General features: G+C 45.0%; 1 long non-coding RNA gene and 2 other non-coding genes across 3 annotated transcripts; all 3 read left to right on the top strand.

Annotated features, from left to right (window-relative positions):
* Positions 1-6,291: 6,291 nt before the first annotated feature.
* Positions 6,292-6,429, top strand: LOC114817201. The gene has a single exon (XR_003765040.1). It is a non-coding gene; the product is annotated as a small nucleolar RNA SNORA7 (small nucleolar RNA).
* Positions 6,430-22,509: 16,080 nt separating this feature from the next.
* Positions 22,510-22,647, top strand: LOC114817087. The gene has a single exon (XR_003764943.1). It is a non-coding gene; the product is annotated as a small nucleolar RNA SNORA7 (small nucleolar RNA).
* Positions 22,648-29,009: 6,362 nt separating this feature from the next.
* LOC114816116 lies at positions 29,010-39,908 on the top strand. Its single transcript, XR_003763915.2, has 3 exons — positions 29,010-29,085; positions 29,810-29,863; positions 39,581-39,908. It is a non-coding gene; the product is annotated as an uncharacterized LOC114816116 (long non-coding RNA).
* Positions 39,909-72,089: the final 32,181 nt, after the last annotated feature.

The following is a 72,089-nucleotide window of genomic DNA, read 5'->3' as shown; positions in this document are numbered from 1 at the left end:
GGGTTCTAATCCCGCCTCTGCCACTTGTCTGCTGCATGACCTTGGACAAGTGACTTCACTTCTCTGGGCCTCAGTTACCTCATCTGTTAAAAGAGATTAAGACTGTGTGGGGCAAGGATTGGGTTCAACCTGATTTTAGCTTGTATCTAGCCCATTGCTAAGTACAGTGCCTAGCACATAGTAAGTGCTTAACAAATACTACAATTACTATTATTATTAGGGAAACCAGTTGGAGCATAATGACTTGGGATAATTGTAATGGAAGACTGTGGGTTCAGGGCAAACAGAAACAAACATTTGTCCCAGCAGCTATTAAGGTCATTTAGTCCTTTATTAAAGAAAGCTGGGCAAGCTGGATGGATCAGTGACTCAAGAATGGTTTATGCTCATGAAAACTTGGCCCATCATGGGTTATGTTTCATATGTTAAAGAAGAAATTTCACTAAGATCGAAGGTTCGAGAAGGGTTTCGAAAGATTCATGAACAAAATCAATCAATCGTATTTACCGAGTGCTTACTGTATGCAGGACACTGTACTAAGAGCTTGGGAGAAGGCAAAACAAAAATATAACAGACACAGGCATTGAATCCCCATTTTGCAGATGAGGAAACTGAGTCCCAGATAAATGAAGCAACTTGCCCAAGGTCATTTGGCTGTCAGATGGCAGTGTCAGGATTAAAACCCAGGTTCTCTGACTCCCAAACCCACAATCTTTCCACTGGGCCATGCTGCTTCTCATTGATGTTGATAATGCTAATGGCAGGGAAAAGAGTGTAATCTGTACTTTTAATCAATCAATTATATTTATTGAGCATTTACTGTGTGTGGAGCTCTGTATTAAGCACTTGGGAGAGTACAAAATTACAATAGACACATTCCCTGGCCACATCGAGTTCACAGTCTGAGCGGGGAGACAGATATTAATATAAATAAACAAATTATGGGTATATACCTAAGTGCTGTGGGGCTTCCACAGAAGGGACTGACACAGAAGGGAGTTGAAGAAAAGGCAAAGAGGGCTTAGTCAGGGAAGCCCTCTTGGAGGAGGTGTGCCTTCAATAAGGCTCTGATGGAGAGAAGGGTAATTGTCTGTCGGATATGAAGAGGGAGAGTGTTCCAGGACAGGCAGGACGTGGGCGAGAGGTCAGCGGCAAGATAGATGAGATCAAGGTACAATGAGTAGGTTGACATTAGAGGAGTGAAATTTATGGGCTGGTTGTAGTAAGAGAGCAGCGAGGTGAGATAGGAGGGGGTGAGGTGATTGCTTTAAAGCAGATGGTAAGGAGTTTGATGCCGTGGTGGATGGGTAAACGCTGGGGATTCCTGAGGAGTGGGGAAACATGGCCTGTACGTTTCTGTAGAAAAATGATCTGGGCAGCAGAGTGAAGTATGGGCTGGCCTGGGGAGAGACAGGAGGCAGGAAGGTCAGCAAGGAGGCTGATACAGTAATCAAGGGTAGGTTTAGTGCTTGGATGGAGAGGAAAGGATGGATTTTAGCAATGCTGCTAGCGTTCCCTTGTTAGTTGTAGCTGAAGGTATTCACCCCAAGCCAGCCAATTCCAAGGGAATTGGAATTTTAATTTTGGAATCCCTCAGCCAAGAAGACTACCTATCTCTGAGGCACATGCTTCTAGCAGAAAAGGCCAGCAGGAAGGGTCTGTGGGGTGGAAGTAATGGGAATGGCAATGATTCCGCTACACTGCAAATTCCTCTTTACATTGAAGGTTCACTGTGGGCAGAAAACATGTCTACCAACTCTTTTTTATTTTGTGCTCTCTCAAGTACTTAGTATAGGGCTCTGCCCACAGTAAGTACTCAATAAATTCAATTACTGATTGATTTCTCCTACTGATTTCCCCATCCTCATGGCCAGGGCAATTCTGTCTGAATGAACCAGGAATTTGGAAGGGGTCATCATGCCTCTGTCATGAGTTCCCTTGCTTTTTGCCCAGCTGCTGCTCTCCCTTTCACAGGGAGACTGCCAGGCCAGTGACAGACCCATTTTCACTGCTCCCACAGGGGCAAAATGGCAGCAACTGCCCACAAGGATATGAACTTTATATATAAAGATGGCGGCAAAAGCATTGGGCCCTGTCTTTGGGGCCTGTCTTTACACTAGAGTTGTGTGACCCTGTTCTACCTTTGACTAATTCTCTGCCATGAACTGTGCTTCCAGAATTGCTTTCTTGGTGCAGGTATTATGTTTGAGGATTTCATTTTTAGGGAGAAGAGAGATCTCCCCTCCCTTCCCCCCCCTTCTCCTGCTCTTCCCCCTTCCCCTCTCCTCAGCACTGTGCTCATTTGTATATATTATTTTTTCCCTATTTATTTTGTTAATGAGGTGTACATCTCCTTGATTCTATTTATCTTGATGATGATGTCTTGTTTTTGTTTTTTTCTATTTTGCTTTGCTGTCTCCCCCGTTTAGACTGTGAGCCCGTCATTGGGCAGGGATTGTCTCTATCTGTTGCCGAATTATACATTCCAAGCACTTAGTACAGTGCTCTGCACATAGTAAGCACTCAATAAATACTACTGAATGAATCTTCCGCTAATGTGTTTTGACATTCTGGTCTTTGGGACAACCTCATCTTGGCATTTCAGATTCTTGAAGTCCAAAATATAGCCTTAATTTATTCATTTTTATTAATGTCTGCTTCCTCTGTGAATGTACGTTCCTTATGGCATGGCCTAGTGGAAAGAGCATGGGCCTGGAAGTCAGAGGTTGTGGGTTCTAATTCTGGCTCTGCCACATGTCTTCTGCGTGACCTTGGGCAGGTCACTTAACTTCTCTGTGCCTCAGTTACCTCATCTGGAAAATGGGGATCAAGACTGTGAGGCCCATGAGGGACAAGGACTGTGTCCAACTTGATTACCTTGTATCTACCCCAGCACTTAGAACAATGCTGTGGAACATAGTAAGCGCTTAACAAATACCTCAATTATTATTATTTGTTATTATTATTGTGTTGTACTCTGCCAAGCATTTAGTGCAGTACTCTGCACACAGTAAACACTCAATAAATAGCACTGATTGATTTAATAATAATAATAATAATCAGGTCTAAGTACTTACTTTGTGCCAAGCCCTTTACTAAGAATTGGAGTAGATATAAGTTAATCAAATCAGAGAGTTCCTGTTCCATGCAGGGCTCACATTCTAAATAACAGGGAAAACAGATATTGAATCCCCATTCTGCAGATGAGAGAATGGAGGCACAGAGAAGTTAGGTGACTGTCTCAAGGTCACACAGGAGACAAGTGGCAAAGCTGGAATTAGAACCCAGGTCCTCTTACCACCAGGCCCGTGCTCTTTCCACTAGGTTACGCTGCTTCTCACTTGCAACCACTAGAGTTGCCGATGTGTTTCAGTGGATCAACGGTATTTTTTTGGAGCAGTTACTCTGTGAAGAGCATTGCGCTAAGTGAAATGAAGTTAGAAGACATGATCCCTGCCCTCAGGGAGTTTACAGTCTGACAAGGGAGATGGTGGAGGGGAATTAATTGGGGAAAGCCTATTTGAGGAGGTGGGATTTTAGGAGGGGATGAAGCACGTGGGGAGAGCTGAGGTTTGTCTGGTGTGGGGAGGGAGGAAGTTCCAAGCTAGGGGAACAATGTGAGCTGAAGGAGGTGGGAGAGATGAGAGAGAAGGGCATTTAGAAAGTTGTCACGGCTGCCATCTTTTCCACCATTACCAAGACTGGCCACTTTCAGTATTTCAGAATCCCAGCTCAGAAAACACCTTGCATGTCCTAGTATTGCCATTCATTCATTTATTCAATTGTATTGATTGAGCGCTGACTGTGTGCAGAGGACTGTACTAAGCGCTTGGATGAGTACAATACAATAACAGACACATTCCCTGCCCAAAGAGGAGCTGTCTCTGAAGAGGGTTAAATGAATCACTGTGGGCAGGGAAGGTTTCCATCCATTCTGTTATACTGTACTCTCCCAAGGGCTTAATACAGTACTCTGAACACAGTAAGCACTCAATAAATACCAACGATCGATTGAATAGAACTTTTCTTTTGCCTGTAAGCCCCTTGTAGGGAGGGATCTCATCTATCAGCTTTATTACATCGTGTGCTCCCAAGTGCTTAGTACGGTGCTCTGCACATAGTAAGTGCTCAATAAATATCACTGACTGATTCTGAAATTAAAACTATTTTTTCTCTCTGAGGACCAGGATGAATTTTGAATGCGCTTTTAGTTAGTGGCGGTGGGTTTAAATTTACACCTGGGCCAGAGGTAGAATTTCAAAAAACAGTTTTCTCTCTTTCTTTCTTCCTCTCTCTCTCTCTCTCTGAATCCTTTTGGTCATGTAGAGAGAGCTCTTTTCTGAAGCTAAGTTTTTCATAGAAACATATCCCTGGGCTAGAAGTCCTTGTCCCCACAATGCAGTGTGTGCTTGTATTTTTAAGGGTGTGTGTGTCTGTTCTTAGCCTATGTGAGAAATATGTGATTCATTACAAGATTGGGTCTCTTGCTCAATGGACCTTTTTTTGCGGAGACTATAGAAACCATTTCAAGGCAAAGCTCCGACTATTGCTTTTGTTTTTTCCTTCTTGTTTCCCCGGAACCATCGCCAAAGCATTCGGTGCTAGCTTTTCCTGAGATCCTTCCCTTTGTTTCTCCGGCCCCTCCCGTTCTCCCCCCTCTTTCCATCCCCCCTAACCCCCTCCACATGCCTTCCTCTGAAGGCCTGACAGAATATGCAAGGAAGGTCAGTTGGAAATGAAGCTCCTATTATCTGCAATCTGCCACACACTCTAAGCTGGGTACCCTTCTTCACACTAAGGCCTAGCCAAGCATGAAGAAAAATAATTTTCCCCAATCTCTCTGCTCTAACGCACAGAAACCCCTGCCTGTTCTTTCCCCAACACCCCACCAATCTACAGAAAACCTTGCTACAATGAAAGCACGGGAAGATATAATCTTTGAGGTAATGCATTAAATACGACTCCAGCGTTCGGTACCCCTTCCTTCAAATATAGCCGTAACCAGTGTTGGCTCCCATCTTTGGAAAAGGAGGTGGGCATGTGGGCGGGGGGAGAGAGGGAGAGAAGGAAAGGGGAATATCACAACTGGGCCTGCTTCATATAATTGCAGTGGGCATAGGAAAGAGAACATGATTAATTTTCCTTATGAATTATGCATCAGTTTGCCATCCCACCCCCTTCTCTAAAGCTTCATTATGTATATTCCTTCAATATGATCACCTGTCCTCTCCTTTCTGAGAAAGCTGTTGGCCAACAAGTATCAGTTAAGGCTTGGCACTTAATCCACAAGGAGCACTTACTGTCTACGTCCAAGGTTTGCTTGTTGCATTACCCACACATCTGTGGCACACACAGAAAGTGTCCAAGGACTTCATCAATAACAAGCATAAGATTTATGACCCAGAGCAAACTCAGCTGTCTTTTTCTGATCCTGACAAAAACAAAATTACAACCAGAAGGGACAATTATTTTGTTAGATGCAATTTAACATAACTGAGAGGAAAGAAAAAGAACCCCTTTAATAAAAGAGTAAATAACAAATGACCTCCACAATCTCTGGAGAGGTGATTGTTTAGTGGAAAGTGTGCCGGAGTGGCAATCAGAGTCAGAGGACCTAGGGAATAATTCCAGCTCTGCCCTAGGCCTGTTGGGTGACCTTGGCCAAGTCAGTTACCCTCTCCGTGCCTCAGTTAATTAATCTGTAAAATGGGGATAAGATGCATGCTCCCCTTACCTCTCAGACTGTGATCCTTGCGTGGGACAGAGCCTATTTCCTCTCTGAATTTCTTCTATTATTCAGCATTTAACATAGTCTTTGGCAGGTAATAAATGCTCTCAATAAGTGTGATGATGACAATAATACTATCCCATATTAGTGAGAATAAGTTTCTGGAGGTGTTAAGGTTGATGGATCCCAAATCTCCAGTTTTCCCAAGTATCTGCTCTTTCCTCACCACTAATAGGCAATAATAATAAAAATAATAATTGTAGTATTTAAGTGCTTAATATGTGCCAGTCACTGTACTAAGCACTGGGTTAGATATAAGATTGGGTTGGACATAGTCCCTGTCTCACATAGGGCTCACAGTCTTAATCCCCATTTTATAGGTGAGGCAACTGAGGCCCAGAGAAGACTCGCCCAAGGTCACACAGCAGACAAATGGCAGAGCCGGGATTAGAACCAAGGTCCTCCTGACTTCCAGGCTCATGCCTATCTGAGTTCTTTTGCTTCTCTGTAACTACTATAGTTAAGACTGTCCGTAGGGATAGAGCCAAAGTAAGGGAATGTCTCCCCTCTCAGGGTCGCACCTGGAGAGTTTCCAGTAGTCTACCAGTCTCGACTACGGGAGGGAGAGTCAAGCAGAGGCCTGCCCGTTCCATTCCTAGTTTGGCCAGTGGCTAGCGAGTGGAAGGCCATCTGCTATAAGTCAGAAGTCCCCTGTGCTGGGCAGCAGCGGCATGGGAGAGAGTCAAGAGCGGAGACCTAGGTTTACCGCACGAAAGGAGGCAACGGTAAACCGCTTCTGGAAACTCTAGGAATACATTACCACAACATTCTCAGATGGAGTCGGGGCATTCTGAGAGAGATGTGTCCGTGACGTCTCTAAGGGTCGGAGATGACTCGGCAGCATGAGACAAGACAAGGAAATGTGGGGGAAATGGCTGCCGTGATGGCAGAGGGGACCATGGTGGTAAGATGCCTCCCTGGGCCCTATAACACGAGATGGTAAGCACCTAAGGGCAGGCGTAGTGTCTACTACTTTTAGTGCGTGTGGCCAACTGCCTAATACAGAGTTCTAACCCCAGTGGGGGCTTATTAAATACAGGTAAGGATGATGAAGTTGATGATGACATAGAATGGCCAAGTAGAAAGAACAGAAGCCTAAAAGTCAGAGGACCCGGGTTCTAATCCCAGCTCTACCTCTTGCCTGCTGTGTGACCTTGGGCAAGTCACAGCTTCTCTGAGCCTCGGTTTCTTTATTGGTAAAATGGGGATCAAATACCTGTCCTCCCTCCCCTTAGGCTTTGAGTCTTATGTGGACGGGGACCGTGTCCAAGCTGATTCACTTGTATCTAACCCAAAGCTTAAGACAGTGCTTGACACATAGTAAGCGCTGAACTGAATTCCATAATTAATATCTACCCCGGTACTTAGAGGAGAGTTTGGGACAGAAATAAGGACTGCGGCTGTGTTGTCTGTCTCTCCCCTTCTAGACTTTGAGCCTGTTTTGGGTAGGGATTGTCTATTTGTTGCTGAATTGTACTTCCCGAGCGCTTAGGACAATGCTCTGCAAGTAAGCACTCAATAAATATGATTGAATGAATGCCGTCTGTTTACTGTACTCTTCCCCAGAGCTTATAACAGTGCTCTGCACACAGTGAGCCCTCAATAAATGATCGACTGGCTGATTACACAAATTCCACGATTGTCACTGTCAGTGTTGGAGAGGAGTGAAACCACGGGTTCTGCCGCGTGACACCTCCCCGATCTACACACCTCCCCATTTCCCCCTGAGCAGACAGCTCTGCTAGAGAAGGCGGTCATCCGGGGTGGCAAAAACCCCAGGGCAGACTGCACTGGCGCTGCCATCTCCTCAGCCCACCGTGATAATAATGATGGTATTTGTTAAGCGCTTAGTTTGTGCGAGGCACTGTACTAAGCACTGAGACGGATACAAGCAAATCAGGTTGGACACGGTCCCTGTCCCACGTGGAACTCAGTCTGCCCCATTTTCCAGGTGAGGGAACTGAGACCCAGAGTAGTGAAGTGACTTGCTCAAGGTCACACAGCAGATGAGTGGCGGAGCCGGGATTGGAACCCGTGACCGTTAGGCTCCCAGGCCTGGGTTCTAGCCACTACACCGTGTTGCTTCTCTGGCCTCCAGGCCTTAACCTGGGCTGGGATTCCCGAGGGGAGAAGCATTAGCCCAGAGAGGCTCCACACACCTCACTATGGCTTCCACAGATTACTGTAGCCCGGATCGGTGGTCTCCGAGGGCCTCGGCTGGGAACCTGGGAACCCTGCCCAGGCTGGCCAGTCAGTCAGTGAGTCAAGCGTATTTACTGAACGCTTACTGTGTGCAGACCACCTGGCGTGGAACACTGAGCTGGAGTCACCCCAGCCTAGACATGAGCGATATTGCTGCCCAGCTCCACTTGATTGGTAGAGGCATGTTCTCCCAATCCTGCTGCTGTTTCAGTGGAGAGAATCCAGCTCTGGAAAGCAAGAGAGCTGGGTTCTAATTTTGACAGCTCCAGGAGGCATCCATCGCTCTACTTGTAACTCGGTGCTGGGGGTTGGGGAGGGGGAGAGGAGAGAATGGTTCTGATCATCTCCTCCAAGAAGCCTTCCCTGACTAAGGCCTCCTCTCCTCTTCTCCCGCTCTCTTCTGTGCCGCTCTCACTTGCTTCTTCATTTATCCCCCCTCCCATCCCCATAGTACACACACACACACACATATATTTATACATATTTGTAATTTATTTATCTATTCACGTATTTATATTAATGTCCGTTCCTCCTCTAGACTGTGAGCTCATTATGTGCATGTGTCTGTTATAATAATAATTAATGTTGGTATTTGTTAAGCGCTTACTATGTACAGAGCACTGTTCTAAGCGCTGGGGGAGATACAGGGTCATCAGGTTGTCCCACGTGAGGCTCACCGTTAATCCCCATTTTACAGATGAGGCAACTGAGGCCCAGAGAAGTGAAGTGACTTGCCCACGGTCACACAGCTGACAAGTGGCAGAGCTGGGAGTCGAACCCATGACCTCTGGCTCCGAAGCCCAGGCTCTTTCCGCTGAGCCACGCTGCTTTCCCCTCCCAAGCGTTATACTCTCCCAAGCGTTTAGTACAGTGCTTTGCACACCGTAAGCACTCAATAAATATGATAGAATCAATGAATAAATGAAAAAATTCCAGCTCTGTCACTTGTCTGCTGTGTGACCTTAGACGAGTCACTCATTTCTCCGTGCTTCAGTTACCTCATCTGTAAAATGGGGATAGATAAATGACAGAGATGGACATAAGTGATGTGGGGCTGGGTTGGAGGCGTGGCTTAGTTGAAAGAGCACAGGCTTGGGAGTCAGAGGACATGGGTTCTAATCCTGGCCTGCCACTTGTCAGCTGGGTGACTTTGGGCAGGTCACTTCACTTCTCTGTCAGTTCCCTCATCTGTAAAATGGACTGTGAGCCCCACGTGGGACAACCTGATTACCTTGTGTTTACCCAGCGCTTAGAACAGTGCTTGGCACATAGGAGGCGTCATCATCATCAAGACTGTGAGTCCCATGTGGCACAGGGACTGTGTCTAACCTGATTAGCTTATAGCCACCCCAACACTTAGTGCCTGGTACATAGTAAGTACTGAAAAAATACCATTAAAAAAAATCACATGTGGACTAGACAGATGGGAGTACTAGAAAAGAGCTGGCTTACATGGTCAGCAAAGACCAAAGAGACAACAAAGGTAATGGCATGGTGTAGCGGATAGGGATCGGGCTTGGGTCAGAAGTCATTGGTTCTAATCCCGGCTCTGCCACTTGTCTGCTGGATGACCTTGGACAAGTCACTTCACTTCTCTGTGCCTCAGTTGCCTCATCTGTAAAATGGGGATAGAGACCGTGAACCCCACGAGGAACAGGGACTGTGTCCAACCCCGTGTGCTTGTATCCACCCCAGTGCTTACTACAATGCCTGGCACATAATAAGCGCTTAAGAAATACCACAATTATTATTATTTGGAACTTTTGCTTCACTCTAGCTATATTATTTTTTAAATTTTCATTTTGCAATACTTTTTAAAATTTAATTATAATTCTCTTATTTTTTGTTTTTCATGGAGTGATTTTGCAGAATTTTTTTCCACATGTAAAGACTTTACTTATATCCCTCTTCCAACTTGTAATCATTGCCAGATGAAAATGTCTTCAAACCAGTCATAGTCAGTAGGGAAGTGGTGTGGCCTAGTGGAAGAGCATGAGCCTGAGAGTCAGAGGACCTGGATTCTAATCCCAGTCCGGACAATAGCTTGCCGTGTGACCTTGGACAAGTCACTACTCTGTGCCTCCGTTTCTTCAACTGTAAAATGGGGAATAATTAGACTGTGAGCCCCTGGGGGATAGGGACTGTGCCCTACCTGATTAACTTGTAACTACTCCAACACTTAGATAAGTGTTGGACACGTATTAAGGGACTATTTGTTAAATAAGTGCTTAACATATATCATAAAAACCAGAGAGGTAGAAAAGGAACCAGTGAAAGAAACTGTGAAGGGGGATGGGAGGATTGGATGGGAAAGGGAACCAGGTGAGCACTGTGTCAGGAAATCCAAGATTTCATAGCGTTACCAAGGAGAAGGGAATGGCCAGCAATGTTGAAGGTGACCACATGGTCAAGATGAATTAGGACCGAGTAGACCCCATTGAACTTGGTTATGAGGTTGGTGACGCTGAAGAGTGCGGACTCAGTGGAGGGAAGAGGGTGAAAACCTGACTCTAGTGGGTCAAGTAATTGTGGTATTTAAGTCCTTTCTCTGTGCCAGGCACTGCATTAAATGCTGGGGTGGATACAAGCAAATCGGGTTGGACACAGTCCCCAACCCACTTGGGGCTCCCAGTCTCAATCCCCATTTCACAGATGAGGTAATTGAGGCCCCCCAAGAAAGAAGTGACTTGCTCAAGATCACACAGCAGACAAGTGGCAGAGCTGGGATTAGAATCCATCACCTTCTGACTCCAAGACCTGTGCTCTAATAATAATAATAATCATGATGGTATTTGTTAAGCGCTTACTATATGCCAAGCACTGTTCTAAGCGCTGGGGTAAATACAAGGTAATCGGGTTGTCCCAAAAAGGGCTCACGGTCTCAATCCCCATTTTCCAGATGAGGTAACTGAGGCACAGAGAAGTTAAGTGACTTGCCCAAGGTCACAGCAGATATGCAGCAGAGCCGGGATTAGAACCCACGACCTCTGACTCCCAAGCCCGTGCTCTTGTCACTGGGCCACTGGGCTCTAGCACTATGCCATGACGCTTCTCATTCATTCAATAGTATTTATTGAGCGCTTACTCTGTGCGGAGCACTGTACTAAGCGCTTGGAATGTACAAATGGGTAACAGATACAGACAGTCCCTGCCCTATGACGGGCTTACAGTCTCCACAGATGTGGTTGAGAGCGAAGCTGTGGGCTACATTACTGCTTCAAGCAGTGTGGTCAGCATTGAGAGGAGGGAAGTGGGGTGATAGCTGGGGGGACGATGGGGTTCAGATAACATTTTTTTAGGTTTGGCAGAGAAAGTTAACTTTCCCACTTTAGTGAAGTCCATTACATCGAAAGGGTATCGACTAAACATCACCGCTGCTCTTATGACTTCAGTGAATGGTATTTATCAAGTTCTTGCCCAATATTTTATTGGAAGAGAAAAACAAACAGCGTGACAGGAAAAACTGCAAATGACCAGGCACTATTTCCTCTGGGAATAAAAAGAAGAGCCTGGCTGACCAAAATTGGAGACTGGCTGGAAGAGCTGGAATAATAATAATGTTGGCATTTGTTAAGCGCTTACTATGTGCCTTGCTATGTGCTTACTATGTGCCTTGCCAAATCCAAGGCAAGGCAAATCCAAATCCAAATCCTTCTTGCCAAATCCAATGGCTCTTACTCCATTCTGATCCTCCTTGACCTCTCTGCTGCCTTTGACACCGTCGACCATCCCCTCCTCCTCCATACCTCATCTCACCTCGGCTTCACGGACTCCGTCCTCTCCCGGTTCTCCTCTCGCCTCTCTGGCCGGTCATTCTCGGTCTCCTTCGCCGGCGCCTCCTCCCCCTCCCATCCTTTAACTGTCGGAGTTCCTCAAGGGTCAGTTCTCGGCCCTCTTCCGTTCTCCATTTACACTCACTCCCTCGGTGAACTCATCCGCTCTCACGGCTTCGACTACCATCTCTACGCAGATGACACGCGGATCTACATCTCCGCCCCTGTCCTCTCCCCCTCCCTTCGGGCTCGCATCTCCTCCCGCCTCCGGGACGTCTCCGCCTGGATGTCGGCCCGCCACCTAAAACTCAACGTGAGCGAGACTGAGCTCCTCATCTTCCCTCCCGAACCCGGTCCTCTCCCAGACTTCTCTATCACCGTGGATGGCACGACCGTCCTTCCCGTCTCTCGGACCCGCGATCTCGGTGTCATCCTTGACTCGTCTCTCTCGTTCACCCCACGCATCCTATCCGTTACCGAGACCTGCCGGTTTCACTTTTACGATATCGCCAAGATCCGCCCTTTCCTCTCTACCCAGACGGCTACCTTACTGCTACGGGCTCTCGTTATATCCCGGCTAGACTACTGTGTCAGCCTTCTCTCTGACCTCCCTTCCTCCTCTCTCGCCCCGCTCCGGTCTATTCTTCACTCCGCTGTCCGGCTCATCTTCCCGCAGAAGCGATCTGGGCGTGTCACTCCCCTTCTTAAACACCTCCAGTGGTTGCCTATCGACCTCCGCTCCAAACAAAAACTCCTCACTCTAGGCTTCGAGGCTCTCCATCACCTCGCCCCTTCCTCCCTCTCCTGCCTTCTCTCTTTCCACCGCCCACCCCGCACGCTCCGCTCCTCCGCCGCCCACCTCCTCGCCGTCCCTCGGTCTCGCCCATCCCGCCGTCGACCCCGGGCCGCGTCCTCCCGCGGTCCCGGGACGCCCTCCCTCCTCACCTCCGCCAAACTCATTCTCTTCCCCTTTTCAAAACCCTACTTAAAACTCACCTCCTCCGAGAGGCCTTCCCAGACTGAGCTCCTCTTCTCCCTCTACTCCCTCTACCACCCCCCTTCCCCTCTCCGCAGCTAAACCCTCTTTTCCCCCTTTCCCTCTGCTCCTCCCCCCTCCCTTCCCATCCCCTCGGCACTGTACTCGTCCGCTCGACTGTATCTATTTCCATTACCCTATTTATTTTGTTAATGAATTGTACATCGCCTCGATTCTATTTAGTCGCCATTGTTTTTACGAGATGTTCTTCCCCTCGACTCTATTTATCGCCATCGTTCTCGTCTGTGCGTCTCCCCCGATCAGACCGTAAGCCCGTCAGACGGCAGGGACCGTCTCTATCTGTTGCCGACTTGTTCATTCCAAGCGCTTAGTACAGTGCTCTGCACATAGTAAGCGCTCAATAAATACTATTGAATAAATACTATTGAATGTGCCGAGCACTGTTCTAAGCGCTGGGGTAGACACAGGGGAATCAGGTTGTCCCACGTGGGGCTCACGGTCTTAATCCCCATTTTACAGATGAGGTAACTGAGGCACAGAGAAGTGAAGTGACTTGCCCACAGTCACACAGCTGACAAGTGGCCGAGCCGGGATTCAAACCCATGACCTCTGACTCCATAGCCCGTGCTCTTTCCTCTGAGCCAGCTGGAATATGGGGAAAGAGGTACACTTCTCCCTATCGCCACATGTCTCTTTAAATCACTCAATAAAAGATAAATATTCTTCCAATATTTATATCAAATAAGTGCTGTGGGGTTGAGGGTGAGGTGAATGGCAAATGCCCAAAAGTCAGAGATCCAAGTGTATAGGCAAATCGGAAAGAAGAGGGAGATGGGAAAAAGAGGGCTGAATCGGGAAAGGACTCTTGGAGGAGATGTGACCTTCCTGTGGGAGGTGTGGTCATGGACTGGAGGGGTAACCGTGATGGAGCTGGTTTCTAGCCCTTTCAGGGACATCATGGAGGCATCCCTGCTCTCTGGGGAGAAAGGGCCATTTTCAGGCCGCTATTATGCCTATCCGAGAACTTGTCCTATCCCACCTCGATTACTTCATCAGTCTCTTCGCTGATCTCCTGGCCTTCTGTCTCTAGTCCTTACTTCACCCTACTGCCCGGATCGTTTTCCTAAAAAAGGTTTGGTTCATGTCTCCCCTCTCCTTGAGAACCTTCAGTTGTCCAGCCACTTCTACGTCAAACAGAAAGTCTTTACCACTGACTTTAAAGCACTCAATCAATTTTCCCTTCCTATCTTACCTCACTGATTTCCTACTATGGTGCAGCCCATACTCTTCACTCTTTTAACACCAACCTGCTCACTGTAACTCGATTTCACCTGTGTCGCCGCCAATGCCTTGCCCATGTTCTCCCTCTGAGCGGGAACTCCTCCCTTCATATCTGAAAGACATTCACTCTCCACAGGGTTCAAATCCTTATAAAAATCACATCTCCTCCAAAGGGCCTTCATCATCCAAACCCTCATCTCCCTTGTTCTCTCTCCTTTTTACATCACCTATGCACTTGGATTGATACCCTTTAAGCACTTTATAATTACCCCACTCTCAAATTCACAGCAGTAATGTACAAATCCTTAATTTACCTTAATGTCTGTTTCCCTTCTGGATTGTAGTAATCTTATGGACAGGTAATGTGTCTACCAACTCTGTTATACTGTACTCTCTCAACCATTTAGTACAGTGTTCTGATGCAGTAAGTGCTCATTTTATTGACTGATTTAAAGAGACATGTGGCGATATGGAGAAATGTGCCTCCTTCCCATATTTCAGCCCTTCCAGCCAGTCTCCAATTTTGGTCAACCGGCCTCTCCTTTTTATTCTCAGAGGAATAAAAATGCCTGGTCATTTGCAATTTTTCCTGTCACGCTGTTTATTTTTCTCTTCCAATAAATATCTAAGCAATAGCACCCCACTGTAACCTAGGAATGGCCCTCCCTCCATTCTCAGAAGCCCCCGGATGGCCTATTGGAAAGAACAGGAGCTTGGAAATTGGAAGGAGCTGGGTTCTAATCCTGGTTCTGCCACTTACCTGCTGTGTGATCTCAGGCAAGTCAGTTCACTTCTCTGTGCTGTCTTCCCTAATCAGCAAAATGGGGAGTCAATACACATTTGTCTTCCCACTTGTATCCACCCCAGATCTCAGTCCAATGCTCACTGTAGGCAGGGATCATGTCTACCAACTGAAGTATTGTATTCATAAAAGGGTTTAATACTGTGCTCTGCATGCAGTAAATGCTTAATAAATGTAATTGACTGATTGACTGGCACATACTAAATGCTCAACAAATACTACTGTTATTATTGCTCTTAATATTACTATCATTATCTGATCATTTCTAGTTTTCCTCATTAGCTAAAGACTTGATACCCTTTGTCCCATGGGGCAGTTATTTTCCCTAATTATTTCTCAAGAGGCTTTATCCAAACCTTATTTAAAATCCCCAAAAGGCTATATTCATGGGCTCTCTTTATCATCCTTTTTTTGAGGGAGGAAGGTGTCAATAAAAGGCTTCCTACTGTTGAGCTTGACGTGATTTCTCCCATTGAGTGTGTACACCTGCCAGTTTCATCCTTTAGGCGACTCTTTTTGAGCACTGGGCTACAGAAAACTAACCCTAAACAGGTTTGAAATACCAAGCTCTTGAGTTTACTTTTCAAATAATTTATCTTAGCTTCATTTCACCAAAGAGGCATCACATAAACTATAATTTCCATCTTCCCCACAGTTTCTTGTTAAAGGGACAGATAGTTCACTTCTCTTGAATGTTTCTGCTCTTTCACATTTTGCATTTCACATTTTCATGTTTCTCCTTTCTCCATTTTTCCTTGAATAATAGTTGTGGTATTTGTTAAGCACCTATTATATGACAAGCACTGTAAGAAGCAGCAGCAAGAGCAAGGGTCTGGGAGTCAGAAGGTCATGCGTTCTAATCCCACTTGTCAGCTGTGTGACCTTGGGCAACTCACTTCACCTCTCTGGGCCACTGTTCCCTCATCAGTAAAATGGGGATTGAGACTGTGAGCCCCACATGGGACAAGGGATTGCATCCAACCTGATTTGCTTGTATCCATCCCAAAGCTTAGTACAATACCCGGCACATAGTAAGCACTTAACAAATACCATAATTATTATAATACTGAATGCTGGGATAGATACAAGTTAATTAGATAGGATGGAATTCCTGGCCCACACAAGGCTCACAGTTTAAATAGAAGGGAGAATACACATTGAATCTCCATTTTACAGATGAGGAAACTGAGGCACAGAAAAAATGGGACTTGCCTGAAATCACACAGCAGGGAAGTGGCAGAAGTAGGGTGAAAACCCTTATTTTTAAAGCCTTATTGAAGGCTGAAAACTTTATTGAAGGCACATCTCCTCCTAGAGGCCTTCCCTGACTAAGCCCTCTTTTCCTTTGCTTCAACTTCCTTCTGTGTTACCCTGACTTGCTCACTTTATTCTCCCCCTTCTCAGTCCCCCAGCTCTTATTTACAAATCTGTAATTTATTTATGTTAAAATCTGTCTCCCCCTTTAGACTGTATGCTCCTTGTAGTCAGGGAATGCATCTCTTATATTGTTTATTACATGCTCCCAAGCGCTTAGTACAGTGCTGTGCATTGAGTAAGTGCTCAATAAATATGGCTGACTGACTAACCCAAGTCCCTTGATTGTGAGGCCCATGATCTTTGCATTAGGCTGTGCTACTTCATCTTGTCAGCAAATGACAAGTCTCTTGACTGGAGGTCAGTTCTTCAGAACACTGTCCATCTCTCTAATTTCTGAATTGCAAACAATTACATTTTCAATCAATAGTATTTATTAAAAGAGCATTACACTGTACTAAGCACTTGGGAGAGTACAAATACAACAGAATGAGCAGACACCTTCTCTGCCCGTAATGAGCTTACAGTCTAAAGGCTTTCCGTTCTGAGAGTCATAATGTGTAGGTGATGGATTCTCCCATCCTAAAAAAATGTACAGAAAAGCCCCCACCCATCACTTCCAGGATTTTGTGAGGGGCACTCAGTGGCTAGGGCCTGGGGCAGACAGTTGAGCTCAGACTATCCTCATGAATTATTTGGGCTGTCAGTTTGTTATATATTATACTCTCCTAGGCACTTAGTACAGTGCTCTGCACACAGTAAGTGCTCAGTAAATAAGATTGACTGGTGATTGGCCAGTTTTAAAATCCACCTTTCACAGGTTTCTCACTTCCTGCAGACATGCCTTCAGCTGCAGAGAATCAAACACACAAACGGCTGATCTGAACCCTTGATTCACGGATTGCAAATCCCCAAGTATCGGTGTCCGGGCAACGCATTTTGAGCCTGACCTTCAGCTCACCCTCGTACCTCTTCCTCTGTCCACTCCCGAAACACGCTCCGGTGCTGAGCCCTCCACAAAAGATCATCGTGGGAATCCTCTTATCGTCCGTCCCTTCCGGATCCCAGCAGCTGAGCTCCATCCTGCGTCCCCTCGGGGATGAGGATCCTGCAGAGTTTCAGGACTTGATCTCACCTTGAGCTGGTGAGGGGGAATACAGCTAAAATGGAGAGTCCTTCAGGGAAGGTTGTTTGGCCAACTCAAATTGCGGCAGGATTTGAAATTCCGCCGAACCCTGGATTAACCTACAAATAAATGTCCCGAGAAGAGGAATGGGAAGGATCGATTAGAAAACTTTCAGAACCTGGTTACCCAGCATATCAGATTAAGCTGGTCCTGAAAAACTAGGAAAGTGGAGAAGGTGAAAAAGTTTGGGGGAAGAATTTTTGTTCAGTTTCCCTCTTTTTTTTTTATGGTATTCGTTAAGCACTTAGTATGTGCCGGGCACCATTCTAAGCGCTGGGGTAGATACAAGGCAATCAGGTTGGACACAGTCCATTTGCCACGTGGGACACCCAGTCCTAAGCCCCATTTTACAGGTGAGGTGTCCAAGGTGCAGAGAAGTGAAGTGACTTTCCCAAGCTCACACAGCAGGCAAGTGGCAGAGCCAGGACTAGAACCCAGGTCCATGACTCCCAGGCCCGTGCTCCATCCACCAGACTGCACTGCTGGAGCTGCTCCTGCAAAGATGTCAGCCCAGCAGAGAGGAGCTCCAGGCCTTCATTTTGAGGGAATCTGTAAGAAGCATGGCTGCTTTAGATGAGCATTCTGGGGGCCGGGTCTTTGGTGGCCAGGGTGGCTTGCTGCTTAGGTGGTACATCTCAGTGAAGAATAACAAGGGGGAAGAGCACAGACTAGAATGAAAGGGAAGGTATCATGAAATCAATCCATTAACCATCAAATTTATATATTGAGTTCTTACTTGTGTGGAGCATTATATTAAGTTCATTCATTCATTTAATTGTATTTATTGAGCGCTTACTGTGTGCAGAGCACTGTACTAAGTGCTTGGAATGTACAATTTGGCAACAGATAGAGACAATCCCTGCCCATTGACGGGCTTACAGTCTAATCAGGGGAGACGGATGGACAAAAACAAGACAACTTAATCATGATAAATAGAATCAAGGGGATGTACACCTCATTAACAAAATAAATAGGGTAATAAAAATATATACAAATGAGCACAGTGCTGAGGAGAGGAGACGGGAGAGGGGAGGAGCAGAGGGAAAGGGGGCTTAGCTGAGGGGAGGTGAAGGTGGGGAGTAGAGAGGCAGCAGAGGGAAAAGGGGAAGCTCAGTCTGGGAAGGCCTCTTGGAGGAGGTGAGCTCTCAGTAGGGCTTTGAAGAGGGGAAGAGAGTTAGTTTGGCGGAGGTGAGGAGGGAGGGCATTCCGGGACAGTGGGAGGACGTGGGCCAGAGGTCAGTGGCGGGATAGGTGTGAACGGGGGACGGTGAGGAGGTGAGCGGCAGAGGAGCGGAACATGCGAGGTGGGCAGTAGAAAGAGAGAAGGGAGGAGAGGTAGGAGGGGGCAAGGTGATGGAGACCCTTGAAGCCCAGAGTGAGAAGTTTTTGTTTTGTGCGGAGGTCGATGGGCAACCACTGCAGGTTTTTAAGAAGGGGAGTGACATGCCCAGATCGTTTCTGCAGGAAGATGAGCCGGGCAGCGGAATGAAGAATAGACTGGAGCGGGGAGAGACAGGAGCAAGGGAGATCAGAGAGAAGGCTGACACAGTAATCCAGCCGGGATATTATGAGAGCCTGTAGCAGTAAGCCATTTGGAGAGCGCTGTACTAAGCGCTTGGAATGTAGAATTTGGCAACAGATAGATAATTCCTGCCCAACAAGTGGTGAGAAAAGTAGACTGTGAGCCCACTGTTGGGCAGGGATTGTCTCTTTCTGTTGCCAAATTGTACTTTCCAAGTGCTTAGTACAGTGCTCTGCACACAGCAAGCGCTCAATAAATACGATATGAATGAATTAGTGAAGTGATCCCAGCCCACAGGGAGCTTCTAGTCTCTAGAAAAGAGCTAGAATGGAAGGATAGAAGGGAGATTTCAGAGCAGGGCTGGGAGACTGGAGGCAAATTCCATGTGCAGGGCTCTCAATTCCAGAATTCTCTTTTCTACCTAGTGAAGGAGTTCAGGTTAAACCACCATGCAGAACAGTGACTTTGTGTTCAGGATTGGACCACGAGAAGTACTTGCTAGTTAGTGAATTTCAGTGAATTCTCTGTCATTTCTTTTTTCTCCAAACTGTTAATATCTAATCTCCTCCAAGATATCTTCGTTGAATAACCTCTCATTTTGCCACCCAATTCATTCTCCCTTCTGCAGTACCTGGGCACTTAGATCTGCACCCTTTAATAATGCTGATGTTCCCGCCATCCCCAGCCCCTCAATACTATTGCACGTATACTCGAACTCTGCTCTTTCTTTGTCTATAATTTATTTTAACATTTGTTCCCCCATCTGATTGCAAATTCCTTGAAGGCAGGGAGGTTGTCCACAAACTATTGTATTTTCCAAAAAAAATAATACACTACTCTGCACACCACAAGCTTTCAATAAATATCACTGATTGATTCATAAACTACGGTAGAGGTCATGGATACCAGTAAATGCCAACATGCATCTTCGGGACCATTCCCTTTTTGAGAATTTCAATATGAAAGGGTTAAGCCCTGAAGAAACAAAATGTGACTGAAATTCGAACGCTTGTCTAAGGGAAAGTTTTCAGAGTCAAATCCTACCTAAAGATTGATGCAAATGTTTGAATAATATAAGCAAACAGAATCCCTCTGATTCAGGCTAAAGAAGTATATTACTGATTTATCCAAATGATTATCTCTATTTTGATTGTGTGCGTGCAAAATAAATGCCCAATAAATACTATTTATTGATTGTGGCAGTTTGACCCCCCTAGTCTTTCAGTATGGTCACATCTCCTCTAAGAGGTCTTCCCTGATCAAGACAGTTTTTTCCAGACTCCCTCTCCCTTCTGTGTTGTCTATGCACTTGAATCTGTGACCTTTGGGCATTTGATATTCACCCCACCCTCAACCCCACAGCACTTTTATTCAAATCTATAAATTATATATTTTTTGTATTAATGTCTGTCTCCCCTTCTTGACTGCAAACACAGTGTAGGCAAGGAATGCGTCTCTCAACTCTGGAATTGTACTCTCCCAAGGGCATAGTATAGTGTTTGCTTTATAGTAAGCACTCAATACCACTGATGAGTAACAGAAATACCTCGGTCACAAAGTGTGATCATCCCACTTTTTCCGAGTTGGTTATTTATGGTCTTTATTAAACACTTACCATATGCTGAGCACTGAGCTATGCACTGTGGAGAGTTAGACCAGACATTGTTGCTGTCCAACTCTTAGCGCTCACAATCTAAGTGTGGGTAACTAGGAATAAAGAGCAGTAGGTAACATTTTCCACAAACCAAGATAAATAAATAAATGATTCCTGGAAATATTATTCCTCAGACCCCTCATCAGTTACAAACTGGAGAAGTTTCTCCAGTGTTTTAAATATTCTCAAGGAGCTCTTTTTTTTAACTGGTATTTAAGTGATAGGTACCAGGTACTGTAGCTACAAGACAACCAGGTTGGACACAGTCCAGATCCCACAAGGGGCTCACAGTCTTAATCCCCATTTTACAGTTGAGGGAACTGAGGCCCGAGATGTGAATACTTATTTACATTAACGTCTGCCTCCCCATCTAGAATGTAAACTCGTCGTGAGCTGGGAACTTGTCTACCAACTCGGTTCTATTGTTGTAGCGTACTCTTCCAAGCACATAGTATGGTGCTTTGCACACAGTAAGTGCTCAAAAAATATGATTGACTGGTTGATTGAAGTAGCTCACCCAAGGTCACACAGCAAAGAAGTGGTGAAGCTGGGATTAGAACCCAGATCCTCTAACTCCCAGGCCCTTGCTCTTTCCTAAGCCACGCTGCTTCTGGTGCTTGAAGCCCTGGGCTCTGGGAGGAGGCTGATCAGGATTTGAGTGGCGGGAATCTGGGAACTCTTGGCCATAAAGAGATTCTGAGACAAATAGACCCCAGTCTCCCTGCCCCAACAGGGAATGGGGTTGGGGGTGAGGGAAGGGGGTTCCCACTTAAGGTGTTCTAGAAGTTTGGGGGAGGCTGGTAAAGAAGCGGGAGATGAAAGTTGCAAGATAAAAAACAAAAAAACAAACAACCCAGCCCTACCAACTTGTAACTTTCTAGTATTTATGATGTTATCTTCTTTTACATGCTTACCTAGCACTTTAAGTTCTGTTATTTAACAGCCTGGAAATTCATGAAGCCAAGTATTTATTGCAATACGCAAATTTTATGTTTCCATGGTGTGCAGAGAGGGAATAGGCATTTTCTTAAAACATAGTGCAACTCTCGAGGAAAAGGCACTAAATCAGAACCGCTGGGGGGGACTCCAAACTCACAGAAGGGGACAGTGAATTCAAGGACATGGAGACAGTATAAATATTCAAGGAAGTAGGAATGGGGCTGAAGAAGCCAAAAACAGTAGTGGGAAAAAGAAAATCTTATCCAGTTACCCTTTACTGCATAAAGAACCAGTCTAGAAATCCCACGTGGTGGCTAGGGCAGTGTGGAAATGGAACTGGTTTCCTCTGGGGAACAGATTGAATTGGCTTTGTGGAGAGATCCTGGGCTTGGGAGTCAAAAGGTCATGGGTTCTTATCCCGCCTCTGCCACGTATCTGCTGTGTGGCCATGGGCAAGTCACTTCGCTTCTCTGGGCCTCAGTTACCTCTTATGTAAAATGGGAAAAGAGTGTGAGCACCAGGTAGGTTAGAGACTGTGTCCAACGCGATGCTTGGATGAGAATTAAGAACAGTGATTGGCACATAGTAAGTCCTTAAAAAGTATTATCACTATTATCATTATTATTATTATTATTATTGTTTGGGGATTGTTTGCCTACTGTGAGATAATTTGTCTGGGGTTAGGAGATCCCAGGACTGCACTCCTATGAGTGTTAATGTTGCATCCCCAAAACACACCACCAACTGAAAATCATCATTAGAAATTCAGAACTGAAAGCCACCCACTAAACAATGTCAAATGATGCCTTGATAGACAAGTAATTAGAAACCAGTGCTCAGTACAGTGGCAAGCACATAATAAGTGCTTCATATTTACTACGAATGAAACAACATCAAAAGCCAATCTATCAATAGCACTGACTGAAGGTTTATTGTAGTGGGTGTTTGGGAGCATACAGTAGAGTTAGTAGACATGATCAGCGGTCTCAAGGAGCTTACAACTAACAGGGGAGGCAGACATGAAAATAAATTACAGGTAGGGGGAAATAAGCCCCTCTCAGGGTCGCACCTGGAGAGTTTCCGGTACTCTACCAGTCTCGACTACAGGGGGGAGAGTTAAGCAGAGACATTCCCATTCCATTCTGAGCCTGGCCAGTGGCTAGCGAGTGGAAGACAATCTGCTACAAGTCAAAACTCATCTATGCTGGGCAGCAGCAGAATGGGAGAGAGTTAAGGGCGGAGGCTCGAGCTTACTGCACGGAAGGAGGCAATGGTAAACCACCTCTGTATTTTTACCAAGAAAGCTCTGTGGATGCATTACCAGAATGATTACAGATGGAGAGTGGGGTGTTCTAGGAGAGATGTGTCCGTGGTGTCGCTATGGGTCAGAAACGACTTGACGGCATAAGACAAGGGGGAAGAAAGAGAGTTTAAAAATTCATACAGGCCTTCCTTGTAGAGTCCATCCTTGACTAAGCCCTCTTTTCCTTTCCTTTCAGTCCCTTCTGCGTCACCCTGATTTGCCCCGAGCCCAGCCCCTTAGCACATATCTGTAATTTTATTTATATCAATGTCTGTCTCTCCCTCTTAGACTGTGAAGTTGTTGTGGGCAGGGAATGTCTATTCTATTGTTATATTGTACTCTCCCAAGCACTTGGTACAGTGTTCTGCACACAGTAAACTCTCAGTGAATAGGATTGACTGACTGCATATAATTGGGTGAGTACCTAAGTGCTTAGGGCTTGAGAACTCAACTGCACAAGTAACGTAGTAGGGGAGGAAATGATGGGGAGTTGATGAGACAATAGGGAAGACTTTGTGCAGGAGGTGTGATTTTAGTAGGGCTTTGAAAATGGGGAGAGTAGTGGTGTGCCTGATGTGAAAGGGGAGGGAATTCTGGGCTGAAGGGATGGCTTATGCCAGGTCAGACATTATTTATTATTACACATTCATCTACAGTTCTTATGTACCAGGACCTGAACCTCATTACTCATTTGGCCCAATACACATGAATCTCAAGACCAAAGTTTGCCCATCAATTTCAACAGAAGACTCTGTCGGGAGAGTTTTCCTTTTTGCAGGGTTCTTCAAGACTGCCAACCGTGTTAATGGAGAACCAGGCGCACACCCACTTCTCCTATACTGTGGGCACTACATTCCTGCAGAACCCACTGCTAAAGGCTGAGAAGCAGCGTGGCTCAGTGGAAAGAGCCCGGGCTTGGGAGTCAGAGGTCCTGAGTTCAAATCCTGCCTTTGACACTTGTCAGCTGTGTGACCGTGGGCAATTCACTTCATTTCTCTGTGCCTCAGTTCCCTCATCTGTAAAATGGGGATGAAGACTGTGAGCCTCACGTGGGACAACCTGATGACCCTGTAACTCCCCCAGCGCTTAGAACAGTGCTCTGCACATAGTAAGTGCTTAACAAATACCAACATTATTATTATTATTATTATTAAAGACACTTGCATTCTGATACAACACCTTGATTGACTCTGTGCTCCGGGGACAGCCTTAGCCAAAGAGGGCAAGTGAAATGCTACAGAGTAGCCCACAAGAGGCTGCTGTACTAAGTGTTGACTGCTGGGAAATAATAGTAATAACAATGGCATTTGTTAAACGTTTACTATGTGTTAAACATTGTTCTGAGCACTGGGGAAGATATGAGGTAACCAGAATGGACAAACTCCCTGTTGCTGATGGAGCTCATAGTCTTCATCCCCATTTGACAGATGAGGTAACTGAGGCACACAGAGAAATTGATTTGTCCAAAGTCACACAGCAGACAGGGGGCAGGACCAGAATTAGAACCGACTCCCAGGCCCGGGCTCCATTCATTAGGCCATGCTGCTTCGAATGAACAGTTGTGCCGTCTTTAGGGGTATCTATAAATACCTATGGGGAACCATAATCATTATCTGGAAAACTTGTGGATGGTGGTGCCGAGTTCTTAGATCCAAGGGTGGATGGAAAGGTATCTGTAATGTGGCTACTGGAGGGCAATAGCATGGGGTGGAAAAATCGATTCAGGGGCTTCTCGGTGATCCCAGGATGTCCCAGAAAGTATGTAGGATATCATGGAACAAGAAGACAAAGCAGGAATCTGGGAGAAGACTGGGGCTGGGTTTGCAATAGCTAAATTCTGCTTCTTGATACGTTTTAGAATATCAGTGAGCTGCCAGAACACATGTGGAAGTGTGGGGCTTAGTAGATAGAACACGGGCCTGAGCATCAGAAGGTCATGGGTTCTAATCCCGGCTCTATTACTTGTCTGCTGTGTGACCTTGGGCAATTCACTTAACTTCTCTGTACCTCAGTTCTCTCATCTGTAAATGAGGATTAAGACTGTGAGCCCTCTGGGAGAGAGGGACTGTGTCCAACCTGATTATCTTGTATCTACCCCAGTGCTTGCCACATAGTAAGTGCTTAACAAATACCATCATTATTATTATTATTATTATTGGTCAACTGATGGTACTTCTATTAAGGAGGATACCTTCAACACTGAAAATAAGGCTTTGTTACTTAGCAATCAGAATGCCTTGCTAATGCTATACAATAGAGATGCCATTCGGGGGAGGACTTGTGGGGTCAGTTCTCCTCCAATGTGAGCTTTAAAGCACTTTTCATTTCATTTTGAATAATCTGGTGTAATTTATTATGTCATAAACCGTTCAAGAGGAAGAGAGCCCCAGAAAGCTAAGAAGAGATTATAATATTATTCCAATGGGACCTCCTTTCCTTAACATGAAAATAAACCTGACTGGAGGATTACAAAACTAAACATGGAACATTACATGAAACACTAATTACATCCTATTCTTTCTTCTCACTCACCAAAACAGCTATTTAGATCAACAAAGGAGCAAAGAAAAGGGGAGACCAGCTCTGAAAGTTGTTTGTCACCACTATTCCCTGCTGTTTTGATTAATCTTGAATAGGATCATTTGGCATCTCAAAAGTGCAAGGAGTCTTTGGAAATGCTTCCCTGTGTTATTCACTCCAGGTTTGTGAATCAGCATCTTAGTATTTAGGCTGCAGCAATACCGTGACTGTTTAACAAGGCTATAGAAGGAATCATGTTGCCCAACAAACTTTGGGACATGAGGTGTTCTTTTTTTATGGTATCTGTTAAGTGCTTACTATCTGCTAGGCCCTGTACTAAGCACTAGGGTAGATACAAGCTAATCAGGTTGGACACAATCCATGTCCCATATTTTAAGTCCCAATTTTAAAGATGAGGTAACTGAAGTAACGAGAAGTGAAATGACTTGTCCCAGGTCCCACGGCAGACAAGTGGCGGAGCTCCTTCTGAATCTCGGCCCTTCGCTCTATCCACTGGGCCATGCTGATTCTTCAAGAAAGAGGGCTTGAAAAAGTAAAAAAAGGTGGTTATGTGGGCTTCTCAAGAAATTCTGAATAAAACCTACCATACTAAGGGGCAGGAATGAGTGTGCCAAATTTTGAATCAAAACTAAAAACTGATTTTTTAGGAAGCAAGGAAAATGGTAAGGAACAAGCAACATAATAATGTTGGTATTTGTTAAGCGCTTACTATGTGCAGATCACTGTTCTAAGCACTGGGGTAGATACAGGGTAATCAAATTATCCCACATGAGGCTCAGTCTTAATCCCCATTTTACAGATGAGGTAACTGAGGCACAGAGAAGTGAAGTGACTTGCCCACAGTCACACAACTGACAAGGGACAGAGCCAGCATTCGAACCCATGACCTCTGACTCCCAATGCCGTGCTCTTTCCACTGAGCCACGATATCAACTTAACCCTCCTACTGCACAGTTATGATATGGGAAAAGAGTAGCTTTGAGACAGTCAAATGGAGCAATGTAAGGACCTGGTTCTAATTCTGCCTCTGCCCCTTGTTTGCTGTGTGACCTTGGGCAAGTCACCTCACTTCTGTGGGGAGCCCACAACAAGCTACCTTTTACGTGACTAGTTGTCATCCTGTGAACAACAATAAGGAAGAAACTGGGGTGGTACCGATGTGCTCTATTTGAGGCAGGTGGTTGGGGGAGCATGGAGGGAGACGTGGCTTTTTCTTTCTGTTCTACCAGGTAATGGGCCTGGACCAATCAGTAATTGCCATGTGCCCCAGCTGCTACACCTGAAGCCCATAAAAGGTGATTGTTCGAATCGCAGGAGGGCACTTGGAGGGAGTAATAGGAGGAGTAGAGGTAAGCAGGGATGCCCAGGGAAAGAGTTGCAGCAGGAGAGCAGTTCTAGAAGGCAGCAGCACTTGGAAGCAGAAAGAAGAAGCATTGGCAGAATGGAATTGGACCCTTGGGTGGTGGAGTGAGTGAATGTATGCATGTGTCACTCCCTCGCGTGGTAGTAAAGCTAAGTAAAAAAACTTTCCACGGTAACCTTGGTGATCAGAGGTGCGGTTTGAATTCTACTACGTGTCGGGGCTCCCCCGGCCCAGGGAGATCCTAGTTGGTATGAGCTGGGGGCTCATGAATAACTTCTTTGTTTCATTGATCTCATCTGTAAAATTGGGACTTAAAATGTGGGACAGGGACTATGTCCAACCTGATTATAATAATGTTGGTATTTAAGTGCTTACTATGTGCAGAGCATTGTTCTAAGTGCTGGGGGTGATACAATCTTGCATCTACCCTAGTAATCAATATAGTGTTTGGCACACAGTAAGTGCTTAACAAATATCAGAATTATTATTATTACTGGTCAGGAGGAATTCAAATGTACATGGCTATTGTAGATTCATGAAAGGATTGTGGAAAAGGGATAATAGATTAACACCCACTATACCAGTAGCACTAGATCTTTGAAGCTGCGTGGCTTAGTGGAAAGAGTATGGACTCTAATCCTCGCTCTGCCACTTGTCAGCAGTGTGACCTTGGGCAAGTCACTTAACTTCTCTGTGCCTCAGTTACCTCATCTGTAAAATGGGGATTAAGAATGTGAGCCCCACGTGGGACAACCTGATCACCTTACAATCAGCGCTTGGAACAGTGCTTGGCACATAGTAATTGCTTAACAAATGCCATCATTATTATTAGTAGTAGTAGTACCCTGGCCAGTTTCAAGTTCTCCTGCTGAATAGTTCTTTTATAACATGTTTTCATTACACCATTTGGGTATAAAGAGGGAAGAATTAGGAAATGATTTTCCTATAACACAATTCTTTTCTCATATAACAAATCTACAAGTAGAGACAAGTAGATTGGTAGAGGAAGAAATTGTTGCTTGCATATGCATAGTATAAGTCAAGGAGTATCGCTGCTTCACTTCCCAGCCTCCGATTCAATTGTACCATGCAGTTCTTTGTGTTTCCTTGCACGTCACAGTGTTGTATTTACTCACCTAATTACCTCCACCATGCAATTCCCTTTCTCATCCCCTTTAAAGTAGGAAATAAAATATGTCTCACGTATGGGTAAGAGTAGGCAGTGATACCGAGCCATGCTAGGGTACGAAGAGGAAAATCAATCCATCAGTGCTATTTACTGAGTGCTTAACGGTGTGTATAGTACTGTCCTAAGCACTTGAGGGAGCAAAATATAATAGAGTTGGTAGATATGTTCCCTGCTCTCAAGGAATTTGTAGTCTAATGGTGTGGTCATTCATTTATTTGATCATATTTATTGAGCACTTAATGCACAGCACTGTACTAAGAGCTTGGCAAGTACAGTACAGCAATAAAGAGAGACAATCTCTGCCCACAATGGCACTAAACATACAACAGATAGGAAGTGGACTTCTAGCTGATTCGGATCTGAGAAAACACAGACTTTCCTGGTTCCAAGCCACAGTGTCCCGGGATGTTTTGAAAGGGAGTTGTTTGCATTCATTCATTCAAACACATTTATTGAGCACTTACTGTGTGCAAAGCACTGTATTAAGTGCTTGGGAGTCTACAACTACAAAGATGTACTTATATTGATGTCTGTTTACTTATACCGATTGATGCCTGTCTCTCCTCCTCTAGAATGTGAGTTTGTTTTGGGGAGGGATTGTCTCTCTTTATTTCTATATGTACTTTCCCAAGTTTATTGTACATATTGTGCAGTGCTCTGCACCCAGTAAGTGTTCGATAAATACAATTGAATGAATGAACAGCCACATTCCCTGCCCTTAATGAGCTCACCGTCTAAAACATTCAGCTTAAAAGGTGAAGTGCTGTTCATCCTCGTGGGACAACCTGATGACCCTGTATCTCCCCCAGTCCTTAGAACAGTGCTCTGCACATAGTAAGCGCTTAACAGGCTAACTTACTAGGGAAGCAGCGTGGCTCAGTGGAAAGAGCCTGGGCTTCGGAGTCAGAGGTCATGGGTTCAACTCCCGGCTCGGCCACTTGACAGCTGTGTGACTATGGACAAGTCACTTAACTTCTCTGTGCCTCAGTTACCTCATCTGTAAAATGGGGATTAACTGGAGCCTCACGTGGGACAACCTGATTCCCCTGTGTCTACGCCAGCGTTTAGAACAGTGCTCTGCACATAGTAAGCGCTTAACAAATACCAACATTATTTACATTATTATTAACAAATACCAACATTATTATCCCACATGAGGTCGACCAGGGGAAGTTAGAGAAAGCAGATTGGCTTAATGGAAAGAACACACTTGCCTGCTGTGTGACCTAGGGTAAGTCGCTTCTATATACCTGTTACCTCATCTGTAAAATGGGAATGACATCAAGAAATCAATCAGTAATATTGATTTTGTTTACTGTGTGCAAAGCACTGTACTCAGCACTTGGGAAAGTTCAGAATAACAGAGTTGACACATGTATTCCTTGTCCTCAACAAGCTTATAGTCTAGAGTGGGAGATGAACAATATAAATAATATCAATAAATTAGGGATATGTGGTTGAAGCGGTGGAAGTGAATGAGTTTTCCGAGTAAGTCGGTTTAGATGGAGAATAGAAGGGGTCCCAGGACTGAATGTTGAGGCACCCCTGCAGTTAGAGAGGGAGAGGCAGAGGAGGAGCCTGAGAAAGTGACCGAGAAGGAGAGGTCAGAGAAATAGGAGGAGAACCAGGAGAAGACAGGGTCGGTGAAGCAAAAGTTAGATAATCCTTGCCAGGAGAAGAGAGTGGTCCATAGTGTTGAAAGCAGCTGAGAAGTCCAAGAGGATTAGGATAGAGGAGTGGACATTAGATTTAGCAACAAGGAGATCATTGGTGACCTTCAAGAGGGTCTTTTTTGTAAAGTGGATGGGGAGGAAGCCAGATTGCAGGGGGTAAAGGAAAGAGTTGGAAGAAAGGAAGTGGAGGCGGCAATGGAGTTTGGAGAGGAATGGGAGGAGGGAGACGAGGTGTTAACTGGAGGGTGCCATGGAGTGAAGGGTTTTTTTTTTTTTTTTTAGAATGAGGGGCTACGTGAGCGTGCTTGAAAGTGCTGAGAAAGAAGCTTTTGTAAAGTGAGTAGTTGAAGATGGCAGTAAGGGAGGGAAGCAAGGAGGGGGCAATTGACCTGATGAGCTTAGAAGGGATAGGGTTGGAAGCACAGGTGGAGTGGTGGAATTTGAGAGAAGATGGACGATCTCTTTTACTACTACTATTACTATTATTATTGCTACTATTACTTCTTCTTTAAGAACAGTATAGCTGAGATGGAAAAAAGCCCAAAGACAGTCTAAAATAGGGGCAACTAAATCAAATTGCTAGGTCAGTGCAGGAAGTGCAAGCATTCCAATCTGGAACTTGTCTCTCTGAGCATGCCAGGAGTCCCAGAGACTCATTCGCATAAGTTTAACAGAGGAATTGTCTTGTCGTTCCTTGTTTTGGGGATCTGCTGAGGTAAGTGAACAGATACTCTTCCCAACCCCCCCTGCCCCCCATTCATTCATTCAATCGTATTAGAGCGCTTACTGTATGCAAAGCACTGCACTAAGCACTTGGAAAGGACAATCAAAGCCTTACTAAAGGCACACCTCCTCCAAGAGGCCTTCCCTGACTCGGCCTCCCCTTTCCTCTTCTTCCACTCCCTTCTGCATCACCCTAAGTTGCTCCCTTCATTCATCTCCCCTCCCAGCCCTACAGCACCTATGTACAGATCTGTAGTTGATTTATATTAAAGTCTGTCTCCCTCTCTAGACTGTAAGCTCATTGCAGGCATGGAATGTGTCTGTTTATTGTTATATTGTACTCTCCCAAGCATTTAGTAGTGCTTTGCACACAGTAAGCACTCAATAAATACATTTGAATAAATTGAATGAATAAACGAATCCCTGATACAACCTCTCAGGAATGTTCCCCTAAATTAATGATCAATCAGTCTTATTTACTGAGCGCTTACAGTGTGCAGAACACTGTACTAAGTGCTTGGGAGAGTATAATATAAATTACAAACTTCACTTCTAGTCCATTCCAGGGACAGAGCCAAAGGTTGTCTCTGACTTTTCTTGCCAGCTTAATTTCCTTGTTTCCAGAAGATTCCCTCATCTACCTTCTCAGGACCTTTAAACTAGATCTCTACACTGTCAGCTTGTTAGGCAGGGAATGTGTCCGTTTAGCAGTAGAAGCGGAAACAGCATGGCGTAGTGGCTAGAGCGTGGGCCCGGAAGTCAGAAGGTCATGGGTTCTAATCCTGGCTCCGCCACTGCTCTGCTGTGTGACCTTGGCCAAGTCACTTCCCTTCTCTGGGCCTCAGTTACCTCATCTGGAAAATGGGAGTTATTAAGACTGTGAGCCCCATGTGGGACAACCTGACTACCTTGTACCTACCCCAGCACTTAGAATAGAACTTGGCACATAGTAAGCACTTAATACCATAATAATTATTATTATTGTTATATTGTACTTGCCCAAGCACGTAGTATAGTTCTCTGCATGCAGTAAACACTCAGTAAGTACAAGTGCATGAATGAAAAAATCAACTCAATCCATCATCAGTGAGATTTTACACTGGGTATCCTGACCGTAGAGCTTAACTTTTCTATAAGCAACCAAGGGGAAAGACAAATTAAAATGTGCTAAACCACTCCTTGTCACATTATCAAAGTGATTATCCCCCTAACAAAGGTTTTCTGTTGTAAATTAATATAATCCACTGTGTTCAATCAGTGGTATTCCAGAATCTCTGAGAAACTGTAATAGCAACCAGAGTTGGTTTATAGTTTGGCAAAGAAATTATAATTTTAATTTGACTCTAAGACTTTGGATTTAATAGCCAGACTGGGACATTTATAAACTCCATGCAAAATACAAGTAAAAGAAAATGAATCTCAGTGATGAGAATGAATAATAAAATCATTAAAACTTTAAAATGATGAAAAATAAAATAAAATCGAATACTTAAGTGAACACTTCATTCATTCAATTGTGTTTACTGAGCATTTATTGTGTGCAGAGCACTGTACTAAGCACTTAGAATGTACAATTCAGCAACAGATAGAGACAATCCCTGCCCAACAACGGGCCCAGTTCACTTAATGCTTGAATCATCTATAGGGACATTTATGATCCCCACATAACATATCAATTGTAAGACTAATGAAAAATTAAAAAAAAAATTTCAAGTGAAAAAATACATGTGCGCGTCATTAATTTCTCAGCAGTTCTAGAAAAAATCTGCCTCTGGTACCTTTGAAGTTTCAGAAGGTGGTTCTAGGCATAGGTTATTATAATTCTTCAAATTAAAGGTCAATGCCATTATAATAAAATTAAAATATGTTAAAATCTTAAAATATTGAAAGAGGACTTGATGTGTATTCTTACACTGAAAATGCTTCTGAATTCTTTGAATCAACTGGACTACCCAGTATCTACCCCAGAGCTTAGAACAGTGCTCTGCACATAGTAAGTGCTTAACAAATACCAACATTACTATTATATTCAAAATCCACAATTTAAAATGTACTGCCTGTCTTTTCCCAAGCCTGTCTTTTACCAGGCAGCCAAGAAGCAGCCACTGCTTCTCTTCTTTTATCAGAGAGGCAGGGTAAATTAGTGGACTCCTAAGAGTCAAAGGACCTGGGTTCTAATCCCACTGCACCACTTGTCTGCTGTGTGGCTTTGGGCAAGTCACTTAACTTCTTTGTGCCTCAGTTCCCTTGTCTGCAAAATGGGGATTCAATACCATTCTCCCTCCTCCTAATACTGTGAGCCCTATCTGGGACCTGATTAAGTTGTATCTACCTCAGCGTTTAGTATAGTGCTTGGCATATTAGTAAGCACTTAAATATCACAATAATTACTGTTATTTGGGACTTGTGACGGAGGCAAAAAGAAAGCCTCAAAAACCGTTCAAGCTGGTATAAACACATTTAGGATTTTGACAACAAATCTTCCATTTCAAAGGGAATCATTCCATTTGAAATGCAAGTAAGCTGTTGAAAAACTGTATTTTTTGAACACCTACTATGTGCAGACTAGCTTGAAAGACCTTACAATCTTCTGGGGAAGTCAGGAAACAGAAATCATTTACATGGTGTAGTGTATAGAGCATAGGCCTGGGAGTAAGTAAGTACTTAATATGGTAAATTTTAATTTTATTTTATGGTATTTCTTAATCATTTACTACATGCCAGGCACTGTAATAACTACTGGGGTAGATAATGTTGGCATTTAAGTGCTTACTATGTGCCAAGCACTGTTCTAAATGCTGGGAAGGATACAAGGTGATCAGGTTGTCCCACGTGGGGCTCACAGTCTTAATCTCCATTTTACAGATGAGGTAACTGAGGCACAGAGAAGTTAAGTGACTTGCCCAAAGTCACACAGCTAATCAGTGGCAAAGCCAGGATTAGAACCCATGACCTCTGAATCCCAAGCCTGGGCTCTTTCCACTGCAAACTAAACAGATGGGATACAGTTCCTGTCCCAGATGGGATTCACAGTTTAAACTCCCATTTTACAGATGAGGTAACTGAGGCACAAAGAAGTAAAATGACTTGCCCAAGGTAAAGGATTTTGCACACAGTAAGCGCTCAATAAATACGATTGAATGAATGAATCAGAAGGTCATGGGTTCTAATCCCAGCTCCACCACGTGTCTGCTGTGTGGCCTTGGGCAAGTCACTTCTCTGTGCCTCAGTTACCTCATCTGTAAAATGGGGATGAAGAATGTGAGCTCTGTTTGGGACATGGACTGTGTCCAAGTGGATTTGCTTATATCCCAGCGCTTAGTACAGTGCCTGGCACATAGTAAGGGCTTAACAAATACCATAATTATTCCAGTGGTTGGCACCTAGTAAGTGCTTAAAAAGTACCATTACTGTTATTATTTACAAGAAGGAAAAAGGAGAATAAAAATGTATCTGGTAGTAATAGGAGTAATAATGATTTTGATGATAATAATTATGGAATTGTTAAGCGCTTACTATGTGCCATGCACTGGGGTAGATACAAGATAATCAGGTTGTCCCATGTGGGGCTCAGTCTTAATCCCCCATTTTACAGATGAGATAACTGAGGCAAAGAGAAGTTAAATGGCTTGCCTAAGGTCACATAGCAGACAAGTGACGGAACCAGCTTCCCCTTTTCCCTCTGCTCCCTCTCTGCCCCCCCTTCACCTCCCCTCAGCTAAGCCCCCTTTCCCTCTGCTCCTCCCCCTCTCCCTTCCCCTCCGCACTGTGCTCATTTGTATATATTTTTATTACCCGATTTATTCTGTTAATGAGGTGTACATCCCCTTGATTCTATTTATTGCAATTAAGTTGTCTTGTTTTTGTCCATCTGTCTCCCCCGATTAGATTGTGAGCCCGTCAGTGGGCAGGGGTCATCTCTATCTGTTACCGAATTGTACATTCCAAGTGCTTAGTACGGTGCTCTGCACCTAGTAAGTGCTCAATAAATACTATTGAATGAATGAATGAATCCTCCGACTCCCAAGCCCGTGTTCTTTCCACTAAGTCATGCTGCTACTGAGTGCAAAGCACTGTGCAAAATGTTCTCTGAAAATACTTTCAGTGTCTGTCTCTCCCTGTAGGCCGTAAACCCCTTCACGACATCACTAAAATCTGCCCTTTCCTTTCCAACCAGACTGCTATCATATTAATCCATCACTTTTTCAATCCTGTCTTGATGACTGTACCAGCCTCCTTGCTGACCTCCCTGCCTCCCGTCTCTCCCCACTCCAGTCCACACTTCACTCTGCTGCCCGGATCATTTTTCTACATCGTCTCCCCACCCCTCAAGAAATTCCAGTGGTGGCTCATCCACCTCCGCATCAAACAAAAACTCCTCAATATTGGCTTGAAAGTACTCAATCACCTTGCCCTCTCCTACATTCATTCATTCATTCAATCATATTTATTGCGTGCTTGCTGTGTGCAGAGCACTGTATTAAGTGCTTGGAAAGTACAGTTCAGCAACAAAGAGACGATCCCTGCCCACGACGGGCTCACGGTCTAGAAGGGGAAGACAGACAACGAAACAAGTAAACAGGCATCAATATAGAGTTATAGATAGATACGCATCATTAATAAAATAGTTATAAACGTGAACGTATATACATATAAGTGCCGTGGGGTGGGGAGAGGGGGAGAGCAGAGGGAGCGAGTGGGGGTGATGGGGAGGGGATGGGGGAGCAGAGGAAAAGGGAGGCTTAATCCGGGAAGACCTCCTTGAGGAGGTGAACTTTCTGTAGAGCTTTGAAGGGGGGAAGTGTGCTAGTTTGGTGGATTTGAGGAGGGATGGCATTCCAGGCCAGAGGCAGGACGTGGGGCAGGGGGTCAAGGGTGGGACACGCGAGAATGAGACCCGGTGAGGAGCAGAGTGTGCGGTCTGGGCTGGAGAAGGAGAGAAGGGAGATGAGGTAGGAGGGGGCAAGGTGATGGAGAGCGTTGAAGCCAAGGGTGAGGAGTTTTTGCTTGATAGGGAGGTTGGTAGGCAACCACTGGAGATTTTTGAGGAGGGGGTGACATGCCCAGAGGGTTTCTGTAGAAAGTTAATCCGGGCAGCACCTCACTAGTCTCCTACTACAACTCAACCTGCACACTTTGCTCCACTAATGCTAACCTTCTCACTGAACCTCAGTCTCATCTATCTTACTGCTGACCTCTTGCTGACATCCCACCTCTGGCCTGGAAGGCCCTCCCTACTCGTAACCAATGGACAATTAATCTCTCCCTCTTCAAAATCTTATAGAAGACAAATCTCCAAGAGGCCTTCCCTGACTAAACCCTCCTTTCCTTTTCTACCTCTCCCTTCTGCTGCGCCCTGACTTGCTCTCTTCATTCATCCCCCATCCCAGCCCCGCAGCACTTATGTACAGATCTATTATTTATTTATATTAATGTCTCTCTCCCCTTCTAGACTGTAAGCTTGCTGTGAGCAGGGAACGTGTCTGTTGAATGTTGCGGCGTATTCTCCCAAGCGTTTAGTACAGTGCTTTGCACACAGTAAGCACTCAAATACAATTGAATGAATTGAATGAATGAATGAAAGGGAGGAACTGGAGAGCAGCAGGGGAGATTTTAGGGAGATCGTGCATGATGGTTTCGATATTCTCAAAAAAATGGATGAAGTCAATTACATCTTTTTTCCATCCACACCCACTCCCTTGGAAAACTCATTCGCTCACGTGGCTTCAACTATCACCTCTATGCTAATAACACCTAAATCTACATCTCCAGCCCTCATCTTGTTCCATCTCTACAGTCTCGCTTTTCCTCCTGCCTTCAAGACATCTCTATTTGGATGTCCCCCCTTCACCTCAGACTTAATATGGCTAAAACTGAATGTCTTCTCTTCCCACCTAAACCCTGTCCTCCTGCTCACTTTCCCATCACTGTTGACGGCGCCACCATCCTTCCTGTCTCACAAGCCCTTAACCTTGGTATTATCCTTGACTCCCCTCTCTCATTCCACCCACGTATACAAGCCATCACTAAATCCTGTCAGTTCTACCTTCACAACATCACCAAAATTTGCCCCTCCTCTCTTTCCAAATTGCTACCACATTAATGCAAGCACTTATCCCGCCTTGATTGTCGTATCAACCTCCTTGCTGACCTCCCTGCCTCCTGCCTCTTTCCACTCTAGTCCATGCTCCGTTAGAGAAGCAGCGTGTCTCAGTGGAAAGAGCACAGACTTGGGAGTCAGAGGTCATTGGTTCATATCTGGGGTCTGTCACTTGTCAGCTGTGTGACTGTGGGCAAGTCACGTCGCTTCTCTGGGCCTCAGTTACCTCATCTGTAAAATGGGGATTAAGACTGTGAGCCTCATGAGGGACAACCTAATCACCCTGTATCTCCCCCAGCGCTTAGAACAGTGCTCTGCACATAGTAAGTCCTTAACAAATACCAACATTATTATTATTATTCTGCTGCCCCAATCATTTTCCCTCAAACGTGTTCGGACCACGTTTCCTCACTCCTCAAGAAACTCCAGTGGTAACTCCAGTGGTTGCCCACCCACCTCTACATCTACTCCTCACCGTTGACTTTAAAGCACTTAGTCACCTTGCCCCCTCGTGCCTCACCTCACTGCTCTCCTACTACAACCCAGCCCACACACTTTGCTCCTCTGGTGCTAACCTTCTCACTGTACCTGGATCTCATCTATCTCACTGCCGAACTCTTGCCCACATCCTACCTCTGGCCTGGAATGCCCTCCGTCCTAGTATCAGCCAGACAATTAATCTCTCCCCCTTCAAAGCCTTATTGAAGGCACATCTCCTCCAGGAAGCCTTCCCTGACTGAGCCCTCCTCTCCCCCTCTCCCACTCCCTTCCGCACCACTCGTACTTGCTCCTTCATTCATCCTCCCTTTCCCACAGCGCATATGTATATACCTGTATGTATTTATGTATATACCTGTATGTAACTGTTATTTATGTATGTATATATTTATATTAATGGCTGCCTCCCCCTCTAGAATATCAGCTCATTACGGGCAGGGAATGAGTCTGATAATATACCGTACTCTCCCAAGTGCTTAGTACAATGATTTACACATAGTAAGTGCTCAATAAATACAATTAATAATAAAATAATAATAATTAGGGGCCAGAGATGGGGGAGGTGCAGGGACAGGAGGTTTGAGTAGGAAGTTAAATTCTGAAACAACTGGCCATAAATAACTGTATAAATAGGTACATAATTGTAAAGAATGACTGCTGGGTTATTATGACTCACACCCAGTTCTTCCTGTAAATGTTTTTTCTACTCATTTTGGATAAAATGCTATTAGGATTTTCGAGAACATTCTTCGGGTACTGTGCTTCTATCTGGATAGAATGTGATGAGACATTAAAAAATGATTATCTGCATGTGGGCGGTATTGTCATTTTAAACTTCACAAATCAATCGGTTGTATTTAGTAATAATAATGATGTTGGTATTTGTTAAGCGCTTACTCTGTGCAGAGCACTGTTCTAAGCACTGGGGTAGATACAGGGTGATCAGGTTGTCCCATGTGAGGCTCACAGTTAATCCCAATTTTACAGATGAGGTAACTGAGGCACAGAGAAGTTAAGTGATTTGCCCACAGTCACGCAGCTGACAAATGGTAGAGCCGGGAGTCGAACTCATGACCTCTGACTCCGAAGCCCAGGCTCTTTTCCACTGAGCCACGCTGCTTCCAGTGTGCAGGGCACTGTACTAAGCACTTGGGAGAGTAAAACACAATATAACAGACACATTCTCTGCCCACAACTAGTTTACTTATTTCACCCTCCTTGGCATTTTTATATATATGTATATATTCATTCATTCAATAGTATTTATTGAGCACTTAATATGTGCAGAGCACTGTACTAAGCGCTTGGAATGTACAAGTCGGCAACAGATAGAGACAGTCCTTGCCGTTTGGCGGGCTCACGGTCTAATCGGGGGAGACGGGCAGACAAGAACAATGGCAATAAATAGAGTCAAGGGGAAGAACATCTCATAAAAAACAATGGTAAATAGAATCAGAGTGATGTACATCTCATTAAACAAAATAAACAAAATAAATAGGGTGATGAAGATATATACAGTTGAGCAGACGAGTACAGTGCTGAGGGGGTGGGACGGGAGAGGGGGAGGAGGAGAGGGAAAGGGGGGAGAAGAGGGATTAGCTGTGGAGAGGTGAAGGAGGTGGGTAGAGGGAGCAGAGGGAAAGCGGGGAGCTCAGTCTGGGAAGGCCTCTTGGAGGGGGTGAGCTTTAAGTAGGGATTTGAAGAGGGGAAGAGATTTAGATTGTCGGAGGTGAGGAGGGAGGGCGTTCCGGGACCGCGGGAGGTCGTGGCCCGGGGGTCGACGGCGGGATGGGCGAGACCGAGGGACGGCGAGGAGGTGGGCGGCGGAGGAGCGCAGCGTGCGGGGTGGGCGGTAGAAAGAGAGAAGGGAGGAGAGGTAGGAAGGGGCAAGGTGATGGAGAGCCTCGAAGCCTAGAATGAGGAGTTTTTGTTTTGAGCGGAGGTCGATAGGCAACCACTGGAGGTTTTTGAAAAGGGGAGTGACAGGCCCAGAGCGTTTCTGCAGAAAGATGAGCCGGGCAGCGGAGTGAAGAATAGACTGGAGCGGGGCGAGAGAGGAGGAAGGGAGATCAGAGAGCAGGCTGACACAGTAGTCTAGCCGAGCTATTACGAGAGCCTGTAACAGTAAGGTAGCCTTTGGGGTGGAGAGGAAAGGGCGGATCTTGGCGATATTATAAAGGTATATATATATACCTTTATATATATATATAAATTTATATATATTTATATATATATATGTCTCCCCAGTAAATTTATTTTGATCATTCTAGTTGTATGTATTTTTGTATCTTTGTATCCCACACTACAGTATCAGGACCTTGTAGGCAGGGAGAATGCCACTGTGTTATTCTGTACTTCACAAGTGCCTAGTACAGTAAGGAGTTTAATAGGAAGACAGAGATAGTTTTGCTTTCTCTTTGTTGCAGAGATCATGGGAGATGGGTTACAGCTTCCATTTCTTTTTTCAAAAAGCGTGAAATGCCTACTATGTGTTAAACAATTTTTTAAGCACCGGGGTAGATACAAGTTAATCAGGGTGGACAGAGCCCCTGTCCCACATGGGGCTCACAGCCTAAGTAGGAGGGAGAAAAGCTTTTGAATTCCCATTTTACAGTTGAGAAAACTGAGGCACAGAGAAGACAAGTGACTTGCCCAAGGTCACATAGCAAGCAACTGGCAGAGCCAGTTGAATCCAGGTTCCCTGACTTCAAGGCCTATATTTTTTTCATCAGGACACACTGCTTCCCTGCTTCCGATTTGACACTGGGGCCGTGGTGAGGAGATGGCTCTAGGAAGCGATCGTCTCCTGGGTGTCGGAGGTTCTGCACCAGGCCGACTCCGATTCCCAGCGAGGATCTGACCCGTACCGAAGAGCCGGTCGTCCAACTAATTCCATCTATCTGGATGGAGAATCTCTAGTCTCGAAGACACACTGAAAGCACTGAAAGCCGTGCCCGCGAAAAGCCAACGCCATTTTATTATCCAATCCGTACTCTTTTTTTACCCCTTTTATTGAAGGGGTCACTCCGTGACGCTAAACATGGAAGAAAATAAAATGAAATAAATAAATCAATCCAACTCAAGCTGCCTAGAGCCCTTTTACAGTCAAGCTAGCTAAAATGTTCTCGAAGTTTATCGGGAAGCAGACCGGGCTGGTTAAAATAACATTGTGCAGTGAAAAGGAAAATAAGATGTCATGGCAAACTAAACATCTTCACTTTCCCGAACAAATCAAAGATGCCTAGGGAACTCAAGGTCAGAAGCCCAGTTTCCCCAGTGCTAGCCCGCGGGGCTTACTGGGGGTATCGGGGGGCAATCAGTGGAACCTACCCACCTGTTCCCCAGCGAGGGTCCAGTGAGGTTTCTGCTTCGGTCCTCTCTCCCCAGGAGGCTTTTTAGTATGTTGTGAAAGTAAAGATGTTTAGCTTGGCGTGACATCTTATTTTCTGTTCTACTGCACAGTGTTATTTTAACCTGGGCAGCCCGCTTTCTGATAAACTCACAGGAACTTAATACCTGCAAAATTCTCCCATTAAAATGAATGGAGCTTTGAGATATGTGTGTGTGAGAGAGAAAGACAGCAGAGTGGAGGGGAAGGAGGAATAAGGTTGAAAAGGGAGAAGGGGAGAGAATCTCATTAGCTTACAAAGGAGGCCCTTCTGCTTCTCTGAGTCTTACAGTGCAGAGTCCCTTTGGAATCGGGGTGAGAGAGCCAAGCCATCTTCCCGGAAGTGGGCTGGAGCTTTGATCGCGGCAATTTTATTGTCTGTGTTCTTCGTTAAGAGATTCTGAAATTGCAGTCATTACTGAAAATATTAAACTATCCATGGCGGTGGCCACTGTGAAAAGGAAAGGTCAGGTTTTTGCTGTTTCAGTTGTTTGCTTCTAGGGCATGGGCCTGGGAGCAAGAAGGTCATGGGTTCTAATGTGCCACATCTGCCGTGTGGCCTTGGGCAAGTCAGTTCACTTCCCTGGGCTTTAGTTATCTCATCTGTAAAATGGGGATTGGGACAGTGAGCCCCACATGGGACAGGGACTGTGTACAACTCAATTTAACCACCCTAGAGCTTAGTACAGTGCCTGGCACATAGCAAGTGCTTAAAAAATTCCACAATTATTATTATTATTCATTACTAATGCTAACAATAAAGATTGTACATACTCAGCCTTAGAAGTGAGAAGCAGAAAGAGTAGAAAGAGCATGGACCTGGTAGTCTAAAGACCGAGGTTCTAATCCCAGTTCTGCACTTGTCTGCTGTGTGTCCTTGGGCAAGTGATTTCACTTCTCTGGGCCTCAGTTACCTCATCTGCAAAATGATGATAATATTGTGAACCCCATTTAGAACATGGACTGTGTCCAAACTGATTATCTTTATCTACCCCGGTACTTAGTATAGTGCCCAGCACAGAGCAAGCCCTTAACAAATACTATGGAAAAAAAAGGACATTTAGGCCATCTCTCTGACTCTGGGTAGGACCATAACTAAACCATTCCAGACAGATAATGTTTTTAAACACCTTCAGGGTGGTGTCTCCTCAGTGTACTTCCCAAACATTCCATGGTTTAAAACAGCTTCTCTTTATATTTAATTTAAATCCCTCACATCATGGTTTAAGCCTTCCTTCATGTTTTGCCATCATTGGAGATAGAGAACAGCTTCAGAGCACCTACGAATAGCAGCTTGCCTAATACAGCCATAGCTCACATTAAAGCCATTCCGTCATACATTTTGGTTTGCTACTGTAATAATAATGTTGGTATTTGTTAAGCGCTTACTCTGTGCCGAGCGCTGTTCTAAGCGCCGGGTTAGACACAGGGGAATCAGGTTGTCCCACGTGGGGCTCACAGTCTTAGTCCCCATTTTACAGATGAGGTGACTGAGGCACCGAGAAGTTAAGTGACTTGCCCAAAGTCGCACAGCTGACGAGTGGCTGAGCCAGGATTCGAACCCATGACCTCTGACTCCAAAGCCCGTGCTCTTTCCACTGACCCACCCTGCTTCTCGTCCCAAAGTACAACCATTCCAGAACTGGGCCACGCTCTGTATCTTGAGAGATGCTTCTACTTGAAAGTACTTCCCTCTCCCTCAGGCCTTCCTCGACAGGGGTGACGTGGGAGGGATGTGAGGCTGTTAAGGATAACCTGAGGGCAAAGAAACTTGACCATATTAGTCAACCTTAAGGCCTAAAACCAGCGTGGCTCAGTGGAAAAAGCCCAGGCTTGGGAGTCAGAGGTCATGAGTTCAAATCCTGGCTCTGCCACTTGTCAGCTGTGTGACTTTGGGCAAGTCACTTCACTTCTCTGTGCCTCAGTTACCTCATCTGTGAAACGGGGATTAAGACTGTGAGCCCCACATGGGACGACCTGATCACCTTGTATCCTCCCCAGCGCTTAGAACAGTATTTTGCACATAGTAAGCGCTTAACAAGTGCCATCATTATTCTTATAGAGAAGCAGTGTGGCTCGGTGGAAAGAGCACGGGCTTGGGAGTCAGAGGTCATGGGTTCAAATCCCGGCTCAGCCACTTGTCAGCTGTGTGACTTTAGGCAAGTCATTTAACTTCTCTTTGCCTCAGTTACCCCATCTGTAAAATGGAGATTAAGACTGTGTGCCCCACGTGGGACAACCTCATCACCTTGTATCCTCCCCAGTGCTTAGGAGAGTTCTTTGCACATAGTAAGCAATTAACAAATGCCGTCATTGTTATTATTATTATTAGCTCTGATAGTAATAATGGTATTTGTTAAGTGCTTACTATGTGCCAAGCACTGTTCTAAGCACTGGATATAACCCTACTTCTTGCCATAGGTATTAAAATCCACAGTGTGTTTTGCTCCTTAAATTTAATCCAAGTATAGCCGTAACTCCCCTTAAATATCTATTCCTATCTCTTCTAGTAACCCAAACTTGAACCATAACCCTAACCCTACTGACATATGACTCTTAAATCTTCTCTCCAAGTCTCATTTTGATATATCTATAAGCACAGCCTAGTTGGGCTAGGCCCAATTAAGTTGAATTTCCATTTTGTCAAGCATTGGTTTTCCCACGGAAAAAATGATCCCGGTGCTGGCCTGCTTCCCTCACTACAGGACGTCCATTTCAAACCCCAAGATCTTCCACTTTAAATTATGTATGCTCCGAAAGAGTGCCATGATTGAAACCGACGTTTTGAATTGGTTGAGATGGTTTTCAAGCCGGGTAGTTTTCTGAACTTTTCTCTCACCTCTTTCACCTGCTGAGATTCAGCGGTCTTTTCACTTGACACTCCTGACTCTGCATCTAGCTGCTGGATTTTCATCTTTAATTTACCATCATTTAAAAATAAAGCTTGAGTCCATCCCTGTTCCCTCCTACCCTCATCCTTTAAAATTCCAAAATATTAGTTTCTAGAATTATCCAGTTCTTTTTGTGGCAAACAATATGCAATAGGCACATCCAATCAGTCAATAAATAGTGTTTATTAAGTTCTTACTGTGTGCAGGTCTTGGTAGCAAGTTCTTGAGGGAGAACAATAGAGTTAATGGACCAGGATTTCTGCCCTCAAGGAGCTTACACCAAGCGGGGGAGAGTGGCAAGAGCACCGGCTTGGGAGTCAGAGGTCATGGGTTCTAATCCCAGGTCTGCCGCATATCTGCTGTGACCTTGGGCAAGTCACTTAACTTCTCTGTGCTTCAGTTGCCTCATCTGTAAAATGGAGATCAAGACTGTGAGCCCTATGTGGGTCAACCTGATTACCTTGTGATTGGCACATAGTAAGCACTTAACAAATTTTTCGGTGCTTAGTACGTGCCTGGCACATAGTAAGCGCTTAACAAATACCATAATTATTATCACGTGACTTCTTTCTTGACTATCAATCTGATATTCCCCTCTAGAATTCTAGCTGTTCAAGCCAGGTAAGAAGAACTCCAGACTGTAAGCTCGTTGTGGGCAGGGAATGTGCTATATTGTACTCTCTCAAGCGCTTAGTACAGTGCTCTGCACACAGTAAGTGCTCAATAAATACAACTGGTTGACTGACAAGAACTCCCAGTAATGTCATTACTCCTAACTTCTCCATTTAGCTACATTTTTACTACAGTAGGAATCAGACAATGGCTCCTAATGTATTGAATCTCTCCCAAGTGCTTAGCACTTTGCACAAAGTAAATACTCAGTAAATACGATTGAATGAATGAATGAATCCTAACCCCTTGAAAATATTCCCCCTGTCTCATCTCACCTATCCAGCTAGTTCCCTCTCAATTTTAAAATACTTATCAGCTCCAACAGTTACTCTGTCGAACTTCAAAGCCTTATCGAGGGCATATCTCCCCCAAGAGGCCTTCCCTGACTAAGCTCTTCTTTCCTTTTCTTCCAGTACCTTCTGTGTCGCACTGACTTGCTCCCTTTATTCATCCCCTCTCCCAGCCCCCCAGCACTTAGGTGCATATCTGAAATTGTATTTATTTATATTAATGTCTGTCTCCCCGGCTAGACTGTAACCTCGTAGAGGCGGGAAATGTCTGTTTATGGTTATACTGTACTCTCCCAAGAGCTTAGGACAGTGCTCTACACACAGTAAGAGCTCAATAAATACAATTGACTGTTAGACTGAGTGAATGAGCTCCAGGGAAGCTTTCCTAATTGAATAGACCTGGCTCCTCTGAGTCCCACTTGCAGATGTCCAAGTTTTCTGGAAGCCTTGTCAGAAGCTGGAAAAGCAGTATGGCTTAGTGGATAGAGCACAGGCCTAGAAGTAAGAGGATCTGGGTTCTAATTCCAACTCTGCCACTTTTCTATTGTGTGACCTTGGCCAAGTCACTTAACTTCTCTGTGCCTCAGTTTTACCAGTAAAATGGGGATTAAGACTGTGAGTCCCATGTGGGACCATTTCTTAGGAGTGGTCCTTATAAGGTAATGTTTCCTCAGTTTCCTCAACTGCAAAACGAAGATTCAATTCAAGTTCTTCCCCTTATATCGTGAGCCCCTTATGGGACGGGGACTGTGTCCGGCCTGAATGACTTGTACCTACCCCAGTGCTTAGAATGGTGCTTTACACATAGTAAGCGCTTAACAAATCCTATAAAAAAGCAATATAAAATAAAAACAGAGTTGGTAGACACCATCCTTGCCCACATGGAATTTACAATCCAGCTTAATTCATTCAATAGTATTTATTGAGCGCTTACTATGTGCAGAGCACTGTACTAAGCGCTTGGGATGAACAAGTCGGCAACAGATAGAGACAGTCCCTGCCGTTTGACGGGCTTACGGTCTAATCGGGGGAGAAGGACGGACGAGAACGATGGCAATAAACAGAGTCGAGGGGAAGAACATCTCGTAAAAACAATGGCAACTGAATAGAATCAAGGCGATGTACAATTCATTAACAAAATAAATAGGGTAACGAAAATATATACAGTTGAGCAGACGAGTACAGTGCTGTGGGGATGGGAAGGGAGAGGTGGAGGAGCAGAGGGAAAAGGGGAAAATGAGGGTTTAGCTGCGGAGAGGTAAAATAGGCATAAGAGCTTAATGTACAGTTATTGCTCAACTACTGTGTTTTGATAATGATAGTTTGGATGCCTCAACCACCAGAAACAGCAGAAAACCACAGAAACTTTTCTATAGCTGCCAAAGAGCTGCCATTTTCAATTGTTAAATGAGGTCATTTAATTGAAAACCCTAGGTTGGGAATATTAAACTACTTTTCCTGTAGCTTTTTTTAAATTGAAATAGAGATTCCGAGCTGGTCCCATAGAAAGACTTGTAGGAAGAAGGCGAGATTTAAAAGTTCATGAATGAGAGTGCCATGGGGGATTTATCTACATAAGGGAAAAGGGGAGTCAGTCATTTGCCTTGGGACAATTCCTTTCTTGCTTCATTTGAATAGACTTCAAATACTCTTTCACATGATCATCCACATAAACTGTAACCATGTGTTTTCATTACACAAAGTGAGCAATTAAATTGAGTGCAATTTCTCCCAATCTCAGATCTCAAGCCCTTTGAATGAACACAATGAGAACAAACAGAGAAAGGAAGGAGAGACTGGTATCTAGGATCTCCTTTCTTAACATTAAAACTAATGACCTTTCAAAATAATTAAACGTCTCACCTTACAAGCAATATTTTTGTGTTTTTCTCAAAAAAATATATATATCACATATTGCTGGCCCTATGATATAATACCATCCAGGTTCTTCTCATAAGAATATTTTGTTGAGGGGAAAAATTCCTGAAGACATCAAGAAAAAAATCCCAAAATTAATATTAATATCAAATCAAGGTCTCTCAATAAGAATCACTCTGGTGTGACAACCTCAATCTCCAGCCTATGGCATGTCCTAGTTCAACATATTAATGCTTTTCTGACCTTTCTAACCCTATCTATGAGATCAGCCAGGTAACATAAATAATAGAAGAGAGTTTAGGATCACCAAGATTTTAGGCATCACTACTTTCATAACTGGAGCCAAGCTGGGCCATACTCTGCTCTCACAAAACTATAGGCTCTTCAGCTTTTCGGTTGAAGAGGAAGAAGGGCAATGCTCATTACTTTCTAGAGGAAATCTTCGTGGTGTATCATATTTCAATCAATGGATTGATCAATCTTTGGTATTTAATGAGTCCTTACTATGTGCAAAGCACTTTGCTAAGTGCTTGGGAGAGTACAATACAGCACAATTAGATGTGTGCTATGCCTGTTATTTTGTTATATTGTACTCTCCCTTGTGCATAATAAAGTACTTTGCACAGGGTAAATGCTCAATAAGTACGATTGACTGACTGACACATTCCCTTCCCATAATGAGCTTACAGTCTAGAGGGGGAGACGCACCTTAATATAAATAATTTATAATGTATAATTTAAAGATATAAGTGCTGTGGGTTTGGGGGTGGGGAGAATATCAGTGTCCAAAAGTCATAGATTGAAGTCCATAGACAACACAGAAGGGAGAGGGAGTCGGGGGTGGAGGGAAGGGAGAAAGAGGGCTTAACCAGGGAAGACCTCTTGGAGGAGATATGACCTTAGTAATGCTTTGAAGGTGGAACACCAGAAAAGACCCTTTACTCTCCAAAACTCCTTTGATACCCACACCTCAATCAAGCAAAAGCAAGAACTGCTATGCAAGCCTGTTCATCAAGCGCTTACTGTGTGCAGAGCACTGTATTTAGCGCTTGAGAAAGTACACTGTAACAATATGACAGACACGTTCCCTGCCCACAGCAAGCTTACAGTGTAGAGGGGGAGACAGACATTAACATAAATGAATAAATAAATTACAGATATGTACATAAGTGCTGTAGGGCCTGGAGTGGGGATGAATAGAGGGAGGAAGGACAATGCAGAAGGGAGTGGGAGAAAAGGAAAAGAGGGCTTAGTCAGGAAAGGCCTCTTGGAGGAGATGTGCCTTCAATAAGGCTCTGAAGGGGGAGAGAGAAATTTTCTGTTGGAAAGGAGGAGGGAGGGAATGCCAGGCTGGAGGCAGGATGTGGGCATGAGGTTGGAGGCAAGATAGTTGAGATCAAGGTACAGTGACTAGATTGGAATTAGAGGAGTGAAGTGTGTGGACGAGGTTGTAGTAGGAGAGTAACGAGGTGAGGTAGAAGGGGGAAGGTGATTGAATGCTTTAAAGCCAATGGTGAGGAATTTCTTTTTGATGCGGAGGCGGATGGGCAACCACCGGAGGATTTTGAGGACTGGGGAAACATGAATTGAACTTTTCTTTAGAAAAATGATCTGAGAAGCAGAGTGAAATATGGACTGGATTGGAGAGAGACAGGAGACAGGGAGGTCAGCAAGGAGGCCAATAGAAGCAGTATGGCCTATTGGATAGAGCATGGGCCTGGAAGTCAGAAGGACTTGGGTTCCACTTCTGGCTCTGCCACTTTGCTGCGTAACGGAAGGCAGAGGAAGAGCCGGCGAAACGGGCCAAAGGATCGGCCTGAGAGTAGGACAAACAGGAGAGGATTGTCAGCGAAACCAGGTGAGACTCTCCAGGAGAAGAGGATGGTTCTACGGTGTCAAAGGCAGCTGAAGGATTAGGATGGAATGGAGTCTGTTGGATTTGGCAAGAAAGGAGGGCTTTGGTGACCTTGGAGCAGTCTCGGTGGAGCATAATGGACAAAACACAAATGGCAGAGAGTTGGAGCGAGGAAGTAGAGGAAGAAGGTGTAGACAACTCGCTTAAGGAGTTTGGAGATGATGGTAGGAGAGAGGTGGGGTCAAGGGAGGGTTTTTTAGGATAGGGGAGAAGTGGGTGTGTGTCTTAAAGGCAGCAGAGAAGGAGCCATTAGAGCGAGTCATAATAGGTGGCGGTCAGAAGGGGAAGAAGAGGGAGTACAAGTATTTATAAAAGTGTGAAGGGTTGGAGTCGGCACACGTGATGCAGGTGGGAGATCTCTTCTTGAGAGACAGATAAGAATTAATGACGAGACGATGAGATGAGACTTTGGACATTAGCTCTCTCATTCACCTCACACATCCAATCCGTCACCAACACCTACCGGTCTCACCTTTACAATGTGGCCAAGATCTGCCCTTTCCTCTCCATCCAAACGGCTATCGTGCTGATAGAAGCTCTCATAATATCCTGACTGGATTATTGTGTCAGACTCATCTCAGATCTCCCTTCCTCCTGTCTCTCCCCACTCCAGTCTATTTTTCATTCGGCTGCCTGGATCATCTTCCTACAGAAACGCTCTGGGCATGTCACTCCTCTCCTCAAAAACCTCCAGTGGTTGCCTATCAACCTCCGCATGAAACAAAAACTCCTCACTCTTGGCTTCAAAGCTCTCTATCCCCTTGCCCCCTCCTATCTCACCTCCCTTCTCTCTTTCTACCGTCCAACCAGCACACTCAGCTCCTCTGCCGCTCACCTCCTCACTGTCCCCCGTTCACGCCTCTCCCGCCATCGACCACTGGCCCACGTCTTCCCACTGTCCTGGAATGCCCTCCCTCCTCACATTCACCCAAACTAACTCTCTTCCCCTCTTCAAAGCCCTCCTGAGCGCTCACCTCCTCCAAGAGGCCTTCCCAGACTGAACCCCCCTTTCCCTCTGCTCCTCCTCCCCTCCCCATTCCCCCCTCTCCCTCCCTCTGCTCTTCCCCCTTCCCCTCCCCTCAGCACTTTGTATATTTATTATTTGTATTTATTATTTATTACCCTAATTATTTTGTTAATGAGGTGTACATCCCCTTGATTCACTTTATCTTGATAATGATGCTTTGCTTTTGTTTTGTTCTGTTTTGCTTTGCTGTCTCCCCCGTTTAGACTGTGAGCCCGGCATTGGGTGGGGATTGTCTCTATCTGTTGCCACATTGTACATTCCAAGCACTTAGTACAGTGCTCTGCACATAGTAAGTGCTCAATAAATACTATCGAATGAATGACCTGGGGCAAGTGACTTCTTTGTGCCTCATTTACTTCATCAGTAAAATGGGGATTAAGACTGTGAGCCCTAGGTGGGACGCAGACTGTGTCCAACCTGATTATCTGGTACCAACCCCATGCTTTGTACAGTGCCTGGCACATAGTAAGAACTACAAATACCACAGTTGTTATTATGATTATTATGATCATGATGATCATAAGGTTGGTGAGACAAGAAGGATGGTGGTGCTGTCTACAGTGATGGGAAAATCTGGGGGAGGACAGGGTTTGGGTGAGAAGATACGAAGTTCAGTTTTAGGCACATTAAGTTCAAGGTGACGGAGAACACCCCAACAGAGAGGTCTCGAAGGCAGGGGGAAATGCGAGACTGCCTCGGGAGAGAGATCAGGACTGGAGATGTAGAATCATCCGCAAAGAAGTGGTAGTTGAAGCAAAGGGACTGAATGAGTTCTCCAAGGGAGTAGGTGTAGATGAAGAATTGAAGGGGACCCAGAACTGAACCTTGAAGGACCCACACAAGGAGTGGGAAGCAGAAGAGGACCCCACAGAAGAGTCTGAGAATGAGCAGCCAGAGGGCTAGGAGAAGCAACAAGAGAGGTCAGTGTCAGTGAAGCGGAGTTTGGATATTGTTTTCAGAAGGGGGGGGGGCTCAATTGTGGTGAAGGCAACTGAGAGGTCAAGGAGGAGGAGGATGGAGTAGACGCCGTTGGATTTAGAGAGAAGGAGATCATTGGTGACCACAGAGAGGACGGTTTCTGTGAAGCGAAGGGGTCCGAAACCAGATTAGAGGGGGTCAGGGAGAGAATTAGAGGAGAGGAACTTGAGACAGAGGGTGTAGAAAATTCGCTCAAGGATAATATATATTGTGTATATTTCTGTAATTCTATTTATATTGATGCTATTGATGCCTGTCTACTTCTTTTGTTTTGTTTGGCGGTCTGTCTCCTCCCTTCTAGACTGTGAGCCCGTTGTTGGGTAGGGATTGTCTCAATCTGTTGCCGAATTGTATTTTCCAAGAGCTTAGTAAAGTGCTCTGATGATGATGATGATGTTGGTATTCGTTAAGCCCTTACTGTGTGCAGAGCACTGTTCTAAGCGCTGGGGTAGACACAGGGTAATCGGGTTGTCCCACGTGAGGCTCACAGTCTTAATCCCCATTTTACAGATGAGGGTACTGAGGCACAGAGAAGTGAAGTGACATGCCCGAAGTCTCACAGCTGACAAGTGACAGAGCCAGGATTTGAACCCATGACCTCTGACTCCCAAGCCCGGGCTCTCTCCACTGAGCAACGCTGCTTCTGTGTGCCCTGCACACAGTAAGTGCTCAATAAATACGATTGAATGAATGATAATAATAAGAATAATAATTTTAAGCCCTTACTATATACCAGGCATTGTACTAAGTACTGCCTTAAATGCAAGATAATAAGATTGAACATAGTCACTGTCCCACAAAGGGCTCACAGACTATGTAGGAGGGAGAACAGGAATTGAATCCCCTATTTTACCGATGAGGAAACTGAGGCGCAGAGAAATGAAGTGATTTGCCCAAGGTCACATATAGAAGGCAAGTGGTAGAGCCGGGAATGGAACCCAGGTCCTCTGACTCCCAGGCCCATGCTCCTTCCACTAAGCCACTTTGCTTCCACAGAGTTTTTATGAGTATTTTATGAGAGTTTTTGCAGCCGAAAAGTCACTTCTTATAGATCTCCTAGGAAGTGAACTTCACCAACTTACCGGCTCATCCAATCCTGTCACTGATTCACATTATTGGAAGAAAGATCTTCCCTGTGTCTAACTTGCAACCATCCTGCTACAATTTAAGCACAATTTTTTTTCATTCTGACTTCGGGAGAAATAAAGAACAGTTCTATTTCCCCAAATTAAGGTTAGCAAAGATCAGAATGAAGGTACTGAGTGGAAATCTGACATTTCTCTGCAGCTTCTGAAGAAAAACGGGTCTGACTTGCTCACAAATATAAGGAAAATAATGACAAGTCGTTACAAATAGAAATAAATTGGTTGCAGAAATAAATCCTTGCAGCGTGTGCATGCATGCTTCTGTAGATACCCACAGCCAAAACGCAGCCAAGGATTGAGACAGTTATCTGGCTAATTCACGTCAAAGCGTTTTTTGATTGAATTATCCTGATACTGGCTCCCCTCCTTCCTTCACTTTGTCTATCAAGGCACAACCTCTGTGCGCATGTATGTGTGTGTCTGTGTAACTTGCAGAAATGGAACTAGACCATTTAAAATATCTGCCTGCATACTTCAGGGGAGTACATTAATGTATTTTCTTCCATAAACAATGTCTGGACGAATAAGGCCATCCCTGTTTAATCGTGAAACGACATAATAATTGATCATTCAAGAGCTCTGGATCCTGACCACAGTTTGTGTGTCAATCCGTCATATTTATTGAGTGCTTACTATGTGCAGAGCACTCTACTGAGCACTTGGGAGAGTACGTGACGACAAAATTAGCAGACACATTCCCTGACCATAACGAGTTTGCAGTCTAGAAGGCGAGACAGACACTAATATGAATAAATCATTTAGAGTATATAATTTAAAGATAGGTACGTAAGTGCTGTAGGGTTGGGGGTGGGGAGAATATCTTGCATCCAGAGGTCACAGATTGAAGTGCACAGGCGACACAGAAGGGAGAGCGAGTGGGGGGAGTAAGAGGGAAGACTTCCTGGAGGAGATATGACCTTAGTAATGATCTGAAGGTAGAAGCAGGGATTTGGAAACAAATAGATGAAATGCCCCTTCATCCAGTTCCCACGAGATGGCATCATAGCTCTATGGTGCAATGTCATGGTGGTAGTTAACCCCAGATCTCAACTGGGGGTATCTGTCCCCCAGACAGAGAGAAGGACCCCTCTCTTCTTAGGAAAGCAGAAGGAGAGGCAATGAAGATGCAAATAGAGAAGCCCGGAGGGAAGAAGAAATTAGAAAAACAAGCACAGTGGATGGAGCCAGAAAGAAAATCCTTCAATTTGCCTTCACCGTGAAGGACAGCCTAAAGATGATCTCAAAGTAGATCCAAGGGCAATCATATTGACAAGGATTAAACCCACCACTTAGGAAAAGAGCAGAAAGATAAAAGGTAAGCTATACGGGTAGACTTGTTTATCCTTTCCTCCTAATATTTGTTGTTTCCATAGTGACATCCATTTTAAGTAGTGTCAAGTCATTATCCCCAAATAATGACTAGTCATTTTTTTCTAATGAATTTCTGTTAATCTCTCTCATGGTAAATCCCTATCTAGGGTTGAAAATAGTGTTACACAAACCTCTCCAGATGCGAGGGATTAATTTTTAAATGTAACAGGTTTCATTTCATAATTCATAACGTGAGCGAGAGCAACTTCTGTAAAAAGAAAACAGAACAGACGATACGACCTTTGATTGGTAATGGCAGAGAGTTTAAACAACTTAATGCCTCTGAAGACTGGTTGAAATCTTGGTCTGAGTCACCAGTGAAATGGCTGTGTTGGCCTAAATTTAACCCTGGGGCAAGATACACACCCTACACTAAACCCTCTTTGCTTCAAGTTCCTGGGCTAGTAGCAGGGAAGCAGTGTGTCCTAACGGAGAGAGCCCGGGGTCTGGGAATCAGAAGGACCTGGGTTCTAATTCCTCTCTGCCACTTGTCTGCTCTGTGCCCTTGGGCAAATCATTTAACTTCTCTGTCCCTCGGTTACCTCATCTGTAAAATGGAGACGTAGAATGTGAGCCCACTGTGGGACGGGGACTGGGTCAAACCAGATTATCCTGAATCTACCCCACTACTTAGTACAGTGCCTGGTAAGTAGTGAGCGCTTAACAAATACCACAGTTCTTATTAAACGGCTTGGTGCCAGTCAAGCAGAAAAAGGGCTCTTTTGGGGGACAAAGAAAAGTGGGTTCTTAATCCGGGGAAAAAAAAGTGAATGTGAGACTAGCAAAACTAGGGAAAGTGGGTTGTAAAGTCCAGGTAGTTTACTAAATTTGAAATGTGTTTCTTAAACATTTTGTGAATTGCCTTTGGAATTACATTCTATGTCACAGAAGGGACATGGTAAACTTCCTAGGATTAGTAACGATTGACTAATGGTACATTAATTAGTAACATGAGTAGCGTTATCACTGGATAATCTCCCTGGAAACCACTGTACCCTGAGCCCAATTTACCCCTCTGCTACTGAGATACCTAAATGCCTTCTGAGTAGTCTGAATCTCCCCCACTTCCTCTCAAAATCTACTCTCCACCTGTTGTTGTTCTTGTTCATAGTATTTGTTAAACGGTTACTATGTGCCAGGCACTGTGCTAAACCCCGGGGTAGATACAAGTTGATCGGGTTGGACACGGTCCCTGTCCCACATGGGGCTCACAGTCCTAATCCCCGTTTTACGGATGAGGTAACTGGGGCACAGAGAAGTAATGTGACTTGCCCAAGATCACACAGCAGAGAAGTAGCAGAGCTGGAATTAGCACCCAGGGCCTTAGTAATCAATCAATTGTATTTATTGAGCACTTACTGTGGGCAGAGCACTTAACTAAGCACTTGGAAGAATACAATATAACAAACATATTCCCTGCCTACAATGAGTTTACAATCTAGAGGGAGGTCCTTATGACTTCCAGGCCCATGCACTATCCAGTAGACCATGCCACTTCTCTAGATCATGCTGCTTCTCAACTGCACCTCTGACCTCATCCCTGAACACCTTATCAAAGCACTCGCCCCTTCCCTTACCTCAATTTTTTAAATGATATTTGTTAAGTGCTTACTCTGTGCCAGGCACTGTACGAAGCACTGAGATAGATGCAAGATAATTGGTTTGGACACACTCCCTGTCCCACAGAGGCTTCAGTCTTAATCCCCATTTTACAGACGGGGTGAGGCTTCGGTTTTAAAGCACTCAGTCACCTTGCCCCCCTCCTACCTCACCTCGCTACTCTCCTACTACAACCCAGCCCACACACTTCGCTGCTCTAATGCTAACCTTCTCACCGTACCTACATCTCGACTATCTCACTGCTGACCTCTCACCCATGTCCTGCCCCATGCCTGAAATCCCCTCCCTCCTCATATCTAACAGACAGTTACTCTTCCCACCTTCAAAGCCTTATTGAAAACATGTCTTCTCCAAAAGGCCTTCCCTGACTAAGCCCTTCTATCCTCTCCTCCCATTCCCTTCTGCATCACCCTGACTTGCTCCCTCTAATAATAATAATATTGTTGGTATTTGTTAAGCGCTTACTATGTGCAGAGCACTGTTCTAAGCGCTGGGCTAGATTCAGGGTAATCAGGTTGTCCTATGTGAGGCTCACAGTCTTCATCCCCATTTTACAGATGAGGTAACTGAGGCACAGAGAAGTTAAGTGACTTGCTCACAGTCAGCTAAGTGGCAGATCAGGGATTCGAACCCATGACCTCTGACTCCCCAGCCCAGCCTCTTTCCACTGAGCCGTGCTGCTATCCCTATTCATCCCCCCTCCCAGGCCCACAACACTTAGGTACATAGCTGAAATGTATTTATTTATATTTATTTATTTAATGTCTGTCTCCCCTTTACACTGTAAAATCACTGTGGGCAGGAACTGTGTTTATTGTTATATTGTACTCTCCCTAGTGCTTAGTACAGTGCTCTGCCTACAGTAATCCCTCAATAAATATGATTGGATGAATGAATGAATGATGCACAGAGAAATTAAGTGACTTGCCCAAGATAGCACAGCAGACAAGTGGTGGAACTGGCATCAGAACCCGGGTCCTCTGACTTCCAGACCCCTGATCTTTCCGCTAGGCCATTTTACTTGACTTTTCTGTGCCTCAGTTACCTCATCTGTAAAATGGGGCTTAAGACTGTGAGTACTGAGGCCTGTCTACTTGTTTCGTTTTGTTGTCTCTCTCCCCGTTTTAGACTGTGAGCCCGTTGTTGGGTAGGGATTGTCTCTATCTGTTGCCGAATTGTACTTTCCAAGTGCTTAGTACAGTGCTCTGCACACAGTAATTGCTCAATAAATACGACTGCATGAATGAATCACAACCTGATTAGGTTAGATTAGCGCTTAGAGCAGTGCTTGGCACATAGTAAACACTTAATAAATGCCATCATCATTATTATTACTTTCCACTTGATTTCCTACTACAACTCTATCCACACACATCATTGTTCTAATGCCAACCTGTACCTCGATCTCATCTTATCTCACCACTGCCCCTTTGCCCATGACGTCTCTCGGGCCTGGAACTCCCTTCTCCTTCATACGTAACAGGCCACCAATCTCCCCACCCTCAAAACCTTATTAATTAAAATCATATCTCCTCCAAGAGCCTTTCCCCGATTAAGCCATCTTTTCCCCTACTCTCTCTACCTTTAGCAGTGCCTATATAATTGAATCTGTACCTTTTAAGCACTTGATATTCACCCTCCCACCTTTAGCCCCATGGCACTTATGTACATAACCTTTATTTATTTTTATTTACGTCTGTCTCTTCCTCTGGACTCTAAGCTCCTGGTGGGCAAGGAACGGGTCTACCAACTCAACTGTATTATATTCTCCCAAATGCTTAGTACAGTGCTCTGCATACAGTAAGTACTCAATAAATGATACTCAATTAGAAGTAGCATGGCCTAGCGTGAGGCCATGGGCCTGGGAGTCAGAAGAACCTGCATTCTAAACCCGGTTGATACTTGCTCTGTGCCCCAGTCACCTCATCTGTCAAATGGCGATTAAGACTGTGAGCCCCATGTGGGACAGGGACAGTGAACAACCCGATTTGCTTGTCTCAATCTCTGCGCTGAGTACAGTGACTGGCACATAGTAAGTCCTTAAAAAATACCTCCATTATTATTCTCTGTGCCTCAGTTATCTCATCTGTAAAATGGGGATTAAGACTGTGAGTCCCATGTGGGACATGGACCGTTTTCAACCTGATTACCTTGCACATTACCTACCCCTGCATATAGAACAGTGCCTGGCACATGGTAAATGCTTACCAAAAGGCATAATAAATAAATACAATGAACACAATTTATTGATTTATTCTGTTTTTCATTCCCTGACCAACATCTTCAACTGCACCCCATCCTAAAAAAACCCTCCAATGACCCCACAGCTCCCTCCAGTTATTGCCCTCTCTCCCTCCTACCATTCCTCTCCAAGCTCCTTAAGTGAGTTGTCTACACCCACTCTCTCAAGTTCCTCTCCTTGATTCCCTCCCAACTGGCTTCTGTTCCCTTCATTCCAATCATTCATTTGTTCATTCAATCATATTTATGGAGCTATTACTGTGTGCAGAGAGTACAATACAACAATAAACAGACATGTTCCCTGCCCACAACGACCTTTCGGTCTAGAGGGGAGGAGACAGACATCAATGCAGATATGTACATAAGCGTTGTAGGGCTGGGAGCAGGGAAGAGCAAAGAGAGGAAGTCAGGGCAACCCAGAAAGGAGTGGAAGATGAGGATGGGGGGCTTAGTCTGCGAGACCTCTTCGAGGAGATGTGCCTTCAATAAGGCTTTGAACCAGGGGAGAGTAATTGTCTGTCCTATTTGAGAAGGGAGGGCGTTTCAGGACAGAGACAGGATGTGGGCCAGCGAACAGAGGTAAGACAGGTGAAATCGAGACACAGTGAGAAGGTTAGCATCAGAGGAGCAGTGTGTGCAGACTGGGTTAGAGGAGAGAAGTGAGGTGAGGTAGGAAGGGCCAAGGTGGTGGGGTGCTTTAAAGCCAATGGTGAGGAGTTTTTGTTTGATACCTTTGCATGAAACAAAAACTCCTCACTCTTGGCTTCAAAGCTCTCCATCACCTTGCCTCCTCCTACTTCACCTCCCTTCTCTCTTTCTCCTGCCCACCCTGTACACTCTGCTCCTCTGCCGCTCACCTCCTCACGGTCCCCCATTTACCCCTATCCCGCTGTCGACCCCTGGCCCGTGTCCTACCACTGTCCTGGAATGCCCTCCCTCCTCACATCCGCCACTACTGAGAGCTCATCTCCTCCAGGAGGCCTTCCCAGACTGAGCCCCCCTTTCCCTCTGCTTCACCTCCCCTCCCCTTCCCGCCCGCCCTCTGCTCTTCCCCCTTCCCCTCCCCTCAACACCGTGCTCATTTGTATATATTATTTATTACCCTATTTATTTTGTTAACGAGGTGTATATCTCTTTGATTCTATTTATCTTGATGATGTTGTCTTGTTCTGTTTTGCTTGGCTGTCTCCCCCTTTAGACTGTGAGCCCGTCATTGGGCAGGGATTGTCTCTATCTGCTGCTGAATTGTACATTCCAAGTGCTTAGTACAGTGCTCTGCACATAGTAAGCACTCAATAGATACTACTAAATGAATGAATGGGCAACCACCCAGACCTGAACCTTGAGGGACCCCTCTGAAACCACCCTCTCGAAGGTCACCAGTGATCTCCTTCTTGCTAAATCCACTGGCTTCTACTCCATCTTAATCCTCCTTGACCACCCTGTCACCTGTCCGCCGTTGACCACCCACTTCTCTTGAAAACAATAACCAACCTTGGCTTCCCTCACGCTGTCCTCTCCTGGTTTTCGTCCTATCTCTCTGGCTGCTCGTTCTGAGTCTCTTTCACGGTCTCCTCCTCTGCTTCCCACCCCCTAACTGTAGGGGTCTCTCAAAGTTCAATTCTGGATCCCCTTCTAGTCTCCATCTACACCACTCCCATGGAGAATGCATTCACTCCCATGGTTTCAAGCAACACCTCTAAGAGGATGATACCCCAAACTACATCTCCAGTCCCGATCTCTTTCCCTCCCTGCAGTCTCGCATTTCCTCTTGCCTTTAAGACATCTCTACTTACATCTCTACTTAAACTTATTGTGTCTAAAACTGAACTTTCTTCCCACCCTAACCCTGTTTTCCCCCTGACTTTCCCATCACCACCATCCTTCCTATCTCACAAGCCCGTGACCTTGGCATTATCCTTGAGTCCTCTCTATCATTCAACCCTCATATTCAATCTGTTACTAAATCCTGTTGGTTAGACTTTTACACCATCACTAAAATCTACCCTTTCTTCTCCCTCCAAACTGCTTCCAAGCTAGTCCAAGTACTTATCCTATCCCTTATCCTATCAATTACTGTTTCAGCCTCCTTACCGACAAACCAGCCTCCTGTCTCTCCCTACTCCAGTCCATATTTCACTCTGCTGCCTGGATCATTTTTCTACAGAAACATTCAGGCCATATTTCTCCAATCCTGAAGAACCTACTGTGGTCACCCATCCATCTCCGCATCAAACAGAAACTCCTTACTCTCCTATTACAATCCAGCCTGCAAACTTCACTCCTCTAATGCTAACCTTCTCATTGTACCTCAGTCTCATCTATCTCACTGTGGACCTCTCGCCCACATCCTGCCTCTGGCCTGGGACTCCCTCTCTTTCCAACAGAAAATTTCTCTTCTCACCTTTAAAGACTTATTGAAGGCCACATCTCCTCCAAGAGGTCTTCCCTGATGAAATCCTCCTGTTTTCCTCTTCTCCTACTCCCTTCTGCATCACCCTGACGTGTTCCCTTTATTCATCTCTAGACTGTTAGCTCACTGTGGGCGAGAATATTGTACTCTCCCAAGTGCTTTGCACACAGTAAGTGCTCAATAAATATGATTGAATGAAGGATCCTCCCTCTCCGAGGTCCACAGCACTTATGTACATATCTGTAACTTTATTTGTATTATAAAGTTTGTTTCACCTTCTAAACTATAAGCTCATTGTGGGTAGGGAATGTGTCTGTTATAGTGTAATATTGTACTCGCCTAAGCGTTTACTACAGTGCTCTGCTAACAGTAAGTACTCAATAAATATGATTGACTGACTGTGAGCCCTATGTAGGACAGGGACTGTGTCCTCAGCGCTTGGTACAGTGTCTGGCACATAGTAAGCGCTCAACAAATGCCATAGTTATAGTTAATAACGAAAATTGTGGTATTTGCTAAATGCTTACTACGTGTCAGGCACTATACTAAGCGCTGGGGTGCATATAAGCAAATTGAGTATGACACAGTTCCTGTCCCACACGGGGCTCAGTGTCCAATTGAATCCCCATTCCACAGTTGAGGGAACTGAGGCACAGAGAAGCGAAGTGAGTTCCCACAGTTCACTCAGCAGGCAGGTGGGAGGGCTGGGATTAGAACCCTGGTCCTTCTGACTTCTAGATCCGTGCTCTATCCATTAGGCAACTCTTCTTCCCTGGAAGTTGCAGTCGTGGATTGGGAGTGGAGGGGGACCTAGTGATGTCTGGAAGGGGAGAGGTGGGAAGGGGATGGAGGAGAGGGAGTTAGTTCTGGGTGCAGACAGAAGCCTAGGGAAGGCAGAAAGCTGCAGAGGCCTGGTGAGGAGAGAGGGTATTATGGAAAGGAGAAGAGAAGCAACATGGCCTAGTGGATAGAGCACAGGCTTGGGAGTCGGAAGTCCCTCGGTTCTAGTTCCCTCTTTGCCACTTGTCTGTTGTGTGGCATTGGGAAAGTAACCTAATTTCTCTGTGCCTCAGTTACCTCATCTGTAAAATGGGGACTAAGACTGTGAGCCTCATGTGGAACATGGACTGTGTCTAACCTAATTAGCTTGTATCTACCTTAGCACTTGGTATAGTGCCCAAACCATAATAATAATAATAATAATGATATCAATAATAATAATGTACTTGTTAGGGGCTTACTACGTGCCAAGCACCATTCTAAGCTCTAGGATAGATACAAATTAATCAGGTTGGACACCATCCCTGTCCCATGGGAGTAACACTCAATCCCCATTTTCTAGATGAGGTAACTGAGGCCCAGAGAAGTGAAGTGACTTGCCCAGGCTCACAGAGCAGACACGTGGCGGAGCTGGGATCAGAACCCAGGTCCTTCTGACTCCCAGGCCTGTGCTAGATCACTCCCAATGCATCCCTATCATTTTCTTTTTTAGTTCCTCACTTTCCTTTTCCCATCTAGAAATGTTCAACAACCAGGCTGTGAGGAGACGAGCATGACCAGGGAGATGGTCTTGTGAACAGCTTTTGGGGTAGTTCCCATCTCTCATTTTCCACTAAACTAAAACTTCCCAGAGTACTCCTCCTTTAGGTCACAAGGTCAATGAAGAACGATCTGGGAAAGCTTCATTCCCCTTTATCAATCAAACACTCTGCCTTTGTCCTCTTTGGGAGGCATAAGAAAGAGAAAAGAGTTCCCAAGCCCACTCTGCCTTGGTGAGGTAGGTTAGTTATTTAAGAAGCTTGAGAAGGTTATCAAAACTCCCACAGCCGGGATTAAAGTGGATTCCACCAGATCTACGGGAGCCAGAGATCTAAGGGCAAAGAGAATTTTAGCTAGTGTAGTACTTAATTGAAAGATAAGATTGTCTTATCTCTTGTTTCATCTTAATTGTCACCCCTATCTGGCTAACAGCCTTAGAGTCACACTGAACAAGAGAGGAGACACACTGTATGAGTTAAAGGAACCCTAGGGAAAGTATTCTGGGAGGAAGGGGTTGTGTCTAATAGAAACTCTCTTGGGGTTTTCCCAAATGAGAGATAGAACTGGGGGCCTAGTCCCGTCAGTGAGCTCAGATGTATTTTGTTGGCATGATTAAATGGTTTAAAAGCAGGGAATAGTGTCTTGCTACCATTGTATTCTCTCAGGCTCTTAGTACAACCTGAGTGATCAGAATTCTATAACTCTATAATTTTATTTATTAATATTGATGCTACTGATGCTTGTTTACTTGTTTTGATGTCTGTCTCCCCGCTTCTAGATTGTGACCCCGTTGCTGGGTGGGGATTGTCTCTATTTGTTGCTGAATTGTACTTTCCAAGCGTTCTGTTCAGTGCTTTGCACACAGTAAGTGCTCAATAAATGCAATTGAATGAATGAAGGTGCTCAAAAAGCGCACTGAATGATTGACTGATCAGTCGCCATCAGAATGGGAAGATCCAGAGAATCACAGAATCATGAGAGGAAGACAACTATCCTCTCTGTCGTATTCAATCAGTCAATCAATCACATTTATTGAGGGATTACTTTTTGCAGAGTATTGTGCCCTTGAGAGAGTACACTCCCACAGAATTAGCGGACACGTTCCCTGCCCATTACGAGCTTACAGTCTAGGGGGGAGGCAGACGTTAACATGAATAAATAAGCAATTTATCATATATAATTTAAAGATACGTACATAAGTGCTGTGGTGTTGGGGAGGTTGAAGTGCACAGAAGATACAGAAGCGAGAGCAACCTGAGGAAAAGAGGGTTTGATCATGGAAGGCCTCTCTGAGAAGATAGGACCTTCGAAATGCTTTGAAAGTAGAGACAGTGGTGGTCTGAGGAGGGGGAGGGAGTTCCAGGCTCAGGGGAGGATGCAAATCCTGTTGGTTCTACCTTCACAACATTGTTAAAATCCTCCCTTTCCTCTCCACCCAAACTGCACCTATGCTAATCTAAGCATTTATCTTATGCTTTAACTACAGCACCAGCTTCTTCACTGACCTCCCTGCCTCCTGTTTCTTTCACTCCAGTTCATACCTCACTCTGCTGCTCAGTTCATTTTTTGAAAAAACGTGCAATTCTTGTCTCCAGGGTTGCCCATCCACCTCAACATCAATCAGAAACTCCTTATCATTGACTTTAAGGCACTCAATCAGCCCAACCCCTCCTACCTTACCTCCTACCAGTTCAGCCTGCATGATTTAATAATAATTAATAATAATTGTGGTATTTGTTAAGCACTTACCATGTACTAGCACTGGTAGCACTGTTCTAAGCACTGGGGGGATACAAGGTGATCAGGTTGTCCCATGTGGGGCTCACAATCTTAATCCCCATTTTCAACTGAGGGAATTGAGGCACCGAGAAGGTAAGTGACTTGTCCAAACTCACACAGCTGCTAAGTGGCGGAGGCGGGATTAGAACCCATGATCTCTGACTCCCAAGCCTGTGCTCTTTCCACTGATCCACACTGCTACACTCAGGTCCTCGGGGCTAAAGAATTTCTCGGGCCACTTGCTTTATGAAGCGTGTAGCAGAGGTGACTCTGGTGAAACTCCTCAAGAATGAAATGGAGGTCATTCTTGAGAAGAATGAAACAGAAGGTTATTATTTATTTGCGGTCACCCCTAAAATCAGTGGTTTAATGTTCAATCTCTCTCTTATAGCTCACCCAAAACTCTATTCTGTGCCACATTTTAATAGGTTGGGCAAAGTAGGATATAGCTGTTAAACCGGCATATTGTTTGGGATAACGGCCACTCTTGCTTTAAAATCCTCCTGATTCCAGGCAAATTAAAAGTTGTGAAGGGCAAGTATAACTTTGGACTAAATTATGATCTGCTGGTTCTTTGCTAAAGAGTTTAATAAAACTTTGAAAAATTAAAAATAATCAAAATTTACAATAACTTAAAAAGCATCTGATCTGAAATTGGTATTACTGTTAGAATCTCAGCATCATTTTTTTTTGTAGCAATACTTTCTTTCATAGAGATGAAAAAGCAAAATGCTATATACAAAGTTTTAATAAAAGCCAATAAAAATTTAAATATCTGTTTTACTTTTAATTCAGACCCAAATATGCTTACTTCCATAAAATATTTGCAATATGGGATATTTCCCAGTCCATGCAAGTAAGTCATTCAGTCATATTTACTGGGCACTTACTATATGCAGAACACTCTACTAAGTGTCACCTGGGAGAGTACAATATAACAATAAACAGACCCATTCCCTGCCCACAGACCCGTTCCCTTCCCACAACAAGTCAATGGGGGAGACAGGCATTAATATAAATAAATTACAGATATGTACATAAGTGCTGTGGGGCCGGGAGGGGGGATGAATAAAGGGAGCACATCAGGGCAATGCAATAGGGAATTGAAGAAAAGGAAAAGAGGATTAGTCAGGGAAGGCCTCTTGGAGGAGATGTGCTTCGAGTAAGGTTTTGAAGGTGGGGAGCGTAATTGTCTGTCAGATATGATGGGGGAGGACGTTTCAGGCTAGAGTCAGGATTTGGGTGAGGAGTCAAAGGCGAAATAGACAAGGTACAGCGAGTAGGTTGGCATTAGAGACGCAAAGTGTGCGGGCTGCGTGATAGTAGGAGAACAGTGAGGTGACGTTGGAGGGGGCAAGGTGATTGACTTCTTTAAAGCCTATAGTGAGGAGTTTCTGTTTGATGCAGAGGTGGATGGGCAACCACTGGGGGTTCTTGAGATGTGGGAAAGCTTGGCCTGAATGTTTTTGTAGAAAAATGATCCATTCAGCAGAGTGAAGTATGGACTGGAGTGGGGAGAGTCAAGAGGTTGGGAGGTCAGCAAGGAAGCTGATGGAGTAATCAAGTCGGGATAAGATAAGTGATTGGATTAACTTGGTAGCATTTTGAATGGAGAGGAGAGAATTTTAGTGATATTAGCACTTATTATGTGCTGGGAACTCTACTAAGCGCTGAACAAGCCAATCAAGTTGGACAGAGTCTATGTCCCGTGTGGAGGTCACAGTCTTAATCTCCATTTTACAGATGAGGTAACTGAGTCAAAGAGAAGTGAAGTGTCTTGCCCAAGTCACACAGCAGACAGAAGGTGGGGCGAGGATTCGAACCCAGGTCCTTCTGATTCCCAGGCCTGTGACCTATCCCTTATGCCACACTGCTTCTCAACTCAGCTCACAGGTTCTGCAGTGCTTCTTCCGAGGGAGGAACATCGCAGACAAGGCACTTGCTCCAACATGGCACCCTGTACCCCGTTACTAATGAGCTAATCATGGGGATTTGTCCTGGCTCTTGGCACCTGGAAGAAGATTTAGGTGAGGCCTCAGTTTGCCGTCTGGTCCACGTTCAGTGGATCATTCTACAATGAGCTCCAGCCTTAGGCTTGTCATCCTGTTAGTGACATAATCTACCCTGATTGTGTTTGTGTTGGGAACATGTTGCGATCCTTGTAAATAGTAATTACAGTCATCCCTTTTTCCCTGATGAGCTAATCCTCGGAGGACTCCTTGTTAATGCTGTGGATGCAGAGGTTGCCTTCGCGGGCCTTTCCTTTCCTCCCTCCCAGCCGAGGAAGTTTGTTAACCTGAGGGCTCAATTCCTGAGAGAGATATCCATAAACACACTAATACTTTAGTAACTCCCCATCAGCCATGCCTGAGGCCAGTGTTAATGAACAGGAATTGCGAGTTCATAGCCCCGGCACCTCCGGGCATGGCAGATCATAGCCCTGGCACCTCTGGGTCCGCCCTCTCATTTATGGAAATGAAAATTAAATCTATGTTAGAGAGTTGTAGAGATCTTACATATTGTAAATGCCCATCACGCGTGCAGTAGGATGCTGTCAGACTGCTCCTGCAAACAAAGGTAGTTTGATTGCACATGCAGCACTATTTTTGCATTGGCAGTGACTCCAATGCAGACTCAGAGTCATTATAAAATTTAAAACGGAAAATTGCATAATCATTTGAGCCCTGTCTCCTCTTTCAGTACAGATTAGATGCTGCTCGGAGCACCATTTTCTTGATTAGCCAGGGCTTTATCCTGATTTTATTGGGTTCCATGGTAAATGTTCTTAACTCCTCTTTGCTTAAGCATTCTGAAGCCAGATTTACCCAAGAATAGCAAATTGAGGGATAATTCCAACATCTCTCATGTACCGATGTCCACTCAGTGCGTTTATTTTGATCACTCTAGTGGTAAATATTTTTAGGTTTGTCTCCCCGTTAAAGTGTAAGCTCTTCGGAGTTTCCTTTTTGGCTCTGTACTTTCTAAACTCACAGGCACTCAATAATAATTGCTGTATTTGTTAAGCACTTACTATGTGCCAGACACTCTACTAAGTGCTGGAGGAGATATAAGGTGTTTGGGTTGGACACAGTCCCTGTCCCACATGGGACTCCCAGTCTTAATCCCCATTTTACAGATGAGGTAACTGAGGCACAGAGGAAGTGAAGTGACTTGCCCAAGGTCACATAGCAGATGAGGTCATACAGCAGGATTAGAACCCAGGTCCTTCGATATCCTGCTACTACTACAGAAACTTGGAAGATTCTTAATAGCCCATCTGGATAGTTCAGGTGAAATGGAATTATTTTTCTTTGAATTACCACAGTTTTTGAAATGTGAATTATTTGAACTTGTAGATGGCTCTCAATTCACTAAAAATGCACAGTCCCCTCTCTTCCTCACTGGGTGAAGAGCTGCAACCCGAGGTGAACTCCAAATATCTGGTATGACTTAGTGGACAGGGCACGGGCCTGGGTGTCAGGAGGACCAGGGTTCTAATCCTGATGTGTGACTTTGTCTTCTGGGTGACCTTGGGCAAGCCACTTCACTTCTCTTTGCTTCAGTTACCTCATCTATAAAATGGGGATTTAGACTTGTGGGACAGGGACTGTGAAGTGGGTAGGCTGGGTTGCAGAAGGAGAGTAGCAAGGTGTGGTCGGAGGGGTTGGAGGTTGAAATGAATATAATTCAGTACAACCCGACTTGCTTGCATTTACTCTAGCACTTAGTACAGTGCCTGGCACATAGTAAGTGCTTAACAAGTGCCAGAGTTGTTATTATGGGAGTAACTTGCTTGAAAAGCCTCAGCTTTTGCCTCACTTTTCCAAGTAATTATGGAACGGTTTTACTGATCCACATGAGTAATTGAGTCCAAGTCCATGCACATAGATCTGTAACCTTTGGGCGTTTGATATTTGCCCCACTCCCAACCCCACAGCACTTAGGTATTTATCTTTAACTTATTTATTGTAAATTACTTATTCATACTAATATCTATCTCCTCCTCTAGACTATAAGCTCATTATGGGCAGAGAACATGTCTACTTACTAATTCATTCATTCAGTTGCATTTATTGAGCATTTACTATGTGCAGAGCACTGTACTAAGCGCTTGGAAAATACAATTTGGCAATGGATAGAGACAATCCCTACCCAACAACGGGCTCACAGTCTAGAAGGGGGGAAACAGACAACAAAACAAAATCAGTAGACGGGCATCAGTAGCATCAATATAAATAAATAGAATTCTAGCTATATACACATCATTAATGAAATTAGTAGAATAATAAATATGTACATATATACGCAAGTGGTGGTATTGTACTTCCCAAGCGCTTAGAACAGGACTCTGCACATAGTTAAGTGTTCGATAAGTATCATGGAATGATTAATTGAGGAATTGTGTCTTACAGAACAGAAGGGTGGGCCAAGAAAATACAATATACATGCAGAAGAACAACGTCCTTGATCCATTGGTTATTCTGGGAGGGACACGGAGGAGGACATAAAGCTTTAACTGACTTAGTAATAGAAATAAAACAAGCATTAGCAGAGCATATCGTATAGACAGGTGATTACCGTGCTGGGTATGGAACACTTGCCAAATTGCTCTAACTAAACACAGCTCAATAGTGGTTCTAACCACTCTTGACGTGGACATGCAACTGAGCTTGTAAATAACAGCGTGCCGAGGCAAGGCATGGAATTACGTCCCTCCAGACAGCCATTCGGTAAGGGAGAGAATAGGACCCACATGTGGTAACGCTATGCATTAAAAAGCACTTATGCTGCTAAAACCAGCATTAGAATAGCACATAAACATTTCTGTCATGATCTCAATGGGACTCTGGAGTCCAGGAGGGACTTTTAGAGTCTGCATAGGGAAAAAGAAGAAAGCCATTTCACGTAGGGCAGTGAAAAGCTCACGCGTGGTCGAAAGTTTCTCCAGCTTTGTCCCATTCCACGCTGCCACCTGGAAACTTCCTTCCCCTATATGCTTCTCCCTCTTCCTCCCTTCTCTCTTCCTTTTCCTCTCCCTCCCTTTCTTTCTCCTAGAATAGAAAAAAATTACTGCACCCCTAGGTTAATATTCGAATGGGTCTGAATGATAGACTAAAGGAAAAGCATGAGGCTGTGGAGAAACCTCCTAACCCAAATTGCACTGGATGGCTGAAGTCTGACAATAAGTGCACAGGTCCAAAGGACCCGAAACAGCAAACCTCCTCTAAAATCCAAATTGCTTTCTTAATAATAGTAATAATAATGGTATTTGTTAAGACCTTACTATGTGCCAGGCACTGTACTAAGCACTGGAATAGATACAAGCAAAGTAGAATGGACACATTCCCTGTGCCACATGGGGCTCACAGTCCCATTCCCAATTTTACAGATGAGGTAACTGAGGCATAGAGAAGTGAAATGGCTCATTGGCCAAGGCAGGTGTCAGGTTTTCACTGCTGCCCCAGGAGTTTCTGGTACACGTCATTCTAGAAACACAATCTGCTCTCTGGATAATATTTCTGGACACAGCAGTCCCATTCCCTCCCTCTCCCTCAATCAATCAATCAATCATTTTTATTAACTGCCTTCTATGTGTGGAATACTGTACTGAACACTTGGGGAAGTATGATAGAGCTAGTAGGCAGAATCCCTGCCCTCAAGGAATTAACAATCTAGTGGGGGAAGCAGACATTAAATTACAGATGAAAAACCAGCATAGTACAAAGACAAATACATTAGTCCATTCATTCATTCAATAGTATTTCTTGAGCGCTTACTATGTGCAGAACACTGTACTAAGAGCTTGGAATGTGCAAATCAGCAACAGATAGAGACAGTCCCTGCCCATTGACGGGCTTACAGTCTAATCGGGGGAGACGGACAGACGAGAACGATGGCAGTAAATAGAGTCGAGGGGAAGAACATCTCGTAAAAACAATGGCAACTGAATAGAATCAAGGCGATGTACATCTCATTAACAAAATAAATAGGGTAATAAAAATATATACAAATGAGCGGATGAGCACAGTGCTTAGGGGAGGGGAAGGGAGAGGGGGACGAGCAGAGGGAAAGGGGGGGGATAAAAGGGCTTAGCTGAGGGGAGGTGAAGAGGGGGTAGAGAGGGAGCAGAGGGAAAAGCGGAAGCTCATTCTAGAAGGCCTCTTGGAGGAGGTGAGCTCTCAGTAGGGCTTTGAAGAGGGGAAGAGAGTCAGTTTGGCGGAGGTGAGGAGAGAGGGCGTTCCAGGACAGCTGGAGGACGTGGCCCAGGGGTCGACGGCGGGATAGGCGAGAACGGGGGACGGTGAGGAGGTGGGTGGCAGAGGAGCGGAGCCTGTGGGGTGGGCAGTAGAAAGAGAGAAGGGAAGAGAGGTAGGAGGGGGCAAGGTGATGGAGAGCCTCCAAGCCTAGAGTGAGAAGTTTTTGTTTCGTGCGGAGGTCGATGGGCAATGACTGGAGGTTTTTAAGAAGAGGAGTGACATGCCCAGAGCGTTTCTGCAGGAAGATGAGCTGGTCAGCAGAATGAAGAATAGACTGGAGCGGGGAGAGACAGGAGGAAGGGAGATCAGAGAGAAGGCTGACACGATAATCCAGCTGGGATATTATGAGAGCCTGTACCAGTAAGATAGCCGTCTGGGTGGAGAGGAAAGGGCGGATCTTGGCTATATTATAAAGGTGAGACCAGCAGGTCTTGGTGATGCATCAGATATGTGGGGTGAATGAGAGAGCCGAGTCAAAGATGACACCGAGGTTGCAGGCTTGAGGGATGGGAAGGATAGTCGTACCATCCACGCTGATAGGGAAGTCAGGAAGAGGACATGGCTTGGGAGGGAAGATGAGGAGCTCAGTTTTGGACATGTTGAGTTTTAGGTGGTGGGCAGACATCCAGGTGGAGACGTCCTGGAGGTAGGAGGAGATACGAGCCTGGAGGGAGGGGGAGAGGACGGGGCAGAGATGTAGATCTGCGTGTCATCTGCATAGAGATGATAGTTGAAGCTTTGAGAGTGATTGAGTTCACCAAGGGAGTGAGTGTAGATGGAGAACAGAAGAGGGCCAAGAACTGACCTTTGAGGAACTCCTACAGTTAGAGGATGGGAGGGGGAGGAGGAGCCCGCAAAGGAGACCGAGAATGAAGGGCCAGAGAGATGAGGAGAACCAGGAGAGGACGGAGTCCGTGAAGCCAAGGTGAGATAAGGTGTGGAGGAGAAGGGGATGGTCGACAGTGTCAAAGGCAGCTGAGAGCTCAAGGAGGATTAGGATAGAGTAGGAGCCATTGGATTTGGCAAAAAGGAGGTCACGGGTGACCTTTGAGAGAGCAGTCTCGGTAGAGTGGAGGGGACGGAAGCCAGCTTGGAGGGGGTCCGGGAGAGAGTTGGAGTTAAGGAATTCAAGGCAGGGAGTGTAGACCACTCGTTCTAGGAGCTTGGAAAGGAAGGGTAGTAGGTAGATAGGGAGATGACTGGAAGGGGAAGTGGGGTCGAGAGAGGGTTTTTTGAGGATGGGGGAGACATGGGCATGTTTGAAGGCAGAGGGGAAGAAGCCATTGGAGAGTGAGCAGTTAAAAATAGAAGTTAAGGAGGGGAGGAGGGAAGGGGCGATGGTTTTTATAAGGTGAGCGGGAATGGGGTCCGAAGCACAGGTAGAGGGGGTGGCACTTGCGAGGAGGGAGGAGATCACCTCTGAGGATACTGTGGGGAAAGATGGGAAAGTAGGGGAAAGGGTTCGGGGTGGGGGGAGGCAGAAGGGGGAGGGGTGACTTTGGGGACCTCAGACCTGATTGTGTTGATTTTCGTGATGAAGTAGGTGGCCAGATCATTGGGGGTGAGGGATGGGGGAGGGGAGGAACAGGGGGCCTGAGGAGAGAATTAAAGGTCCGGAACAGTTGGCGGGGGTGACGGGCGTGAGTGTCGATGAGGGAAGAAAAGAAGTTTTGCCTGGCGGAGGAGAGGGCAGAGTTAAGGCAGGAAAGGATTAACTTGAAACGGATAAGGTCGGCTTGGTGCCTGAACCTTCGCCAGCAGCGCTCAGCAGCTCGAGCATAGGAGTGTAGGAGGCGGACAGAGGCAGTGACCCAGGGCCGTGGGTTAGTGGAGAGAGAGCGGCGGAGGGAAAGGGGGGCGAGAGAGTTGAGATTAGTGCTACACATGGGGGATTCTCCATGTGCTTAGGAGATGAGTATCTTAAGTGACATGAAAATCCTGAAAGGAGGTGGGGAAATGACAGTTAATCAGGGAAGGCATCTTGAAGGAGAGGTGATTTCAGAAGGACTTTGAAGGTGGGAAGAGCAATATGTCCTGGGCTCCACCTCATATTAATGTCTGTCTACCCGTTTAGACTGCAAGCTCATTATGGGCATGGAATAGAGCACATAGTTCAGTGCTCTGCATTTGCTAAGTGCTTAATAAATCCAACTGATTGATTGATTGATTAATTGATCCCATGGATGAGGATTCCCAAACTCAGGCTCAGTCGGTCAATCATATTTATTGTATTAAGCGCTTGGGCGAGTACAACACAGCAATATAACTGTGAGCCCGTTGTTGGCTAGGGATTGTCTCTCTCTGTTGCCCAATTGTACATCCCAAGAGCCTACTGTAGTTCTCTGCACACAGTAAGGGCTCAATAAATACTATTGTACGAATGAATGACGGGGACTGTGTCCAACCTGATTAGCTTGTATCTACCCCAGCGTTCGGTACAATGCCTGGCACACGGTAAGTGCTTAACAAATACCACAAGGGGAGAGAGAAGAAGTTCTGTGCTGTCGTTTAAATAAATGGTAGATTATTCCCCTTATAGAAGGAAGCTATTTCTAGCCTTCAGCACTTTCCTCTGTTGGTTTTAGCAGCCTTGGTCTTTTCCAACATGGTATGAACTGGATTTGGCTCATAGGGCATTTCTTTTTATAAGCAAAGGGCCAATCCAGGATTATTTGCCACCAGCTATGACTAATGGCAACTAAAGAAGTGAAAAAGAGGCAATATGTGTTTTTCTAACTTGACCGTATTGAGTGTTTTCAACGCTTGTCTTTCATAGAACAGCGCACATACAATCCCTACACTTCTGTATCACAACACTCTCATTCCACTTTCAGAAAGAGAAGTGGGAAAGGGAAGATACAGAGAGAGTCACCAAAACAATGTGGCAGGCCAAGGAGTTAGCTGAGAGATAGTAAACAGTAGAAAAGAAGACCAAAAATATACTGTGTTCAGATTAATGTCATATAGTGTTTTCTTTGCATGATGTTAGCCCCTTTTGAGGCTTATGTCTGCCAACTGTAGGCCCTGTCTGGCCATTTTAATTAATTCATTCATTCAATAGTATTTATTGAGCGCTTACTATGTGCAGAACACTGTACTAAGTACTTGGAATGTACAAATCGGTAACAGATACAGTCCCTGCCCTTTGACGGGTTTACAGTCTAATCGGGGGAGACGGGCAGACAAGAACAATAATAATATGGCTTTTCCTGAAACTTGACCAGAATTTTTACAGTTTGCCAAACAGTCATTATGCCACTTTAACTGAAGAGAAGAAAAAAGCAACACCTCCATGGGCTAGCAGCATGAGGTCTTGGGAAGACCTCCTGACTCTATTAATTATTAATCACTCAATGGCATTTATTGAGCACTTACTGTGTGCAGAGCACTGTACTAAGCACTTGGGAAACTACACTACTCTAGAGAATAAACCTACCTCTTCCACTTGTCTGCTGTGTGACTCTGGATAAGTCACTTGACTTTTCTGTTCCTCAGCTCCCTCCTACTTAGACTGTGAGCCCCATTTGGACAGGGACTGTTATCCAGCCTGATTATCTTGCATCAGCCCCAGTGTTATTACTAATAATCAGTATTATCATTACTAATAATGATTATTATGATATTTAATAATAATGTTGGTATTTGTTAAGTGCTTACTATGTGCAGAGCACTGTTCTAAGCGCTGGGGTAGATACCGGGTAATCTTAATCGCATAGTCTTAATCCCCATTTTACAGATGAGGTAACTGAGGCACAGAAAAGTTGTGACATGCCCACCGTCACACAGCTGATAGGTGGTGGAGTCGGGATTCGAACCCATGACCTCTGACTCCCAAGC

This window comes from Ornithorhynchus anatinus, chromosome 1, assembly GCF_004115215.2.
Source record: "Ornithorhynchus anatinus isolate Pmale09 chromosome 1, mOrnAna1.pri.v4, whole genome shotgun sequence".
Classification (NCBI taxonomy): domain Eukaryota; kingdom Metazoa; phylum Chordata; class Mammalia; order Monotremata; family Ornithorhynchidae; genus Ornithorhynchus; species Ornithorhynchus anatinus.
The sequence above is the reverse complement of the archived record's forward strand: the minus strand, read 5'-3'. Positions and strand labels throughout refer to the sequence as shown.